Genomic DNA, 60,948 nt, shown 5'->3' on the forward strand with positions numbered 1-60,948 from the left:
GGAAAGAGAATAAAAAAGGAAAGGAAGAAGAAGAATAAGAAGAAAAGAGGGGCTCTTGCCTCCTCCTCCCCCCCCCCCCCCCCCCCCCCGCCAAAAGATAAGTAAGAGAGAGAAGGGAAAGGGAAAGGGAAAGAGAAGATAAAAGGAAAGAAAGAAGAGGAAGAAGAAAAGAGGGTAACGGGGGCAAAGGGCTCTTGCCTCCTTTCTTTCCTATTCTCCCTCTTTTTCGTTTTTCTCTTTCTTTCTTTTCTTTCTTCTCTTTTCTTTCCTTTCTTTTCTTTTTTCTTTTCTTTTTCTTTTTTTCTTTTCTTTCCCTTTTACTCTCTTTTTTCCCCTCCCCCTTTTCTCTTTTTTCCCGACGGCAGCGCAATTTTACCGACAATATCCTGACAGGTGGGGGGGGGGGGTGTCGCACCCCCACACCCCCTTTGGAGACGCCCCTGCCTTCGTCACTGTTGGCGACCACAAGGCTATCAATACAAATTAAGACATATTAATGAAGATTCTTTTTTAATGTTGCAGAGAGATAAGTATTTTCTCTATGAACTAGTTTAATGGACAATAAATAATATTAAAAACATGAATACTCTAGCGGTATAATGATGAGAGAGATGATTTAACTCATACTTTTTTTTCAATGTGATTGGAGTGGACTTGAGGGTGGGGGGGGGGGGGTCCCCCTAAGATCTCGGCCGTTTCACAGCCGATCGCCGCGAAAATGCATATTAATGGTAATTTATGCAAACAAGGTCAGAGAATTCACATTTTTACCCATAAATCATATATAATTCATATTCGAGCGTTCTTTTTCACTTCATATATTCGTTAGAATAATAATACGACAACAAAGTTGGAAGAGCCAGTTTATCCCTATGTTATCTCTTGTTTTGATAATTTGTATTTATGTATTATATTATTTTGTTATTTCATTTCATTTCTAACCACAATTCAACTATTTTTACCCAAAATCAAACACATTTACTTGAAACAAGACCAAATAACCAATGTTTTCTCTTTTTTTAAAAGAATAAATGGTATTTCCATATGTTTGGTACATAAATCACAAAAATTAGCGATTTTAGGGCTGACATGCAAAAACAAAAGGTCACGTGACTCCGCAATTATACGTCCGATTTTCAACAAAAAAAATGTTTCAAAAGATGCGTAAGACTCGAAAGAAAAAAGTCATGAAAGAAAAACTTTATATCTGCCGCGGTTCCGGAGTAGTCGCGAAATTACTAGAGAGCACTAATCTTTTTTGGGGCCCTCAAAAATTTGAAAAATCGTACCCCCCCCCCCCCTTGAACGCCAGGGGGGGGGGTATCTCCCAAAAACGGTAAAAATTAACGTGTTTTTTTTACACGTTTTTTTCACAGGGCGGAGCCCTCAGAAGCTCAGGGGTATTAAACATCAAAATTAACGTCGGATGAGCATAATTTTATACCTTATTTGTGACAGTGGCAGGACACAATTTGGTGTTGGGTCCAGGGCGCGGAGCCCCCAGAAGCTCAGGAGTTTTGTCCATTAAATAATTATTATTTTATACCTTATTTGTGACACAGGGGTCACGAATTGGCGTGGGGTCCAGGGGGTGGAGCACCCGGAAGCTCAGGGGTTTTGGGCAATAAATAACGGTCAGATGAGTATATTTTTATATCTATTTGTGACACTGGAAGGACACAAATTGGTGTTGGATCCAAGGGGCGGAGCCCCAAGAAGGTGAGGGGTTTTATACATCAAATTATCGTCAGATGAGCATATTTATATATCTATTTGTGACACTGGCAGAACACAAATTCTTCTTCCTCTTCCTCTTCTTTCTTTCCTTTTATCTTCTCTTTCCCTCTCCTTCTCCAACATAAGATGCAAGACGGATATATATCGACTCACCTTCTTTCCAAGAACCATACGGGCCTGGAATTTACTTCCCCCCCCCCCCCCCACCATCTTTGCCTGCGACGCAGTCGAAACCTTCAAAGCCGGACTCTTATGGGAAGCCATCCAAGGGGATAATATAATCATAGTCCCTCCGAACAACTGCAATGTGATGGGACTTAATTCTAAAATGTTCTAGAAGCAACAAACACTCTCTCTCGAACGATAACGTTCTTATTGGTCATCTTTATATCCCTCTTGAGGATCAGGACCAGGATCAGAACAGATTCTCTCTCTCTCTCTTATTTATTTTTTTGGCGGGGGGGGGGGGGGGGGGGGGGGGGGGAGGGAGGAGGCAAGAGCCTTTTGCCCTTCCCCCATTTCCCTCTTTCCTTCTTCTTCTTCTTTCTTTCCTTTTATATTTTCTTTCCCTTTCCCTTCTCTCTATCTCTCTCTCTCTCCTATTTATTTGTTGGCGGGGGGGGGGGGGAGGCAAAAGCCCTTTGCCCACGTTTCCCTCTTTTCTTCTTCTTCCTCTTCTTTCTTTCCTTTTATCTTCTCTTTCCCTTTCCCTTTCCCTTCTCTCTCTCTCTCCTATTTATTTGTTGGCGGGGGGGGAGGCAAAAGCCCTTTGCCCCCGTTTACCTCTTTTCTTCTTCTTCCTCTTCTTTGTTTTCTTTTATCTTCTCTTTCCCTTTCCCTTCTCTCTCTCTCTGATTTATTTTTTGGCGGGGGGGCAAGAGTCCTTCGCCCCCCCCCCCCCCCACCTTTCCCTCTTCTCTTCTTATTCTTCTTTATTTCCTTTTATCTTCCCTTTCCCCTTTTTCCTTCTCTCTGTCTCCCCCATCAACATAGTAATAACGAAAAAGACCACTCTGTAATCAAGACCATTCCATTTTATTTAATACATTTTCGATATACTTAAATTGGCAACTATTACCTTCTGTACGAGATCCTTATTTTAAACGACTGATGCGAAAGACTAGTCGACGCACCCTTTCGAGAAAAGCCCCCCCGCTTTCATCGAAAGGGTGTGTTAAAACGGTACTCCGCTCTCAACGCACCCTTTCGAGAAAAGGCCCCCCTCTTTTATCGAATGGGTGCGTTGAGCACACCACACCGCGCCGCACCGCACCGCACCCTTTCGATGAAAGCCAGTCAAAAGTTACATTTAGCACCCTACTGAGAGCATTATCGCATACATGTACAGTCTTGTTACAAGTTTGAGGAGGAGTTTGGATAACTGTTTACTTTCTCAAGGCTGTATTTTCAAGGATCAGATTTCTATAATGGTCCTGCTTTCATGACATTATATTGATAAATGTATACCCCCTGGAGATGTCAATGTACAGTACCATAAATGTTACATTAAAGAGTACTATTTAAAAAACATCAACTACTCTTACCAGAGAATACCAACAAAGACCCCCAATACTGAAATAATGTCCAAGCTCTGCAGCTTATATAGAGTCATTATTGGCTATTTCACGCAATAGGCACACAAGTACCAATAAACAATATATTTCTATATGTACATTTAAAAAGTGCCATCAATATTTAATAGTTAACCTTAAACTATCTTGCACGGTAGTACCAACATCATTCTCAATTTAGAACAAGACAGATATATGTAATGGCCTGACGCCCCAGTTTGAAAAATGGATACCTGTACATGTAGAGGCAATACCGACTATTTCTAGTACCAGTACCGATACATGTATGTTCATTTTATTTACAAATATAGATGAACTTTCATGATTGAAAAAAAAATAGAATAATATTTACCGCAAAGTACTAATGGCATCCACCATATTCTGTAAAAATTCAGAATGTCAAAAACATGAAGAAAACAGATAAAGGTATAAACAGTACTTGCTCTTTTGCCATATGTGTATATTAAAACATATCATCCTACATGTATGTGCACATAAAATTTATCTTTTTTGTTTTGTCTTTCATATCTTTGTTGGTTTTTAACTCTGTATTATCTTGGTCTTTGTACCCATCAAAGGGTTTTTAGTATCTCCGCTCCTCCTTCATTGCCACTTAAATTAAAAGATGGCAGAGATTTATGGCAGACTTTAATAATGAAATATCTATATTTAATGACTACATGATATGCCTGTATTATACTTGAAGAACTTGTTGACACAAGGGTATAAAAACAGCTATAGTATAACAAATGAACAAACAAGTAGGCTTACAAGAATATAAATCGAAAATTTAATTGTGCAATCAATGTACCTGTAAAGTTTGAAGTGTAAACAATTATAAAACACTGTAGATGCACCCCCCCCCCTCCCTCCTCCCAAAAGTCAATTTTCGAGATAATAAAGTTGCATATATATATATATCCGTTTTCATATTCACCGCTGAAGTCCAGAGCAATAACTAGTTACATGTAGCTACCCACTTGATCCGGGCCTAGAATTATGCCACCTTTCATATTTACAGCAATTACATGTAGAGTGCATCACATCTGCTATGCACATTTGTTTCTATGCTTGTGTACATGGCATGCCTGAAAATTCATGTTGGCCAATTGTTTCCCCGCCACCTTGTCATAAAGCACATACACGTACATGTAGCAAGCCCATAAACAGAAGTTTCGATCCGCATCAAGTAGATCGTGCTCATACATGTATTACACAGAATCCGCCTCCGGTCCAGACTAAATAAGGATCAATCCTAGTCTCGAGCGGATCAAGAAGTCTGCATCATGAGAGGATCAAGAAATGCTGATAGCCCTCAAATTAACTTTTGAATCGGGACTATGTAGAGTTCGCACTTAAAGAGAAACTTGAGTTCTGGTATTATGCGATTGCATTGTGAAAGAAAAGGTGTAGAATGGATCAGAAAAATATAGCATGTAAGTAATGGTGTGTAATGCAAGGTTCTGGAGTCATCAAAATCATCATAAATTTGGCAGAGTCTTGGTAAAGTAACAATCACTTACACAAAAAGATGTATATGGGACAACACATATGGTGTCGGGGCTAGTACTACCCTGATTTCCTTATCTTTCTATGCTCATTACTCAGTCAGTATACATTTTCTTCCAAAATTGTTTGGCACATGACATTTATTTGTAATCTTGAACATTCAGTGTAAGTTTCGTTAGATTCTGTGAGAATTCATTTCTTTTTTTACCAGAACTCAAGTTTATCTTTAACCTGGATTTGCCCCTCTTCTATATGTACCGGTAACTCTAAGGGTTTGAGTTCACATGATTGGCCTAAATGCATGGTCCTACAACCTAGAAACTTTGAACTTGGAGAAGGGACAAGGTAGAAGTGTACTACATGTAGTACATTACATGTAGGTCATACAGTTGTACCACATTACAACCTTTCCATCAAATAGAGCATCATCCAATATGTTTCCAATTTCAGCATGGCAATGACCTTTCTTCATAGCATGAGAGTAGACAGAGCAGAAAATTACTTCACAATTGGGAGGTTGCCTCTCTGCCTGTTGCCTGGAGGCACGGTATAATGCAATGAGCTCTGTATCAATAGACAGCTTGTTATGTGCATTTATGTACTTCATAAACATGTTGTTTTCCATGGTGTATTATGTGTATTATGTATCATACCCTTTGGAGATACAAACGTTGTAGGAGTCATTGATTTACGATGGATGGATACTACTGGTATACATGTGCAGCCCGCATTCTTTTTTTTTCTTTTTCTTGAAGCAGATCAACTTTGAAATGGTAACTTTACATCTGTTTGGTGCTAGAAAGGCATTAACTCATATCATTTGATAGGATTTTAACACCCTTTGGGCTCCATACAAACAATAGATTAAGCTTAATTCTATGTATACCGGTATCCAAAATTATCTTTTGGAATGGTTTCTGGTGGCTGGCCAACATTAATCCCATGCTAGTCACACAAGCATGTGTAACCATACCCCTCAACCTGGCAAACTTAATAAAAAAATCCCCCCCCCCCCCCCCCCCACACTGAAAAAAACCCCAAAGCTATGAGGATGGTAGTAAAATATGATGAAGCAAATGGAAAACATTCACTATTAATATTTTGTGCCAGAGTTTGAACTTAAAGTTGTGAAGATGATATTCTCCCCAAGTAAGAATATATTACAATCAGTAAGAATGCTAATTGCGTCTTATCTGCATACATTGCAGCATATTTCCAAGAAACTTGAAAAAGTTTAACAGTACATGAAAATATTGTCAAAAGGGCCTCAATATAGCCAGGAAAAAATATAGCCAGAAAGGGGTTAACTCTGTAAAGATGCAAGTTAATGGCTTAATGCTCTTATGGCTCTCAGCAGACAATATTGCGTCTCTCACCTTGTTTTTTATATTACAATGTACTGTGCATTGTATTGCCAAGTATTGGAAAGCATCTGAAGCTAATTCAAACTACAATACTACAATTCAAGTAGATTTGTAGAAATGTCAAGTAGGGTTTGGTGACTAACCCTGCTATTGTGTTCCTAATCCAAGATTACATTGATTACAGTTCCTACATGCATGCATCACTCAATTTCATTTGTGGGGGTTAAATAACTTCCAGTCAGAGCTTCTCATCTCAGTTTTCCTTGTCAATAATACCTTCTTTGTATACCGGTACCCAATTGTTGGTATTTGTTTTGCAGCACATGACGTGATGGTGGTCCATATGACATACATGTATACATGTACGAAGATGATAAATCTGAAGTTCTTAATTTACTGCACATGCATGAACAAGGATCATGTAGACTCTAGAACTTTTTATTGTCTGTTCAAAACCAGAAGGGCGTTACCTATGTGCTAAATTATATGAGTTAGTGCCCTTCTGGCTCCAAACAGACGATGTTATCTGACCAGGGATAGTTATATGACCTCATTTCAAATGAATAAATGTTGACTAAAACAATAATACAACTTCGATATTGCTTTTCAATACCTTTGATATTCAACTTTTGAAAATAGATCAGGAACCTTGTAAGTCAAATTATCACGAACCAACAAAATGTACTTTCATCAAATATCATATTCTAGTGATTCTACCGGTATGAAAAAAAGGGTTGAAATCGGGAATGGTGCATGTATCAGCTCTCACACTTCAATGGATAGAGAAGAATTGATATGTGATTAAAGAATGTGTTCATGGACCAAACAAAAATTCAACATGTGGTTAGACATTTCGATTTTTACTTTCATTTTCTGATAACGCTGACTTACACTGTAATAACATGGCTGTTTTTGTACATACAAATGTAGACACTGCACATGTATGCACATGTAGGCCTACAGGCTAATAGCCTTAAACAATATATACATGTATACATATAATAAGGTGTAGACCTGCCTAACACGTACACACGTGACGTACTGTACTGTAAGTGTACATGTACATACATGTATTGTACATGTATGTTGAAAAAAAAGAGGCTCCCTTTAGACTTGCTGAAGAAGTATCATTGACAAACTTAACAAAGGGACATTTCTACTTTACTGAATTCACTCACAGCATTAGAAAGAGTGATTTATGACTATTCCACCAAACAAAAGACCCGTCTATTCATTGCCTTTAGATGCTACAATAACAGTAATTTCTACCACTCTGATGGAGTATTATTTGCAGATAATCATTATTTCTAGTGAATATAGACTCCATCAATCAGGGCTGAATGGTAGCACATTGTTGTTATTCTTAGACAAATGTAGACAAATGTACATTTACATGTAGGTAGCAACAACAACTACAGAATGATAGAAAAGAGACCCCTTCTCTCTTTTCTATCTCTACCACTCATTTTTTTTTCTCTTTTTGCCTCTATCCCTCTGTCTACCGTATCTGTCCACAATGAGGAGCTTTAAATTTCTGGCAATTTATATCTTCACACTATTTCATAGCGATCTTTTTACTTATATCAAGAAAACTACTGAGTACAATGAATTCAAATTTTAATGGCACCCGAGTGTGGCAAAGACTGACATACGTCAGTAATTCAAACATTGATCCATGATGTCACATACCATCTCGCTCACTGCACAAAGAGGTGGGGGAAGTGAAGAATGTAAACAAATGACAATCATTGTTTGCTAGCTTACAGTAATGTGAAGGATATGCTTTGTCTCATATAGCTCACAGTCATGTAATTATGCAGCATGTTCTGCAAAGATAAGCAACAGTCAGATGTACAGATATGTACTGATGAATTCCTGGTTCTGACGTGCACACATACATGTCACATGTTCTCTTAAAATATACAATGTACATTTGTACCTGTAGGCTACATGCAAAATGTGAGAACTGCATAATGTATTGTTGGAACTACATTAGAAGGGAGTTAATTTTGTGTTAGTACATGAGTTACATGTACATTTGTAATATCCTTCTGGCTCCAACTGGATGATAATTTGTTAAATGTTTGAAAATCCTTCTAGTGCAAACATAGAGTCCACATAGTTCTATATTTCTTTTTTTTCCTCCTCTATTTCTTTTTTTTCTACTGAAAGGGGGATTTAAGTATTAAAGGGAAAGTCCACTCCAAAAATAACTTACTTTCAATAGAAGCAGAACAATCAGACAGACCAATCAAAAAAGTTTGAGCAAAATCTGATAACTAATGAGAAAGTTGTGATTTTTTATGACAGGAAAACTTTGAAAATCACAAGACAAATCAGCAACTCACTCATGAGTCTGTGACGTCATTGCCTCACTATCCATTACGGTAATTGTTTTCTTTAAATTGATAATATAAATTTCCTATTTCCCCCCTAAAAATCTAATTTCTTCACACCAGCATCCAAGTTAGATTGAAAATAATGTGTTTTTGTGTGGATACACTAATATCAAGTAATTTTTTTCAGTTAATTCATGAAAAATGAAAATTTTGATAAATTATTTAATAATATTTATATAAAAATCAATAATTATGAATATACAATATTCAGAAAATAGTATCATTTCTTGTAATGGGATTATAATATATAAAGCATTTGGTAAATAGTGACATGACGTCACAAACTGATAACCAAATTGGCAATTTGTGTAGTGATTTCCATTGTTCCATGGTTTTGCATCCTTTTTTTTAAATTCATAACTTTCTTATTAGTTATTCGATTTTGCTCAAAACTTTTTTGATTGGTTTATCTGATTTTTCTGCTTCTATTGTAAGTAGGTTATTGTTGGAGTGGACTTGCCCTCTAACAACTTTAAGTCTAAAATGCAATATTCTGCCTTAAGTTCATGTACAATTGTATGTAAGACAGTAAGACCATTCAAATAAAAAAAAAGTACTCAATACAAACAAAAAGTAAATGTTGATATCTGTATGTTGGAACCTCATACTCTACCTGACTGTATGCCTATATATTTTGCCAGGGCTCGATACTAACTTGATCCTTTACAGTAGGCTTGCGGGTGCACCGTGTGAGAAAGGGAGGATTGAGGAGTCCTGAAAAGGACTCTCAGTAATCTTTCTTTTGTGGTTTTGAGTCCTGAAAAGGACTGTTGGTGTAGTCTTGAAAAAGACTGTTGGTTATCTTTCTTAGCTTATAGATCTAAGGAGAACTATAGCGCTTGGAGAGGATGGGTGGCGGGAGTGGCTCGACGTTTCGAACAGGTTGACTTTCCGTCGTCAGGAGTGGAGAATGGCTGGCATGCATGAGCTTACATGTAAGTCACCGTGGTGCGGACGTGGGGGAAATATACATGTACATGACCGTGTGAGCTTGAGTCATCGGGGAGTGGACATGGGTGGTCTGCTCGTCCGTCTGGGCTGGAGTCTCCGGGTTGCGGACTTGGGGGAGTTTGGAATCCATGAATGGGGTGTGCTGTCAGCGAGACGCTGTGTGTGACCCCGACGTAGGCGGCGTTGTAGTCTGCTGTCGTCTGCTGTGCATTGTAGCTGTGGGGCTGGCGGCTGCTTTGAGGGTTCGGCAGGTGTCGGCGGGGGGTGGTGAAGGCGGTGGTGGTGGTGGAAGAGGAGTGACTGGGTACTTGTTGATGAGGGGTTTCCAGATGTCGTTGATGTATAATCCCGAGTCTTGGGGCACAGTGTTGAGGCAGTGAATTTTGATGGCTTCTCGGATTCGGCGTGTGTGCCAGTGCTTCATTATGTAGATGAGATGACTGTTATCCCATTTGATGGTGTGTTCGTGTTGCTGGGCGTGTTTGACCATGGCAGACTTATCAAAATCACTGAGTCTGAAGCTGGTTCTGTGTTCCTTGAGTCTTGTTTCCAGATTTCTGCCCGTTTCACCAATGTAGACTTTTCCACATTCGCATGGTATTTTGTAGACTCCAGCTTTCTTGTGGTTTGGATGCTTGTCTTTGTGGGAGTGGAGTATTGAATGGAGTGTTTTGGAGGAATTGTGTCGAACTTGGATGTCTGCTGCTTGAAGGATACATTGAATCTTGTGAGAGGCTTGACGGATATAGGGAAGAACAACTCCTCAATCCTTCCTCTCTCTCTCACATGGTGCTCCCGCAAGCCTACTGTATATCTACATCACCATGCAAGCCGATACTTACAAGCAGCATCTTACTTGATTCTGTTCACACTATACAGTCACATATATTCATATTCACAATATATTTATATTATAGAGCGCCGTTCCCTTGAAATTGCTGAATATGCAAGAGGTTGAGAAGGGCTGTCTCTTTGATTCATGCAAACCGTATTTGCCGGTGATAAGGCCGCAGCGCCGCATAGGCCCCACCCCAACTTTGACATTTTGAATAGGGAAAAAAGGGGGAAAAATGCAACATAAAATTGTTGGTAAGATGTGAGGAGTTGTTCTAGAAATGTCCTGTACCATTGTCCATTAACTGGTATAGTCATTGTAGTCCCACATGTACAAATATGTGCTGTTTTGATCGCTTATTTTTAACTGTTGTTGTGCCGCACCCAGACTTTTTGATAATTTCTCTTCCGAAAATACTGCAGCCTTTACACCAGCAAATACGGTATTCAGGAATTTAAGGTGAACGGTGCTCTATATTATGAATATTCATATTTGCTCCACCGCTACAACGCAAGCATACTTTCTCTTCGCCATGTTGCATCGACAATACAACATGGATGAATCGTCGGGTTAGGACGAAGTATTACCTTTTTTCCCATCAAAGACCCTGACTTCTTCAAATTATAATTTCAAGTGGTTGGAATGATGCCCAGAGGATATTATGTCAAATTACTTATTACTTCCTCTTAGTGCTATAAATCAGACGCTATGTTCGTGTTCGGTTCGGTTTGGTTCGGTCGGCAGAGTTCGGGAATTTTTCACCCGAACTTGTTTCGGTTCGGTAATATAATAGCAAGCAGCGTTATAGCCACAGCGGTCGGCACTGGGCGGGCCTGCCACCCGGCCGGGCCCGACCAGCACGGAGGGCTTCTGCACACTGCTTCCGACCAGCACGAATTTCACATTAAAAAACTGCTCTAAACGTAATTATTTGTGAAGAAAAGTACTACTTACATTCGTATTTTCGTCTTGAATCGTGTTAAATTTTCAATTTTAAAAGAATCATGTTTTTCAATTTGTCAATAAATGATATTTTTTGAAGATTTCCGAGACGGTTGTTGTCTAATGTTAGAGTCATGAAAGCTGCCATCTTGAATAGCAAATCAGGATCGTCAATAACTGTTTTTTATAAGTTTTTATTTTCAATAGGAAAAATATAAAATCCCTATTTTTCCTGAATAAATAAATACCATACTATAATATATTTATTTCATTATTTATATTGCAAAATTTGTCTGATATTGTTACAATGAAAATATTAATTTTTTGTTGAAAGGGCTTGAGCTGAACATGTTTTGATCACGCACATGTATTCTTGTTTATGGCTTGCGATCGCCACGTAGCGTGGTCAGGATTTGGGATTTAAATGGAGCCAGTGAAGTCGCGCCCACCACTGGATAGGCATACATGTAAATCACAAAGGCGGGAAATGGGAAAAAAGTAAATATAAAATGAGCAATCATGACATGAAAATTAGGTACAAAATGACAAGTTTATTAGCTTGCAAAAACGTTTACATTTTTCGGCCGAACATCCGAACCAGGCCTTTGCGTTCGGTTCGGTTCGGAAGTGCCATGTTCGGCGAACTTCCGTTCGGTTCAGCGGTTCGGCTACAGCACTACTTCCTCTTCACATTTCGCAAAACATGTGACCCAACCTGCTGTTTAAATCGTTTTCCTGTACAAAAGGCATCAGCGTCGAGCTCCCTGGATTAGTAGTCTACTCTCAAGCAAAAAGGACTAAGTTACATGTATGTACATTAGTTAGTAAGTAAATAAGCAACAGTGCGCACCCCCTCATCCTCCTCGTTTGATTCCTAACGGGACGTTGAAGAGTATACTGAAGAAGAAGATACAGCTCAGCTTAGACAGAAATAATAAGCTACGGTAGCTATTGGACGTTCGAAAAGAAAAAATGAATATTCATCAACTAAAACCAAGATGGCTGGCAACGAATCGATGTCGACTACGAGACTTTCTCGGATTAATCATTAATTTAGGATCTAAATGAGCAAGCTATCGTAAGTCAAATAAGCTATAGGCCTACATATGTTATTTTTAATTAGACTCTTATTATTATAATATTGCAGCATTTATGAGGATGTAAAGAGTGAAAATATCATTGCATATCTCATTCGTCGCGGTCCTGACGAACTGAACCATTTGTTCCGTACAGTCCCCATACTAGGACAAACTTCAGTCTCTATAAAGTATAATCGGAGGTCTAGTGGAGCCAGACGTAGTCTCAGTGGAACAACCGACGATATAGAGAGACTGAAGCTTTTGGTCTCAGCTCAGCTCAGCTTACAGTAAGTGACTAGCATGACTTGGGCACAAAAAATGGCTATGCCTACAATGTACATCTTCAATGCTGTGTTGCATGCCTTCTCTGCGGCTTTTCAACATCACCGCTGTGGTTAGTCACGCTACGCGGGTAGCTCTCCGTACAATTTTATAGTCAAACACACACAAGAAAAACTGTCGCAGCGGCACAATAAAAGCGTATTCAAAATATGGTTTACTTACTTTTACATCTCACAAAGATCACATTAAAGAGGCAACAGTAGTATAAATATGTTGTTGTGTCAGAGGAATCAGGAATCACCGAGAAAAATTCTGGAAATAAGATTTTTTACTAAGAACTCTCGGTATCACATATCAGTTCTCAACGTTGACCATCATCATCGTTCATTCATCATTTGCAATGACATGCCAACTAAAGCTGGCGCTAAGCATTTTACACACAGCGTCAGATTAGATATGGCTCAACCTTACTACAAAACTGTAAAAAAACCTCTAAACCGTAAGTATGATATAAGAATATTATTTCAGTTTCTTCACAATCTAGAGAATACGAATGCAATTGTGATTACTAAATTCCGTATCGGTGATAGGAAAAACATAGAATGACATATTATTTCATTTTCTTCTTTATTGATCACGGAATAGATTTTTCCAATACAGCGGTTATATAGAAACATATTTGCAATAATTATATTTAGAGTGCATGAATAATCAAAATCATTGAGGGGAATGAAATGTTCTGATGTCATTAGTACAGAGAAAATGGGAAAGAACCTCACAAGATACGTCACAGTGTTGCCAAGTTGTGTTTGATTGATCCCAGCTTTAAAGAATTAATAATTTCCTACTTTTCATCGAAATTTGCTCAAACTTTCACTGACCTGCTCCTCACATTTTCTGCTGCTATTAAAACCAAAATTATATCAGGGTGTACTTCCCTTTTAAAGAAATACATGAATTTCTTGCATGCCAAAGATATAGGAAGGGAGCTGGGGCTGAAAAGTCAGCGATCTACTGTATAGACGGCCCCCTGTAATGATGAAAATGCATTTTCCAAGGGTACCTTCATCGAGGTTATGGACTTGACACATTCTTTAATTTAAAAAAAAAAAAAAAATTTAAATTGTATAAATTTATTATAAATTATTATTATTTCATTCTATTTTGAAGAGCATTTTTCTTTGAATCAGCGCTTATCTTTGATTTATATAAATTTACAACAATGCTAAGATTTTGGCTTATTGAGTATATGCTGAAAAGCCTGATTTCCATTTGGTGAAAATGTATAAGAACAGTATAATGTTACAATGACTATATTATATCAGTGACGGATCCAGGAATTTTTTACCGCGGGGGCAAAAAATCGCATGGGGTGAAATATATGAAAAACGATGGAGAGAGAGGCGTCAGCGGCGAGGGAGCGGAAGCGACGAAGCGGGAGTGGGCCTGGGAGGGGTTCAGAGCCCCCTCTCGGAGTAGGAAGCATTTTCAATTTTAGAACCACATTAGGCGCATTATCAGGCACTTCCTGGAGTAATTATTATGACATAAAATTGTTTTCTCCTATCCCCTCCATGCAAGAAAAGGGATCTTTTGCAATTTGAGAACCACATTGGCGCATTAATGTCCACCGGCACTTCCTGAAAGAAACTGATTGGTAAGAAGTTAGAGAAAAGTGATCTGTCACGTCGCGAGACGTTGTATATGCTTCGTTGCTGCACGATGCATAAAGACGGTGGTCTGGTACTTCACCACAAGTACTTGCAAAAATTATCTCGAGTGTATAAACTGTGTTGTTATCAGGGGTGTCGCTATTCAGTGGGGGAGGGGTGTAGACCGTGTAGAGGCCACAGATTACCGACAATTAATATATTAATGCCAATATCTCAATGTCTACAAAATAATTTATGCCTATTAACCCGGGGCCAGGCACTAAGTTATGATTTTTCAGCTTTCCTCCTCCCGCGCGAAGCGCGGAAGCTTTGACACTTCATTAAATTATTGAGAAAGAAGACGATCCGTTGTACTGTTCCCGACTCTTAATCCTTGTCTGAATTCATTTTCGCCCATCCCGCACAAAGCGCGGAAGCTTTCACCTTTTCATTAAATTATTAGAGAAAGTAGACGATTCGTTGTACTGTATTCGAATTTTAATCCTTGTCTAATTTCAGTTTTCCCCTTCCCCGCGAAGCGCGGAGGCTTTGACGTTTCATTAAATTATTAGAGAAAGAAGACGATTTGTTGTACCGACTAATCATTGTCTAAATTTTCAAAAATGTTTCTTTGTCCGATAAAAAGTCACCGTTCGTAGGGAGAAAAAAAATTGCCGGCCGACCGACATAATACATCTCACCGACTTCAAACTTTTGCACGAGGATCGAGCAAGAATAATCGGACGCAGCCGACCCGACACAGCAACATAATTATCTATACGTATCTTTCTCGCCCCCTCGACGTGCTGACTCTACCCAACATCCCCCTCACTCTCTCTTACTCCAACCCCTCTTCTCTCAGGCTCTTACCCTCTCTCTCTCCTCTCCACTGGCGTACCTATGGGGGGGCAGGGGGGGCAGAGTGCCCCCCCTGACGGGCTCCAGGGGAAAAAAAGAAAGGGGAAAGAAAAGAAAAGAAAGGAAAAGGAAAGAAAAAGAAAAAAGGAAAAGGGAAGAAAAAAAGAAGAAAAAAAAGAAAGAGAAAAAAGGAAAAAAAAAAGGAAAGAAAAAAGGAAGAAGAAGAGAAAAGGAAAAAAAAAGGGAAAAGGAAAGGAATAAAAATGGGGAATTTAAAAAAAAAAAAAGACCATGGCTGTACGCACCAGGGGGGGGGGGGGGCAGTTGACCCCAGATATTTTGAAAACGTACAGTTTTTTTCCTGAAAATGTAGTGTAGGCCTATACCAAATCCTTCAATTCTACTTTTGAAAATGCAAAAGTACCCTCATGACCAGTTCGGTCGCTCGAACTCCCTTCACTCCTTTTGCTTTTGAGATTCTTCGAAAACTTTTAACGCATCTTTCCCCCTCCCCCACCAGAAAAATATTCCGCATACGGCCCTGAAAAATTAAAACAAATGAAAATAGGAAAATATAAGTGATATAACAAATTTGAAACTCTTTGCTGGCGCGAACTGCTTGCTAGCCTATTTTGTATTAAATGTTTTCACTTGCTCGTCCCCTGAAAAAAGAAAAGGATTAGTATTGCCTAGAATACAATTGTGCCTGCCCCGACGGGCCCCGACCTGCAACCATGGCAACAATAACACACAATATATGTACCAAATGTTACTAAAAGAGACTAATTCATTTTTCTCGCTCGCTACACTCGCTCGCGAATAAAATGAATAGACATTGCTTTGGAAACAATTGTGCCCACCCTTGACCTGCAACAATATCATTAAAAATGGAAGATTTTTTTCGCCCTCCCGCCAAAAAGGAATTGAATCGCGTTAAACGCGTCCATCCTGACCTGCACCAATAAAAACAAGTTTATTTATTAATTTCTATTAATTAATTTCTATTGTTTTGCTTGCTAGCTATGCTCGCTCGCCAAAATGGAATTGACACCACTAACGTGCCCGCCCCAACCTGCAACAACCAGTTAATAATTATGTACCAAACGTTATTCAAAGAAGTTTTGGTGTGCTCGTGCTCGCCAAAACGGAATTAACATCACCTTAGACATGATTGTGTAAGCCCTGCCCTGCAACAACAAAATCTGAAATTTATGAACCAATTATCATTACAAAAATTTTGCTCGCTCGCTACGCTCGCTCGCCAAAATAGAAATAACACCGCTTTTAATAATCACGTCCCTGAAATGGAACAATGAACCCAAGTTTATATACCATATTTTCCCTATAAAAGAGAAGTGATTTTTTTTTGCTCGCTCGCTACGCTCGCTCGCCAAAATAGAAATAACACCGCTTTTAATAATCACGTCCCTGACATGGAACAATGAACCCAAGTTTTATGTACCATATTTTCCCTATAAAAGAAAAGAGATTTTTTCGCTCGCTACGCTCGCTAGCTCGTAAATTATGTGCCCACCACTAACCTGCTACAATATCATTAAAAAGAGAAATGTAGGGGGTTGCCTGCCCGCCAAAATGGGATTGACATTGCCTTAAACACGATTGTATATAGCAATTCATTGAGAGAAAGATGTATTTTCGCTCGCTAGCTAAAGTGGGTATAAAATCACCCTAAAAACAATATTGTTCCCGCGCTCTGCATGGGACAATTGAACCAAGTTTAAGTGGCAATTATTAAAAAAGAAGTGATTTTTTTTTTCTTGCTCGCTACACTCGTTTGCAAAAAAATGAAATTAACGTCGCTAACAAGTGAATGTTCCCACCCCAACTTGCAACAATACCAGTTTATATACCAAACGTTACTTAAAGATTTTTTTTTGCTCGCTCGCTCGCCAGAAGTGAAAATTAGCATCGCCTTTTCTGTTTGTTTCGGTCGCTTGCCCCCCCTGACGGAGTACCCCAGGTACGCCACTGCTCCTCTCTTTCATCCCCCTTTTCTTCTGTTTCCTTTTTCTCTTCTTTTTTCCGTTTCTCCTTTCTTTTCTTTTCTTTCTTTTCCTTTCTTTCCTCTCCTTCCTCATTTTCTTATTTCTCTTTCCATCTTCTCTTCTCTTTCCTTTCTTTTCCTTTTTTTCTTTTCTTCCCCGTTCCCTTTCATTTTTTCGCTCCCCCTTTTCTCATTTTCCCCACAGCAGCGCAATTTTACCGCCAATCCCCCCCCCCCTTTGGCGACGCCCTGGTTGTTATCCCATTATTCTTTTAACAGAAATGCAATTCCACATGCTCTCGCATCTTTATCGTTGTTTAATTCTCTTTCATTTTTTACCTTTCTTCTTTAACTCACACAAATTCTCTCTTTCTCCCTTTTTTTCTTCTTGTGCTTTTTATTTTTTTTGGGGGGGGGGGAGGGGAGGGGGCGATACGCCTGGCAAGAGGGAACCCATATTATGCACACTGCAAAATTGCTTCCCCCGCCCCTTTCCCGGTAAGAAAAATACCTTCTTAAATCATCCCCCTTTCTTTCTTTTCCCTTCACATTATTCTCCTTTTCCCTCTTTTCTCTCCTCCTTCTTTCCCCCTTTCTTCCTTTTCCGCCTTTTCTCTCCTCTCTCTTTTCTTCTTCTTTCTCTCTTCCCTTTTCTTTCTTTTCCCCTCTTTTTTCTTTCCACCTCCTGTTTCTCTATTTCTCTCTTTTTCCTTTTCCCCTTTCCCCTCCCCCCTTTTTTACCCCGGGGTGGGGGGGGGGCACGCGCCCCTGTGCCCCTGAATCCGCCACTGATTTGTATATGTTTTTTTTTTTGGACCAAAGGTATCTTTCTTTTTTCAATCAAAATAACTTAATTCAAATTTGGTAAATATTGGAATGTACATTTAGGCCCTTCAGGTGTAAGAATTTCGAGTAGTATTATATTTCAGTGATGAATTGTTTTATATAAAAAATGTTAGCAGGTTTGGACTAAAGATCTTATGCAGACTGGCATCTAGCCCCCCGCTTCGTCGCCGGCTGGCTGACTCGCCGCTTAACATTTTCTCACGAATTGGGCCCCCTAACTCTCTTGCCGCCGGCCGGCCAGCCTCTTGTCGATGCCCTCGCGCTGTTCATGTGTTGGAGTCTCTAAATTCTGACGAGCGAAGCGAGTCAGAGTAACCGAGGCGCTTGCTCGTCAGAATTTAGAGACTCCAACAGCGCGAGGGCATCGACAAGAGGCTACCGGCCGGCTGGATCCGCCCCTGACCACCATTAGCGTCACCACTATCACTATGAACATGACCGACAAAGAAAGCGGACAAAATATACAGTTCCTCGGGTATACAAAGGAACATCCCTTCACTGCTATTGTGTAAAAATGTGTAGAACAGGTGTCACATGCATATTCACCTTTTTACATAATAGCAGTGAAGGGATGTTCCTTTGTCTACCTGAGGAACTGTATATTTTGTCCGCTTTGATTGTCCGTCATGTTCATAGTGTAAATCCCCACCGCCACCATGCACCACCGCCACCATGCACCACCGCCACCATGCACCACCGCCACCATGCACCACCGCCACTACAGTCGATTTGTCGTCCAGACAAACTTTATCATTAACAATTTGATACCATGAAAATCAGAAGAAGTTATAATAACATTTTGATTAAAAACATTCTGAGAAAACAGCTGTAGTGCATGCATAAACGTTATCAATAGTTATGTGTTTTCTTACTATACGTACGTACAGTGGCGGATCCAGGGGTGGGCCGAAACGGCCGCGGCCCCCCCCCCCCCCCCTATTGGCGAAGCAAAAAAATTGAGAAGGAAAAAAGAGGAAGAAAAAAAGAAGGGAAAAAAAGGGGGGAAAAGGAGAAGATAAAAGAAAAGAGAACAAAAAGTAAAGAAAAGAGAGAGAGTTCAAAAAAGAGGAAAGAAAAAGAAGAGAGGAGCCGGTGAGAAAGCAAGACAACGAAATGGCACTAAAAATTAGTGACAGTAACGACGAATAAGGGAAAGACAAGGGGAAGGGGGTGCGTGAAGGCGGATGCATTAAGGGGAGGGGGTGGGGGTGACTGGCCGTATTCTTATTTTTAGGTTATGCGAAATTGAGTCGAAATTATGCTTCTTTTCAAAACAATCTTAGCATGCTTGTTTATGTTAAGCCGGAGTGCATGAAAAGGTTAGTGTAGAAACACTTCTGAAAAGGCCGCGCCCGGCCCCTCCAAAGAACGGCAGAATGGTACTCTATAAATTATGGGGTCATTCTTGATGGCTTGGGAGTCGTTATTAAGGAGGGGGCCGGCCCTACTCAAATGGTAGTGACGGTAACGATGGATAAGGCAGAGGGGGGGGGGGGGGGTCGAACCCCCCTCAAATTTTTGTCAAGTTGTCAAGTTGGTCCTGATGTGTATAATGCGTAGACCAGGGGTTCTCAAACTTTTTCTTTGACGGTCCAGAAGCGATTTCTATGAAAGCTGTAAGGTCCGAAACTTTGTATACTGAAGATAATGAGGCTTGTTTTTGGTCTATATCTGATCCAAGGAGAATTGTTACAGTTTAAAAAAAACAGAACCGCCAGTGCTTCCACTCGTTTAAATAGAGTTTCCTGAAAAAGAACACCCAATATCCTGGAATTTGAAAGAATTTTCTTAAAACATTCAAAATGCCTCAACATTCAAAATGCCTCTTACGTGGATTTCTTATTTGGATGAATCGCTATGACTTTTTAATATGTATCAATTATTGAGTGGGCTTATTTTGCTTTCTAATGGATCCATACAACGTGGCAGAGCTTGAGGGGTCTGATAGAGCCTTTTCAAGAAAGAAATTGTCTTTAGGAGAAAAAAAGAGGTTATTTCTAAAATGAAATGAAAGGGTTATTGACTTTCAAGAGAGAAAATTGTCTATAAGAGAGGAAGAGAGGTTATTTCTAAAATGAAATGAAAGGGCTCTTGTCAAATAGCCCTTTCATTTCATTTTTTCTCTCGAAATAAACTCTCTTTCTCTCTTATAGACAATTTTATGAGATGGAATCTTCAATCCGTGAAGCCTTTTTGTGCTCTTTGAAAATGGCACACTGAATGGGGGCAGTGCAATTTAAATTTCAAGGGATGGATTAGAGTTTTTATCGCTCTTGAAAGTCAAATAGCCCTTTCATTTCATTTTAGAAATAAACTCTAATACATTCCTTGATATTTAAATTGCGCCGCCCCTATTGTGTCCTCTTTTTAAAGAGCACAACAGAGACCTCAGATTAGGCAGCAAGTAGCAAAACAAACCCGTAACACTGGACACAACATTCAATGGGATGATGCCCATATCATTGAGTTTGAAACGCACTTCTGGTCAAGAATGGTAGAAGAAGCATCTGCATAAAAAAGGATGAATCCTTCACTGAATAGGGATTCTTGCTATACACTTTTACCTTTGTGTAAATAATAAAAAGTCCACGGGCGTGGTTGTTAGAAGCTTAAACTACATAAAACTCTCTCCAATTTTGCAGGGGGAGAGCCTTTGTCGGGAGTCTTTAATAATAAAAGGGATAAATCCTTCACTGAATAGGGATTCTTGCTATAATGTTACCTTTCTTCGCTCCAGTGATCTCGAGGCAGCAGACAGCAAGAAATTGTGTAAATAATTCGCTGTTGCCGGGAGTCTTGCATGGGGCGGAGCACCAGGAAGTTCTTGAACTTTAAAAAAAATTAGGAAATTCCAAATAGTCGTCATGAGCGATAGAAATTGTAATTTCCTCCTTGAGAGTCACATACCCTCTTTCATTTCATTTTAGAATTTAACCTCTCTTTCTCTCTTAAAGACAATTTCATATAACTTCTGTTTTCGTATTGTTGTACTTTCGTCCGCAGACTACTTAAGCACATGTCAAGCCAACTCAGTCGGAAATGTAATATGTAGGCCTAAGTGTAAAGTTAAGTTTCATGTTCTTCCTTTTTTCTTTCTTTCTTTCTTTCTCTCCCTCTCTCTGTCTCTCTCCTTTTCCTCTATCTTCTTTAAAAAAAAAAAAAATTCTTTCTTTTCTTCTCATTTTTCTGTGTGTGACATGCGTTGCGCGTACGTCTATCAATGTCTTAATATGGTAGATTTACATTTTGATGTTTCCCTTTGTAGGTGCACCTTATATTCCAGAAAGTGCCCTATTTTGATGGTGCCCCCCCCCCCCCATGTATTGATCTCGATAAAAAATAAATTTCTCATTAATTCTATTTCCAATATATCTAATACTTGCACTAATCTCCAATTAAAAAAAAAAATCGTCTACTTTCTCTCAAGACAACATTATATAAAGGATTCATTAATACAAGGCTATCACGCGAGTAATCTCTCAATTTCTAACTTCCTGCTTTCCTCATCTCCCAGTCTCCATTGCTTTAATATTCCTCGTTACTTCCTTCCAATTGAACTCCAACTTAATTGATGTTATACACTGTATCTATTCTTCAACTACAGGTAGATGCAAATGTTACTCAAAATCCATTATATAAATCACACCCAGGATACAGCCAATCGACGAGAATTGCTTCAATCTATATTTTACATGTATCATTAATATATGGTTTTACAATGGCTATGGTGATGAGTTGTCTAGGTAACATGTTGATGTGTTTGTTAAAATGTATTACCATGGTGCACCTTCTTGGTTACAAACAAATTATGTGTATGTATTAACGTAAGTTCGTGCCTTTACATATCACAGTAGAAATCAATGTTTTATATTTGATGCAGAATAATATTAATATTTGGAGATTAGAAACACAAACAGTTTCCATAACCGTTCAAGTGTTTCAAGAAAAAGTTAAGAAAACTTTCTCCTGGATGTAAATTGGAATTTTAAGCGGTTTCATTGGAATTAATCGAGAAATTCCCCTCGCTAGCGTGTAAATAAAAATACGCCGGCCGGCCATACGTAAATGGCAGTGACGGTAACAACGAATTAGGAGGAAGGGGTGCATACGTGAACTACAAGCGATGATGATGGGGCGGGTGGCAGGGGTAGGGGGCAAAGTTCGCCCCACTCTTCAAGTACCCCCCTCCCCAAAGGGCCACTTTTACTTTGTAAAGAAGTGCCCCTTCCCCTTTTTAACTCGGATAAGCGCACATTTCATCAACACATGTGCCCCCTTTCCTATCTGATAAGGGCTATTTAGAAAAATGAGACCCTTCATAAATAAAAAGTGTCCCTTTTCATCTCTGGTAAATGACTATTTTCATATATGAGAAGTTAATTCTTTTCACTTCAGTGCGCTCTTCACCTCCGATAATGGCCCCTATTCAAATCTGAGAGATGCTCGTTTTACTTTGAAAAGTACCCCTTCCCCTCCTGATAGGTACTCTTTTCATCTATGATGGGTGCCCATTTTCACCTTTGCTAACTGCCCTTTTATTTTGAATCGTGCCCCTTTCCCTTTCTATTAAGGGACCTATCCCCTTTTCATAAATGCCCCTTTTCACCTCTGATAAATCAATTTCTGATGGATGCCCCTTTTCCGTCGACAAATGCCCATTTCCCATACTCATAAGTGCCCAATCTCATTTCTGGTGAGTGCCTCCTTTCAGGTGTAAGAAGTGCCCAGTTTAAACCTTGATAATTACTCTTTGTACCTTGACACATGCTCCTTTTCTTTTCTAATAAGTGTCTTTATCCCTTTCGATATGTGTCCCCTTAACCTCTCATCATCAGGCACGTAGGCACGGGGGGGGGGGGCACGTGCCCCTAACCTGCTCATCATTAGTCTTGCACTAATTTAAAGCGACTAAGAGTAATTTCCCCTAAAGCTTGCTTGCTCGCTCGCATTTATAGATGATACAATTATATGTCACTTTAAAACAAAGGTTTTTTCAGTCTTTCGTGATGCTTATAACCCCATCATGATTTGGTTTTTTCCTCTTTATAAGATGTAATTTTTCACTCTGCGACCTCACAGATCTTACATTTTTTTCTCGCTCGCTTTGCTCGCTCGCAAATGAATATTCAGACAATCACACTCAGCCGAAAGTGTGATGCTTAAGCAATAACTTGTATGATATATAAAGAAAAACAAATATTGAAATCGTCCCTGATAATGGGATCACAATGAAAGGGTAATATAATATACCAATGTCTAAAAAAATGTATAATTTCGCCTTGAGATTTCGCTTTGTAGGTGCCCTTTTTTGTTGGTGCTTTCCACTTTGGAAATAGCTCCGCCGCCCCTGCTTACGCATTAGCGCCAGCGTTAATTTCACGCTTGCACGCACAGGGGGTGTGTGTGTGTGGGGGGGGGGGGGTTCCTCTCTAGCTCTGAAGCTGATTTTTTTTTTTTTACCTAGATTCGTGCGATTCGGTTAATACTTTTAGAGGGAGTCTGAGGGGTGATGTGCCCCCCTCTGAAGCTGACATTTTTTTGGATTTTTGAAACTGGATTCGTGCGTTTTGGTTAATACTTTTTTGGGGAGTCTGATTTGATTTCAAAACACCTGCAGTTAATGCGGGATGGTGTTGCAGCCTCTCTTTCCCCGAAAATTTAAAAATTACCAATATGCATTTGTTATATCTTATCTCGTATATTTTGGTGACAATTAACACTTTTCACAACATACATAAGCTCAAATTTCCGCTCACTCGCCAAATTATTAAACCAGGAAATAGATATTGGGGCAAGAGGCTTCAGCCCCCACTGATGGAAATGTCAAAAAAATTGCGCGCGAGCATAACTTGAAAACGGGGAATGTTGATATCGGACAAGAGATGTGACGTGAGCATGTCCCCTTTCCAAAATAATTGTGCCCGTTTGTAGGTACCAGTACACTATTAAAGTACAGTGCTTCTAATATGACCTTGTCAGTATTGGTAAGTTTAAATAATGGTCTGCGCGAATTTCGAATTTCCGGCCCCCCCTATTGGAAAATCCTGGATCCGCGCGTACCGCTATTACAGGCACGTAGTGCGCAACGCTGGTACAGTCCAGCTGTGTCACTCGAAGCCAGCAGAAAGGCTTATCTAGGCTTTTTCCGCATCTGATACTTTGTCACACACTCACTGCATTAAAAGGCCGTCTGTCTTCTGTCCGAAAATCCTTTATCCCATAACATTATGGCGATCCAACTCAACAGATTGCTGCTTTTTGTAGTTCTAATAGCTCTATTACAGAGAACGCTATGTCAGGTTTACTCCAGTCAGCAGGGAGATGAAGAATCGCCATTTCCCGGAGATGGAGGGTACCCAGGACCAGGACCAGGCGGACCGGGAGGTGGAGAAGGCTATCCAGGAGGACCAGGTGCCGGTGGAGGGGGAATGTATCCACCCAGTGGACCCGGTGGTCTCCATCCAGGAGCTGTCGTGCCAGGCCCAGGTTCACCACCGTTTGGCAGGGAAGGCCAGGAACCAAGACCACCACCAAGTTTCCAGGAAGGAGGAGAAGAAGGGGGAGGCCCACCGTCCGACTTTGATCCAAACCTTGATATTCCTAGTATGCCTGGCCTGATGGGAGAACCCGAATGGCCTGGCATGGGCACCGGGGTGGATTCAGACGACTGGCCACAGCCACCGAATCACATATCATCAGATGGAAGTTTATATTCACCTCCTTCTGATCTAGGACCAAGTATTCATGAGGGAACCCACCAAGATTCTATCGGAGGTAGGCACTGAAGATCTGGAGTTTTAGCTATTTCAAAATTAGTACACTATATATAGATAGGGTTACTACTTTACTAGTTACTCTACCTCGCACCACCTAATATTATTAATCCAAATGTGTGCTTTTTCAATTCATTGAGTTGATAAGATAAAGTTTAATAAATGAATACATACTATAAAATATCTAAAAAGTAAATCAGTAATATCGAGAAGACCGTTTTAGATTTATTCCAAACTCATTCCCTAATCTATCTAACATTCAATATGTTTGACTGTGTACGTCCTTGTGTGGTAGTTTAATTTGTAGATTAAAACGAATCAAGAAGCTGTTTGAATATTGATAAAGCAATGCCTCTTATCAAAATCTACCTCACAGATTTGGGTCACGCACAAGAAGACCCGTGATTATAATCATGCTTGTTAAAGACAACAACAAAGTCATTCTCAATTTTAAATCCTTAACTAACAAAGCTTAGTCACAAACATACTACATTTGCCATTATTAAAGTATATTTAGATAAGAGTAGACGATATAATTACTGTATTACTTCTTTTCACTCTATTGTGTGATATCTTTACGTACATCCCTGTGTTTACTATTCTAGGCATGGATTTTATGCGATGCTATATTTCCTAAGTGGTATGAAATATAGCAAGGCCTATGTGATCCCACATTTCTGGTGTTGAATTACACAGGCAAGGTCTCTCTGATTCCAGTCTCTACAAAACAGTAATGTTTTTTTTCTTTTCAATGTCTCTTATTTCGTGAAGTGCCATACAATAATGACGTTGCTCCCTGTGAAAGTATTTTGTTTTTGTTCGGAGGTTTAAGGTCATAAGCCCAGCCAAATCAATCTACAATCCAGTTTCCTGTAGCCTACTATCGGTTAAAAGAGTACAAACAGATTGATACCAAATGTCAAATTGAATATGACTTTCAATGTACTTCTCTCCCATAAACCATATTGTTTCTCAGTTATCGGTGTCTCTATATTCTGAGTATATTTTTCCATTTGATCGCTTTTGTTAGGCATATGTTTTGTTTTGTATTTTATTTTGTTGCGTTTTTGTTGTTGCTGTTGATTTCTTGGCAGTGTAGGGCAACCAGTGTAAACTATTATCATTACTGTTATCTGTTTTGCTTTGTTGGATTGACGTGCAAACATTTGACTACCGGCCTAATACTGAACCATTGAACGATGACGCTGGACATGGTATTACACAAGATTATCAACATAATACTCAGTGTTATACAAAATATGTTGTGTGCTGCAATTTTAATACTTGCGCTCTTTCTTAAATTATGGTATAGTGTATTTTTTTTCAATGCAGCATCTTTGAGCAACATTCAGTTCGTGATTTATGTATAGACAAAAAAAAATCCGTCTTCGTAAAGGACTTTTTAAACATATTATTTTGTCTTTGTTATAGGAGCGGGATTCGGAATAAGCTCAACCAAACATATTTATCCCTGAACAAAATAGATTGACTTTCGGTCTATCTCTTTATAAACATCACTTACCATTTATGATAACTAATTTGCCGATTTCATGTTTTTAGAAACGTAATAACAGTTTTCATTTAACTTGTGGAGGATAATCATGAATTTGATCGGGCATATGAAAAAACATTTAACAGGTAAATTGACATTTAAATTTCAAAATTATTTAACTATTAATTTTCTATTTCAATCTATTTATACGCAATTTAATTCATGTATGGGAATGCCATAAAGTGTGTCAATTTATTGAATCTTTATTACATCGGACAGATGAAGTGTTTCACACAGCATATTCTTGCCGTTTAAAGATTAAAAAAAAGAACAAAAGGCGATGTATTCATTTGCCAGATGTTGATATTTTTCAGCATTCTTTTGTACTGAATGAAAAACTTGATCAGGATGAAATAGAGTACAGGTAAAATAAACAGAAGTGGAGCAAAGTGGAGGTTATTCTATGAAAGAATTATCACAATGTGCTCATGTAATGTGCTCATTTGAAATCTCTGAATCCTTAGCCTATTCTAAAGGCGGAAGATGTAGATTATGAGTATTCATTACATTACTCCCTATAGTAACAAGATATTCTATTCATGTTCTTCGTAGAATTCGTCCATTCGTAAATTGTCATAAACCGACCGTTATCATTATTTTCTCTCGCGACATTGTCATGGATGTTTGCGCAGGAAACACGTTAGCATAAACGGTTTTCCTCCCCATAATATGACCTCAAAGGTCACGGAGCGAGACCCTTGTCGACTGCGTCACGTTTTTGACCTCTTCTGAGTTCAACTTATCCGAGTTTTTTCTTCTTTTTGCTGCTTCACAGAACAGGTGGCGCGATCAATTACTGTATGCAACCATGGACCTTTCGCCGAAGGTCCATGGTGCAACCATAGACGTATATGGTGCAACTCACCCTCGAAATATAACAATATCATGTATATTAGAACTATTTGTCTTATGTCCCTTTTGCAGCCAACCTCAAATTCTGTAGAACTTTGCAGGAATTATGAATATGTCATGTATGTCCTATCTGTGAAATTTAAACGTTAGCAGTGTCCTCATATTCAAATTATGCAAAGAAACCCGTTTACTTGCTGTCAGACACTATTGAGTGACTGACTGGCTTTTCTTCTTCTTTGGTAATAACATCCATGAAAAGAGTTGTAAAGGGTACATGAGCATTTGTCTACATCAATAACCCACTTCTTGTGATGGCCAAGATTAAACTGATTGAATCTTTGCGCAGCATAAAACGTATGACCATTCGGTACAATTGTCTGAAAATCAAGACTATTACTTTTGGGCTCTATAGCCCTAAAGTCGATTTGATAACTAATAGTCATTATTTTCCTACTTGAAGACATTTTCAAGCCCCACCTTTTTTAGGGAAGTTCTAAATAAGTATTATCTTTCAAATGCAGTTGGAATTTAACTTTTTCATTCGTTTGGCCTGCAAATGGGACATAGTACCTTTAAAGCCCCTATCAGGGATTTGCAAGCCCCCAAAAGTAATCTCAAACTGTATCTGTAGCAGCAAGATGAGTTTATGAAATCATGTGCAAAATCTCAGATCAAAAAAACTATATATTGGTTCGACAAAACGCTTTAAATCGTAGTATTGTAATTGCGGAGATTTAATTAGCAGGATTAGTCTGACTGTCGGCTGAAGTACTATTTTATTTTTATTTCATAAATATGACAAAGGATTAAGTTGTATTGCTCCGCATACAGCATATTAAATGGTGAAAGTTATTTTACTGAAACACTGTTACTGATCAAAATATATTTTTGGATGCGTGGTTTTAAGTTCACATACCGCTTTAAATGTTTTATTGAAATGATGAAAAAAAAAATTATTTGAAAAAATAATGCCAGTTCATGATTATTCGCAATCAAAATTTATTCCTTGGTCTCATGGTTTACGTTTTAACAATCTTGAGATAACCGATTTACGATCGGTCTATTCACCTTTGTATCTTCGAGTGCGAATATTATGATTGTGAAAAGATAAACAATAGATATCGAGCTCAAGGTGTAGCAATGTCACCACCACCCTTCCGAGAAGCTCATCATCGTCACAATCCAATCCATTCCATTCCACGGAGTATTTGGTATAACGCCTATTCCTTGCAATTGCAAAGCGCTTTACAATTTGAACCACAACGTAGTAGGCCTAATAAAGGGCCACTTAAACAATTTTATGAATAAAAAACATTTTAAAAGATCAGTTGATGTCTCGGTCACACTAACAAGACCGACACCAAACAAAACAAAATTTTACATCACCCCAGATTGCCCAAAATCGAATCGGTCGCTTGGAATCGATTTGTCATAATTATGACCAAGGGTTAAGGATTTATATTTGAAAAAGCCATGCTCTCACAAAATAAGTGAGCGATGGTATGTATGATATCTAAATATTGATGGGCGATTCTGAATTAGAAAAGGGACATTTTGACAGTGGCTCCTATAGCTTTCAAGTAATACGAATGATGGAGGTGTTTTTTCAAATATTTCTTTTAAAGGGGGATCATATTATGTAATTTTTAAGTTAACCATTGGTAATTTAACATGCGTTGTGAAATACTGGAAATGAGGCATATTCCGAATCGTTCATTTCACATCAAATTGAAAATGCACTTGCTAAACTTAGCTCTGACTTTTTTGTTTCATTCTGGTATCACCATGCATGTTAGAGCGACAAAATATTTATTATATTTTTGTTTTGATGGTTTATTATAGGCTTTCAAAAAAATTGTCACCTTTATCTAATCCGGAATCACCTTGACGCTTCGTTAGTTCTAAAATTCAATAATGATTATTAAAAAAATAATGTATTAGTTGTATTATTAGCTTGTCTGACCGACGTTGATTTTGATAAATCATTAGATTAACATTATACATTTAGTTTATGTTTTTGCATTGTTTGTTTTTTTAAACACTATACAGACCACAATGGTGCTGCAGAGACCGGCGAGAACGACCCGAAAGGAGGCACAAACTCTGGTAAGATAACAAAACAAAACGTGATTCTATTCTTGTCTATCTTTGACCGCCCTTGATGGCGGAAGCCAAGTTGTTTCCACTTTGAAAATGATAAAAGTTTGGTTAGCTTTAGCTGTTTGCAGTGGCGTTGTTAAAGGGGGCACGAGGGGGGCACGGGGGGCACGGGGGGCACGGGGGGTACGGGGGGCACGGGGGGCACGGGGGGCACGGGGGGCACATTTCATGAGTTTTAAACATAAAGTGAAAGCGAAAGGGAGAAAAGAGAGAAAGGGAAATAGTAAAGCAGAAGGGGAATAGAAGTCACCTGCATGGACTACTTCAGGCATCTGCCCTCCCCAAATCAGTATCTAAATATAGACCGACCCTAGTCGTTCCAGGGGCCTATTTCATAGAAACTTATTACCAATAGCAAGTTACAAGCTACTGTTATAAACTACTGAAATCATGGCATCTGATTGGCTGAGAGCAAATTTGTCATAGGAATTTAGCAGTTGTCATATAGATAACAAGTGTTATGAAACGGGCCCCAGATCCCCCTCAATGTGTGAACTCACTCTACTCTACGTCACTGTCTGTATGAACACCAGACTTGACCGGATGTCACCACAGTGCAAAGGAGCCGCGTTCTTACTAGGAATAAACTTCATTTCCTATTTGCACTGCATGCTGCCCAAGCATCGAAACATATTGTTGTTCGTGTGGTTTGAGAGCAAAATATGATGTTCGTGATGTTTCATATAGGCACATTCACACTTCATACGCAGACATTGTAATGTTTGACCGTAGTGTATAGGCTAAGTAAATATTTTTGTGATTGACAACTTGCTGTCCATACGGTGTGATATTGACAGCGAAATATAGAGTATAGTAAAATCGCAATGTTTGGATCGTAGTACAAACTTAGCTTTTCTGTGAATAATTTGCTGTCCATACTGTGTGAATATAATTACATTTCGTACTTGTGTGGACCGTAGTTTGTATGGAATTACGTAATTATTTGTTGCCCATACGTAAATTTGACGCCAAGAATATATTTGGTAATATATGAAACGTCGCATAATAACATCGCATGTCAGCAAACATCATTCAAATCACGCCATTATCGATAAGATTTCCAACGTAAAAACATAGCCCAGGCTCTTCGATGGGCGCAGAAATCCGCTATTCAGGAAGCTTAGCTTTATGATCGGAGCTTTGCGCCCGAATGCCTTCGTTCTTATTCAAACTCTGCATGGGTTGAATGTGGTTTAAATGTGTCACCATTCCAGAAAACTTATAACGACACCAATTTTGATAGATTTCTATAAAGCAACACAAATTCCCACTGCACATCTTTCCATAATAATTGTTACTGTGACAAAAATTGCCTAGAGATACGAATGAGGAGACGCGATGGCTCAGAAGTAGTGCAGAAGTTTATGCGCCAGTGCCCATTGTTAAGACACTAATCCTCCCTATCAAGTCCCTTGGATAGGGCGTAAAACCATCGGTCCCCTGGTTACTTACATTCAAGCATATACTTTCTTAAACGTCAGGTAAAACAAAACCCAAATGATTATGGTCAATAAACATTTTTTTTCAAACAGGATCTAGAAAATAATTACCTGCATGACTATAGATTAACTCTTTATGTCATGTATATCACATTATATAAACGATTTTGAGCTGAATTGTTCTCTTTTAGACCTTGTATATACATGTTTTGATTATTAAGCTCTTCTAAATATAGCCTTTGTCAGTGAATGTAAATCTTATTTCGTTTGCTTACAGAATTGATGACGGGAGAGCAGGAATCCGTCAAAAGTCATAGTAAGTCCCCTTTCTCTTCCTCCAAAACAGGGGTGTCGTCATCAATCTGTTTGGACCCAAAAATGGCATTAATCCAAGTGTTTTCTACAGATTAATACCCCTTCAGGTTTTAACACACTGATGATGATGCCGTGTGTGGCCGTTCCTGTCTGTCATTTTGATTGAAATGATTGCTATTTACGATTATAATGATACACCTGCTGGAACAATATTTTTGCAATATGAATAAAGGATCCCAAAAATGATGTTATTTCTATATAATTAAAGCAGATAATTTGTTTACGATGAGTAACCATAGTTTGTACACATTTCATCCGGCTTACAAAGTGCAAGATTCTTTTTAAATACAGCATTTGTTATTCGCGTTCTCTTGAACCCGGGACGTTTACTCGTTGACCTTTTAAATAAAAAAATTATCATGTAACATAAAGACTGGTAAATTATCAGTAACGATTGGCGATAATTACCAGATGATTTTCAATTATTGAATGAACTTGATAAGGAGCTCTAGGAATAACATAGTCATGATTTTAATGGCTCTGAATATATAGCAATCCAGCAGTATTCTTTAATAATAGATTTATTATGTATAGCTAATATCTATGTATGGACATGGATTTTTGTGTAAATATTATTGTTGTAATCCAGAAAAAATACCCAAATTTGTCTTTTCGCACACAATTTTCTTTGATAACCTCATTCGCCTAAACCTATTTCTTGATTTTTGTTTTGAAACTTTCTTTCTCATAAATTAAGGCATGCGTCACAATATGACCGCATCGGGGACACCAGACGACGATTTCAACTACGTCGGGATGTACGTAACCGTGGGCATCTGTATCGCATTTATGGTAACCTTAGTCGCCATCGCTCTCATCCGCGGGCCACAGGGCCCCTTTAAGACCAAGCGCACTGACGAGGAAATCGCAAGGGGCCTCAACCTCAACGGCGGTCAAACGGCGGGAGACGTTATCTTGTTATCCGACGGCGCAGCAATCCCGACCGACGCGCAGTGGGAGCAGCAACCGCTGCGCGGTGATTGCGATGACGTGGTTACGGACGTTCAGGTTAGTTGCGGGGATACGGCTGTAGCCAGCGAGAATTCGACGACAGTTGCGGTGACTGAAATAACAAGCAAGGAAGAAGGTGTTTGATTATTATTGTGAAACCGTTTCATGTTAATTGATGACCCTGCATCAGAAGGATTCAAAACTGTTTCGACTTATGCGTGACTCTTACAATTATATTACATGTATTTGTGTGAATCTCATTATTATCAACATTTTATCTTTCAGCTATATTAACGATTGTAACCTCGAAATGTAGACTGAGTTTCAACTCTTGTTTATGTACCACAGAAAGTTTAGATATAAGGTTTTTTCTGTCTATTGGTTCTAGGGTACATTACATGAAACATTGTTATGATTTACTGGCCTTCAAAGTTTGGTTTATCCCTCACATTTTGGTTAAATAAAGTATATTATAGGTGTTGTGATCTAGTGGATAAGTCACTGGACTGTAGATCACAGGGTACAGGGTTTAAATCCCTGTACTTTGGCAAGACGTTATCTACATTTGCCACTCTTCACTCGGGTGTCAATGGATACCTGATATGCTTGAGCACTAGTTACTTTGGTTTCCCACCCATAACCAGGGTAATAATTTCTAAGCGCCATGAGCGTTACTACTTGACAGATATGAGCACTATAATAATGGTCATTGTCGTTAATATTATCATTTTTAGTTGCCTATATTTCAGTAAATCATAATGTACACTTCTTATTTTAACCAGGTTTAACATTAGTCTAAACGAAAGTTGCACGGTTTAATAACTTTTGGTGCTTACAAGTTAAATGATAGATGACAAGCGAACGAAATAAAATGTGTGTGAAAATGTTGTGCCTATATGCCTAATCTATAAATAGATTACTATTGTATTTTATACACCAGCATAAGCATGTTGTATTTGCATTTATGTACCGAATTTGAATGGGAGTGCTTAAAGTAATGTTTTCTCGAGTAGAAGAATTTATTAAAGGCTAATCTCCGATATTTGAACCATCCATAATATAGATAAAATTATGTAACAGTAACTGCATATACAAGCATCATCTCGGGTTATAAATTTAAGCTAAGGGGAAAACACAGCTTTGTAAGTGCAAAATCTACAATTATCACAGAATGGTTTGTTATGATACAGCCGGTTAGACAAGCGATTGTGCGGCAAACCGCAAACTTATGAGCAAACCACTGTTGTGAACATATGTTTTCCCGTCAATTTTAGCCATATTTCAATTAAATTTGGTCACAAAACTTCCTTATCTTGCACATCTCTCAGTCAATTTTGTCTTTGGTCATTCGATTTGCATCAAATTTTAAAAGTCAAATCAAATTCGTCATCCTCGGCTGCCAACGTACAATTGCATAAATCAATCTCGTCATTTTGCAATCGGTTTCGTCAAAGCGTCATTCAAAGTCGTAATTCGATCACTATAAGGTCTTGTCTCTGCGACGAATTTGAATTAAACTCTCTTGAAATTGACTGCACGAGGACGAATTTCAGTATGACATTCTGCAGCGAACGAATTTGAATGAAATCAAACGTAAATGAATGGAAAAGTATTGACTTTGATTGACAAATGAGTGAATCAACCTTGATATTAATTTGCACGATCCAGGATTTCTAGGACAAAATTGAATTGCACACATTGCACACAACTTTAATTTAAAGTTATTTTAAAAAGGACAGGAAATCATAAACTAATTGAAACATTAATATCATTGCCATCGTACGGACTTGATGAATGAATATGAATACAAAATATAGCTTTACGAAATATGTTTTTATTGCATGGAGTAAGGTTTATATTTTATGATATGAGTTGAAAGTCAAGAACATTAGTTCTTTCATATTTTATATGGATGAGCGTGATAAAGGGAATGTATCATTCATTTACATGATAAATGTACATGTATTTCATCAGCATATCTGGGGTATAGGCCTACACATTGCATTTATTTTAAGACTTGGGTTAGAAGTAAGAAGGAAAGTTAAACATGCTTCATTCATCAGAATGTTTATTACTTACATCCATCGGATGATTATATACTGTATTAACTTTGCGTATTAGGCCTAACCTTACGGACGTTTTCTTAATGGAAGTATACTATTTCATCAATTCTGTGCCTTTTACGCGATAGTGTCAAAGCTTGCCACGTTTTTACAACAATTTTATTGCCTCATTTTGACAAATGTAATATCTAAATAACGATCATGTTATACATTTATATTTGTTACAGTGTACAAGATAAAGTACGTCGAAATTATATATCTTTCATACGTTGTGATGATCATTAAATTAAATTAATGTTCATAAATAGACAATAAAAAGGTTGTTTGTGTTATTCAATATGTAGTGGCGTCCTCTATAGATTAAATCATAAAAGATTTTGTGTGTGGGGGGGGGGGGGGGTCTCGAGGCCAAGGCGGATCCAGCCGGTGGCAGGGGAGGGGGCCAAAGAGGGGCTAAATTCGTGAGAGGATATTTAGCGGAGAAACAGCCAGCCGGTGAATAAGCAGGGGGGAGGGGGAGGGTAAGCACTAATTTGTTTTCCTTTTTTTGTGCTCAATGGGGAGGGAGGAGGGATAGTGCCCAATTTTATTAAAACTCAAGACCCATCCTCCCCCCCCCCCCATCTCTTCAGCACACACACAAGAAAATAAGGGAACGAGGGGCCCGTCTACTTTTTTAAAACGAGAAAAGGTACAATTAACGTGTTGGGGGGGGGGGGGCGGGCCCCCTGGATCTGTCACTGTCTCGAGGACGTCCAAGGTTCAAAGATCGTGTAAATTGTTAAAAAGTTGAGGCCCTTTCAGAAAGAGGGTACGTTTATTTAGGTGCTCTATTAATTTGCACGGAAAAAGTAGGTCCTCGGTTATGCAGTAAATTTCCATATCGTCCTCGGGATGTTACATTACTAAAAACAAGCGTGTCCTCGTACATGCTATAACATTCTGATGTAGTTATTGGTGTAATATGCATTCTAAATAGGTATTCTAAATTCACATCACGTGATCTTGTTTATCTCTGGTCTTTAATTTTTTTTCTATTGCTATTTTGTCTTTCCTTGAAATACATCAGTAGATCTTTCTCCCTCGTCAATCGTCGATGCTTTCTCTTTTGTATTCCTAACCATCAAATTCAAATGGTCCGATTGAAACATAAATCTGAACCTTCATTTAACTAGTTTAAACCCATTTGTACATTGGCTAATTCTTTGAAAGTTAAGACAAAAAGACACCTGCGGTTTTGATACATGGAAAATAATGTTTTTCAAACTTAAAACTGTTATGTTATTTAATCCCAATTCAATTGAAATTGGTTTCAAAATGTAGATAGTTTAATTATCTTTTAGATTATACTAAACTCGTTGGCCCGAATTCACAAAGCAAGGTTTGAGCTCAAACCTCCTTTTGATTCGCCAAACCTCCTTTTGTTCTTTACAAACAAGGTTTATAAGAAACGCGTAAAACGCGTCATATGACGAACGAAAACCAAGGTTTGTCGACAAACCTCCTTTGTGAATTCGGGCCATGGTGGTTCAATTGCAAGATTACCTTAAATATTATTAACAGAATACTATCTTTGGCACAAAGATAGTATCCTCCTATTTAGGGGTGAGCGCTACAAATAAAATGAAAAACCTAAGAAATATTGTGTATTAAAGAAAAATCTTTCGTATAAACAACGAGTGCTTTGTAAGCGAAGTAGTGGCAAGCTATACTCTCTTTTCTGACTTTGGCCCTCCGCTTAATTTTCTAAAAGCTGTAAAGGATATATCTTAAACTAGATTTAGTGTAACTGTGGGCGAACAGGTTGTAGCGCCATCACTGGCAAACTCATTTCAACTCATGGAAATAAGACATGGAATCCCATATAGATTAAATCCTAAATAACACAAGATCTTGCCAGAGACAGAAGATTTAATCCGATTTAATGACTGCCATGGAGTAATGAAATAATGACTGTCATGGATTCGTAGAGAAAAGTTGTCCGAAAAGGAAAGAAGTTTTAGAATAAACTTCTACTAGATATACTCCTGTAAACACCCATGTCTGCAGATTTGGTGTCATGTCCTGTAACGATAATGAACATCTACATAATAATTTGCTTGTATGTATGTTTGTATTTTTAATTAAAAATTGGTAGAAAGAGACCCTTTCATAATAATTAAATTAGGCATTTATTTCAAATTTTTACCATTCTTAATTAAAGGGGAGTTTTTATAGAAATTAAATATAACTTTCAGACGTAAGTAATGTAGGCCTACTGAACATAATAGTGGCAAGAAAATTCACATGAAAACACTCCCATTTTCATTAATTCAACCTAATGTGCACGACCCTTCTACGGCATTTGAAAATGCACATTTTTATTTGTTCTGTTGTGACGATCATTTGATCTTTAGCAAAGCCTGGAATCTTTAAACTTTCTAAAATTGTGGTATTCAAATGAAAATAAATTTCGAATAGGTTTCATTGAGAAACAGAAGCAGGCCGTGAACTTTTTAGAAAGATACCTACAGAGAGATATGAGGGAACTAAATCTGACAACGGCTCAAACAGGGGAAAGCGGAGATGAAGGATTCGGCCAACCAACCCCTGCTAAGGGAATATGGATCAAGGAATAATAATACATGTTTTGAACGTTTTTACTGCCCCTTTAATTGACCCCACCCCCACAAAGAAACAATATATATATAAATATAATAATGACAATAATATATATTTTTTTAGATATAAAACAATTAACATAGTTGGCATTTGTTCACATATGTACACAAAGACAAAATCGGGAACCAGTTAATTGATGGTGTGATTGGCTTTTTCACCCGGTTATTGGGTGGCGAGATAACGCTGAAATATCTATCTTGAACAAACTGTTTGTAATATTTCAAAGTTCAAGATCATCTTTGCTTATATTTTACCCCAAATCAAAGTTTGAGTATGTATTGTTCCAGTGAAGAGATTTATTGTGATAAAGGGACCTTATCTCCGTCTCCGTGTACAGATGCTGATTAGAAAATGATCGTGTTTGGTCAATTAAAATCCTTTTAGTATATAGGCCGTTATATTCATTTCAATATTTTCTCATTTTCCTTATGTCTTAATGTCATTATCATCTAAGGAGGATCCTATTTTTTTTCAATCTCCCTCTCTCTCTCTCTCTCTCTCTCTCTCTCTCTCTCTCTCTCTCTCCCTCCCCTTCTTTTTTTCTCGATTCCTTCCCTATCTCAATCACTCTCTTTCTTTCCTGCCCCTCACCCTGAGCCGGCCACCCCAAGCCGCGCCCTCCACCCCCACCCCCGAGCCGCTCGGATGACGAGGCAATCTGATTTTTGTTTGCAGATGAATGTAGTTATAACACGAACAAAATTATCAAACTAACGATAATGTGCTTTTAATAGATCGTGTATAAACATATAATTTGAACTTTTACTCAAAGATCAAACTGTTCATGACACCCTAAATAATCTTTATGACATTTATGTAACGATCATGTGCATGTATTTGTTAATCAAATGTACTGTTCTGGTTGATGCCTGTACCATATTATACGGTATCAAAGTCTACTGATTAGATTATCGTGACTTGATTGTCAAATAGAAAATAATTATATGAATACACAAAAAGGGCATGAGTGATTGTACATGTTCCGGAAACAATTTATCCGCGGTCAAAAAGCTATTATAATCGGTACACAATTATGTTTTAAGAGCAGAAAATGAAGAGAAACAGCATGATGAAACTTTAAAAATGAATAGAATAAAATAATAAGAGATATGGTTATGATTAGAGATCACAAAATCCCTGCGAATCTCAAATAAGCAATTTGGTAAGTGGATTGTGTAATTGTATTCACGGGCAACTCAACTGTTGTGTACTAAAATATAATTTCGGTTTTTCTGTTAAGCTCCTTCTTTGTTAGGGCACCTAACGGTCCTGATAAATCTACATTTGCAATTCTTTTTCTGGGGTCCGATTTCGTTGAAACTTTCACCGTTATGCTTCTCCGGTAGGCTTACTTCTGCTTCCTTTCAGAGCATTTTCTTAGATTTCTCTTTAACTTCAACCGAACAATATACCTAACCCTATCCACAAACTTAATCCCAAACCTAATATTCGCCGGAGCACTATGGCGAGCACAATTTTTTCAAAATTGATTCAAATCTTTTAAACATAAAAATCAATTACTAGTTGGTCTACCTAAAAATCGTATGGATTAGAGGTGTCAAGACTATCTATCAAGACTATTAATAGATTTTAAGTCAAACTTTGGCCAATGGGTATTTTTGAAAAAAAATGTGTTGTCGTCTAGTTCGATTGTTGGATGACTGCTATTCAAACTCTTTGCATAAACCTTTGAAATATAATATTGATAAACGGGTTATATCTCGCACCGTATTGATAAGAACTGTCTTCGAATGACGTCACAAATACCAAGAGGCTCTATGACAATTGAATATCTTTACGTCTGGCGTTGTGACGGTGCCATAAAGTAACCGAATGTCGAACGGGAACGGATGACCACGGATTATGGGTGTAATCATGAAACCTATGATACCGGTATTACTGGTGTTACTTTTCTATGGAGTACAAAATGGAGGTAAGCTTATTCCCTACGACGATTGTTTTCGTTATAAAACAAGTCGACTTGCCAAGGTACAAAAAACCGCCATGTCGTCTTCTTATCCTAAATACATGGACTTGCCGAGTTCCAGCAACTCGTCCTTTAAATTGTCTTTTCGTCTTTCTGTCCTAAATTATCTCGTCATCTCGTGGGTACTTTTAGGCTTCCAAAATTTCGTGTTTGGTAATTTCTTTCCAAACTTTGTCATTTTAGTCAACCATTTTGCATCCAGTCAAATCAATTCGTCATCACCGGCTAGCAATGTACATTAATTTTCATGAATCAATTTCGTCAAAGCTTCATTGAAATTCGTCAATCATTCGTTTACTATATGGATAGTTGTTACGGGTTGTCTATTTATTTTTACCTGACTTGCCTTGTTGATGAATTTACGTTAAACAGCGTATATATAAATATAGGCCTATAAATATTAATTTTCATCGATATCATAATAATTCACAGTCTTGCCTTCAAATATAAATGAGTAACTACAAATCGATGTATTTTATCATTGACATGTAGTTTTGGGCACCAAACCTTAAGTAAAAGGAATTTATATATTATCACAAATAAGATATTTCATGCTAGTATGAGACAACCTCAGGGAAAAAAATCTCACTTTCATTTCTCTGTTCACCAACAATCGGTTAAATTTACCTTTGTAACATGTTCCTTTTAATTTTCATTTAATTACTTATCTTAAAAATCGACAAAAGATTCGTGAAAGAAAACTGTCTGTACTCCTGCAAATTAAAGGCTTGTATTACCTTTTCATATACACTGTCGCTCATATTTGGAATATTTTTGTTTTACCCCAATCTATGGAATTATTTTTAAAATAATTTGAAAATAATAGATCTAGATAATAGTTTACATTATCAGATTTTATTGAATAATAATTTGACAATGTGTGTTTTGCGTGACTGCTAAAGCATGTGTATGCTACTATGCTTATTAACTAAGGGACCTACGCTCTTAAGTCATAAATGACAGTAATGAGGATTAATGCCCCACAAAAGGGCACTCATATAGCACATCGACAAGGTTTTGATCCTGGGGCCTCACAGTTACGAGGCCATTGCTTTGTTACTGAACCATGACTGTACGCAGCGGCGGCTAGGGTAGGGGGCAGTTTCCATAAACAAACAAAAAACAAAGAAAATGCAATAAATTTTCAATAATTTATCGCATTTTCCCCGGTTCCCAACATTAAAAAAATCCTCTGTGTGCCCATGCCTTGAACCCTTTTGTGGGGCATTTATCCTCATTACTGTCATTTATGACTTAAGAGCGTAGGTCCCCTAGTTGATAAGCATAGTAGCATACACATGATTTAGCAGTCACGCAAAACACACATTGGCAAATTATTATTCAATAAAATCTGAGAATGTATACTATTATCTAGATCTATTATTTTTAAATTATTTTAAAAATAATTCTATAAATTGGGTAAAACAAAAATATTCCAACTATATGAGCGACAGTGTATCTTACTCACCAATTAAAGAGACTTGAATTATATCTTTCATGGTTCAATTGTAATAATCGTTCTTAGCATACTCATCTGGCCGTAATTAAATGCCTAAACCCCCTGAGCTTCAGGGGCCCTCGCCCTGGACCCCACGCCAATTTACACTCGCTACGCTCTATCTTTGAAAATGTTTTGTGGGGTCTGGATGATACATGTACCTTTTTGGGGTCATCGAAATTGTTTCAAAGCATAAATTACTCACTAATTGTCTACAGAATCACAATGATATGTGTTTGTTTTCTTTTCATGATTATGAACCTCATCCGAAAACGAGGCAATCATTGTTGTATACAGATCATAGCGCTCCTCTGCACGGAAATCTTTAGTAAAAGGCGAAAGATTTGTGCGTGTTGCAGTGAACCCACGGATAAAGAATACAGATCGAGTTATCAAAATGTAGGTGTAAAAAAAGGATTTAGTAAATGGTTAGTGGATCTACTTCATCTTGAGTACATATAGCAATCTTATTCTAATTAAAAATATTTGAATACTAATAGAGAGTAAGAGTTAGTCACAATCATCCATCAGTGCGCATGCAGGCGCCGATCACAATGAGCATAGACATACACTCAAGATCTACAGGATTAAATACAATCTGCCATGTGAGACGAACTTACGACAAGCCTCTAAACTTGTCCAATATAAATTTCGTCAGCGAAGGTACACATGCAATTTCATGCATAATTAATTACACTTTTCTGGGGAAAGATCGTTAATTTTTCTGTAAATAAAAAAAGGATTGAAATAGACACATTAGTACATTGAACGTTTAAGCGATTACTTTATCATGTTGAAGCTTTAATTCATAATACCTCTTTATTGTCGTTCAAATATTTCGATTAGAATAGAAACTTTATATTATACCACGTGCAATAATCATGAATGTAATCAAACAAATTTGATTGTAAACAAACAGATTTTGTTTACAAGTATTGTTAAAAGGTTCGTAGTTTTACAACACAGTCAAAAGAAAAAGCAAGCTATCTAATTAAGAAGCGCTTTTAGGAACTACTTTTCACCAAAATCCCGACTAAATTTCTACAAATAAAAATGTGGGAAACAGTCTGATAAATTTAGTAATAAAAACGAACAATTGAATCGAATAAACCCAACATGCAGGTTTTGTTCACGGGTACTTAAAAGGTTGCTAGGTATACAATACTATCAGAAGAAAGAACAACAAAATATTATAAGCGCTTTAGGAGTGAAAGGAGAACTTCTTTTCGCCCAAATCCCAACTAAATGTCTACGAATCAAAATTAATGACAGCTGAGTGTAAGCACAATAGTTAAGGTGGAGAGAGTGAGATAGTATTGCATCAAATATCTTCAAATATTGATATACCATGTTTTCATCTGTGCTAATAAATTTCTGGGAAAAGAATAGGGATTTTTATCTTCATTGTTTTAAAAAAAATCGATTAAACAAGGTGTTTTATACCAGATAATACAGATTCAAAAATCGAGATAATCATGGTCAAACTCTTCATAACTACTCAAATATTTTACTGGTTTTAGGACTTTTTAATTTTTTCACATTTATATGGCCTAAAATTAATATGCTCAAATTTAAAAGGAAGGAATAAAAATATGATTTCTGTCGTCGTTTATGTTATTTAAAAAAAAAGCAAGTAAATTATGTTAATGTAATATCTAGGACTCGAGCATTATGCATTTTATACCTCTGTTTATCAACCGTTCGCCCAAAATTACAGTTAGTTTTTACATTGCACAGTGTATATCTTCTAACATTGACGCAAAACTGGTCTGAAAAGTAGAAGAAAAATCATGCGAGGAGAGGCATTTTCGCTGAAAACCCATGAGCTTCCAGGGGCTCTGCTCTGCTCTGGTCCCCCGCCTAGGCCTTGCCCCTGAACCTCACGCCGTTATACACTTCACTCTAAATGGACCAAAAACATTGGCCCGAATTCACAAAGCAAGGTTTGAGCTCAGACCAAGGTTTGAGCTCAAACCTCCTTTTGTTCTTTACATAAAAAAAAACGCGTCATATGACGTACGAAAACCAAGGTTTGTCGACAAACCTCCTTTGTTAATTCGTAGGGGATGGGGGGGGGGGGGGGGGGGGGGGGGGGTAATGGGCGGCAGAGAGGGGGTGGCCATATGAAGGTAATTAGCGTGTCATAACTAAATTTGTCGAAAATCCTTTGGAGATGCGCCCCCCCCCCGAAAAAAGAAGAACCTGGAACGGTTCAGGTGCGCCCGATTTCAGCCCCTCTCCCCTCATCACAAAACTCTGCACACGCTTATGCTTATTTCGAACGTTTGAGTATAATATTTATAACTGTGAATCGTTTCGTCCACCACGAGCTTCGATTCATTAATATCTTCTTTTTTGTAAATTGGTTGTATTCTATTCGTTGAGCTATAGGCTCGTAAATTGTTAGCACTAGTGTTAGCACTATATTCATATTAAGCTGTTTTTAATTCTGTAAGCAATCATGCACATGGTGTTATCCCGATAAAATTCATATTGGTTTTGTGTACGCATGATATTTAAAAACTTTACCCCGGAAGGGTAATTTTCCGGGATGTTCAAGGACTTGGAAAAAAAGAGTTTAAAACGAATCAAGACAGATTATGGAAAAGAAATTATAATATTCACTCCACATGTTTGCAAACATGTGAAGCGTATATGCTTATTTTTGTTAGTTGTGTTATTTTGTGAATGTCTACTCGAAATGCCCCCAAAAGAGTGTAATATGTAAAGCAAATTTTGTACCTGTTTTTACCCAGAAAGACATCATATGTTTTGTGAAAAATTGTCTTAAAAGTATGCAAAAAGGGGATAATTTTCGACTCCGCTAAGGATCATGCCTTACCGTTTTTGAATATGAAGTCATTTGTGTTCTTAAATTATTTATCAATTGACTGGGCCCATGTACGCGCCGTAAGCAGGAGTGGTACCGATGTGGAATATTATAGATACGGCTGTTATCACATTTATTTTATTTATCAGCTGTGTGATAAAAGATTCCTCAGTTTTCTTTTCATTTAATATTTTTTCAAATTGTTATTTTCTGCAATTCTAATTTAGGTACTAGGTGTACCGAGAACATAAAATTACACATACTTTATCAAATACAATTTATCCTTAATATAACTAGACGAATGTTGTATGAAATGAATGCCTCGATGCATATGACTTTTAATATTATTTCAAAAAGGTTTTTCGTTATACGCGATATGCGAGGAGACCTTTATGACATTCACACGTTAACTCATACGAGTCCATTTTTGTACGCTAATGTCATACCAAAGAACCTAATGAAATTATTATAGGCCATATCATTATTTATAAATGTTATCGCAAAGATTGACACTTGAACAAACACCATAATTATGGAAAATAACTATTTAATTGTCTTCCATATTGACTTTGCAAACAAGTAGTGGCGAAGTCTATGTGATAGTATGCACACGAGAGCTCTTTCAAAAGGATAAGAGGCATTATCTGTCATTGTCTTAATATTCACGAGCCTCATAATAATTATAAAATTGATGAAGAGGGGCCAAGTCAAAAGGGCGAACGTGGAGCACGCGCCCCACAATATATTATGTCTGGCTCTCCATGTACCATCACATGGTTTTTGAAAAGTTACAAAAAATAATGAAAAAAATAAAATATGATTGATGCCTAGTAACAGTAGCTAAAGAAAACTGACAGATAATTAACAAAAAATACATCATTTATAAAAGTAGTTGAAGAGATCTGGGCCCCGTCTAACAAAGGGTTGCGATTGATCCGAATCGATCGTAAGGCCTCCAATCAATCGCAAGTTTGCAGTCTCCTATCTCTTATGTACATACTTGCGATTGATATCAATTGCAAATAAGTTGCGATTGATATCAACTCTTTGTAAAACGGGGCCCTGAAGCTCTGGAAGGCATGATAAGTTTCACATTAAAAAATGTACTTTTTGATCGATTACATTAGCGTACGTGATCTAACACTCCCCTTCATTTTTTTTCGTATGCCCATGCAGAAAAGAAGGATAACCTCTTGTGCCCCTAAAAGATATCCTGAGTGTATCCACGACATCGCTGATTGTCTTATGGTTACTAAACAATTACGTACATATTGATTAAAAATAGGTAATAGGTAAAAATAGGTAATCGGAAGCGCGTGTTCGTACTTGTAGGCATAGAAACTGTTCAGAAATACAAATAAACAATATCAAAGTTCTGCATTAAGGTCAAGAATCCTTAAAGACAAGGATGAGTTGGAAAAGGTGAAAAATAATGTTGTATTAATGTGAATCATTTTATATTCGTTTGAAAGAATATCATAGAAAACATGTCTGCTGAAGAGGATTGCCCTTCAATTTCCCTTCTATTACTACAAAAAGAATTATGACAAAAACTAGCTATAAGTGTTTTCGACCAAATTCTCATGCCATGTACACATTTATGTGTACGGTGCATGTGACTGTCACCGAGACTAAGACAAATTCTTTTAATTTTGATGATTCCAAAACTTCATATAGGCCTAAATCAAACACTCTGATGTACCATAATGTCAATCTCTTCCAATCACCTGCCAACCGCTTCCAGATAGATTCTTTCACATTACAATCATATGACCAGGGCCCCATTTCACACAACTTGTCATCAGTTACAAATGACAGTTTTTGTTATAAGATAGTGAAACCCTTGCTTCTGATTGGTTATCAGTAGATTGGTCACTGATTTTTTTTTTTTCATCGAAAAAAAATCTTAGTGAAAGGGATCCCAGAAGTCAAAGCTATGGGACGAATGCGAAGAAGTACAGGATTGTATCAATGTAATTACGCATGCTGGTATCTTCCACTTTTTCATGCCCAAATATTATCATTACATAATATGATATTTTCGAACAGCTAATAACCATCACTAATTTTGCAAAATTGGATCATATTATTCTACTTTGTCTAATTTTTTTCTTTTATTAGAAAATCATTTACATACCAAACAAACATTCTGCTTCCCCAATCTCGATGTTGACAGGTGTTTTATTGTATAAGTTGGATAGATATCTATTTTCATGTTTATATCATGTTGTAATGTCTGCTATGTCATGATTGTATTTAAACTTTGTTTATTTCCCGTTGTATTTCTGATCTTTTATTTGCGGAGGGCCTCTCAGATAAGCAGTTTTAATAACGAGACAGCTACCCTGATTTAATAAAATGGATGGATAAATAAGTATTTGTATAAATAAATAATATAAATCTATCACATTTTGTTTCGCTTCGTTTCACTCTGGCTGGAATGCTCCCCAGGGAGTGAAGAATGTGCACACATTGTGTGCGGGTAAGCCTGAATCCGATGACCGGGGTAATAATATAGTAATAATATAATTAGGAACATCGTTGGATCGATGTATTGAGCGCTATTTAAAAAACGGAATATTATTATTATTATTATTATTATTATTATTATTATTATTATAATATTACCCTTTTTTTCTTTCCTTCTGTAGCCGCAACGGACTGCAATTTTGAGAGCGACGGATGTGAATGGGAGCAGTTCACCTCAGATGTATTTGATTGGGCCTGGCATAGTGGGTCTACGCCCACACTCCAGACTGGGCCTGATGCAGATCACACTTTGGGAACTGCAGGTAAGTTTGGTCAAAATGGCGAAAAAAAATAAGATTAGCAAGTATTGCACCTTACAAAGACTACAAAGTTAGGCCAAACTCGAACCCCGATTCGCTAATATTATTTTTTTTAAGTAGATATTTTTGGTCTGTTTTGATGTCATGGTGAATACCTCTTAGTATAGAAGACTCGAAACAACATATACACAGTACTTATTAAAATGCAATTCATATGAGCGTATCCTCCACCTCCAATGCATAACTCTCTTCTCAGTTTGGACAGTATCTTTTATTTATATGGGCGATCATAACACAAGCATTTCCTTTCCAGCTTTCCCCTCCTTCTGCTCCTGGATTTTATTTTACTGTACTGTCTTAATTGTGTATTTTCAGTGAGAAATGAATGCATCTAAATTTCAGTCGATCAGGTCAGTAAGTCAAATCAAAGCTTGTCAAAATGTTTATTATTCTTAGAGCGCCATATTCCAAATTGATTAATTCACTCATAAGAGACACCAAAACATTTGCTTTGTGAAATGTGTCATGTGTAATGAAGACTTAAGTCTTAGGTCACACACCATAGGCCACTATACCAATGTTCAAAGCAAACGCAAAGCAATTACATTCAGGCTCGAAAGACTTCATTTTACCGACACCTTTTGTTCATATACAGCGGGCCACTACATGTATACCGAGTCATCATGGCCGCGATTTCCCGGTGATTACGCCATCATGCGATCACCTGACATCGTCGACCTCGCCAGCACGGACATCAACGTCTGTTTCACTTTCTGGTATCACATGTTTGGGCTTAACATCGGAACTCTCAGCTTGTATTTCACGACGTCGGCGACGAGCATGGACCAGAACGATCTCGTGTGGGCGGAGAGCGGCGAGCAGGGGAACCTTTGGATCGAAGCAAAGATACCAGTGACGGATTTCATCTCGACGTCCAAGTCCGGGTATTTCGCCTTCGAAGGCAGGATTTCCAGTTATACCGCTGACATGGCTTTAGATGACATCACATTAGGACCGTGTTCTGGTAAGAATTCACTTTTAATTTATTTTTATCGTCTTCATTTAAAAAATAATATTCATAATAATGAAAACCATTCTTGCACTCAACCAAAAAATGAACTATATTACGTTGTGTAGCTATTAAAAAAATACCTATGGAACCTATGGGCGTTAGCTTAACTGGTTTTGTTGGCCCACAGACCAGGCTTCTCCCATTTGCATTAACAAAGGAATCACTGGTTCCTGAAGGAAACGGGTTTAAGGTATTTAGTAAAAAATAAATATACAATATGAAGGCATCACATTTGGTTTAACTTCGTTTTATTCCTCATCTTAATTTGTTTCATTCCGTTTGTAGCCTCACTGGAATGCGATTTTGAGGTTGATGAGTGTGGATGGGAGCAGGTCACTTCAGATGATTTTGATTGGACCCGGTATAGTGGCCCTACACCTACAATGCCGACTGGGCCTGATGTGGATCACACTTTGGGAACTACATGTAAGTTTGTGAATTCGCTGATATTTATTTTGTTAGCCGGTTAAGAATATAAAACATCTTTAGTCTGCTTTGGTGTCATCGTAATCATTCTCTTAGTTTAGAAGGCTCAAAACAACCTATGCAATAGTCCTAATTAACATGCAATTCATACGAACTTGTCCTCCAATGCCTAAGTCTGTTCTAAGTTTTTTAGAGTAGCTTTTTTTTTATATATATTGGGTGTTCCCAACACAAACATTTACTTTCCGGGTTTTCTCCTCCTTCTGCTGTAGAATTCATTTATTGTTCTGTTCTAATTATGTATTGCCAATGAAAAGGAAATAAATGTGAATTTCAATCAATCAGTTTATAAGGTATATCAAAGCTTGTCAAAATGTATCATATTATTCTCAAAACGCCTTATCCCAAAATGATTAATTCACATATGAGAGACACCATAGCTTTTATTTTTCATTTTATCTCGGTACTTTCACAGCTAAAACAAAGACACGTGTCATGAAGACTAAAGTCTTATGTCACAAAACATTGGCTTTTACCAAAGTTTAAAGCAAAGACAAAGCAATTACTTTCAAGTTCAAAAGACTTCATTTCATCGCCACCTTTTGTCGTAATACAGCGGGCCACTACATGTATACCGAGGCATCATGGCCACAAAGTCCCGGTGATTACGCCATCATGCGATCACCCGACATCGTCGACCTCGCTAGCACGGACATCAACGTCTGTTTCACTTTCTGGTATCACATGTATGGGCTTAACATCGGAACTCTCAGCTTGTATTTCACGACGTCGGCGACGAGCATGGACCAGAACGATCTCGTGTGGGCGGAGAGCGGCGAGCAGGGGAACCGTTGGATCGAAGCAGAGATACGGGTGACGGATTTCATCTCGACGTCCAAGTCCGGGTATTTCGCCTTCGAAGGCAGGATATCCAGTTATACCGCTGACATGGCTATTGATGACATCACATTAGGACCGTGTTCTGGTAAGAATAAACTTTTAATTCCCGTTCATGATTTAGAAAGAAAATTGTTTAATTTCCCAATTTCACGAAGGGCATTAGCATATATCTGAATTTTAAGGAGATTTTTCGTTGTCTGTTTATACTAACGCAAACGATTTTTTTTGTGTGTGGCTAACTTGTGTTGGTTAAATTAAGGCAAATTTGAAGATTAATTTCATCATCACCCGGTTTTCACAGAGACACTCCATATTCAAGCGAATAAGTTCATCTGCCATAAAAACGTCCATAAAAGCCGTTCATCTTGGTCATGTTTTGTTGCAGCCCGGCTTACAACAACACAACCTACTACCACCACACAACAAACGACTACCGATGCAACAACCACAAGAGCAACAACGACCAAAACAACAACCACAGCTACGAGTGCACCGCCTCCTACAACTACCGATGCAACGACCACGAGAGCGACAACGACTCAAGCAACAACGATCAAAGCAACAACCACAGCCACAACTACACAGCCTCCTACAACTACCGATGTAACGACCTCGAGAGCGACAACAACTCAAGCAACAACGACCAAAGCAACAACTACAGCCACAACTACACAGCCTCCTACAACTACCGATGCAACGACCTCGAGAGCGACAACAACTCAAGCAACAACGACCAAAGCAACAACTACAGCCACAACTACACAGCCTCCTACAACTACCGATGCAACGACCACGAGAGCGACAACAACTCAAGCAACAACGACCAAAGCAACAACTACAGCCACAACTACACAGCCTCCTACAACTACCGATGCAACGACCTCGAGAGCGACAACAACTCAAGCAACAACGACCAAAGCAACAACCACAGCCACAACTACACAGCCTCCTACAACTACCGATGTAACAACCACGAGATCGACAACAACTCAAGCAACAACGACCAAAGCAACGACCACGGCCACAACAACGCAAGCAACGACAACTATGCCAACTGACTTAACAACAACTGGTAAATACAATGGTGAATAATAATATTGTTGTTACAAACGGCAATCACGGAGACTTAAATAAATATGTTAAGCATTAAAGAAATATGGATAATTGTATGCAATTTTAACGTGCATCCGTTATTTCAAACCTTTAGTAAAAACAATTACAAAACTAAACGATATTTAAAAAATTGTTAACACACATCGAATTCCTTTGAACCGCTTTCCATTACATTTTGTAGGAAAATGCCTCAATTCGTAAGCAAATTTTGTAAAATAAAAAATGAAGTCTCCTTAATTGTTAGTTGATTTCGTACCTATCGTGCCTATTGTTAGAATACCTTATTCAGACAACTATCTTTTGAATTACCATTTCAAAAAAATGCATAGTTCCGTTGAAAGGACGAAAAGGATACATCTAATGATCACGCTTCATGCTGATTAATTCATATCAGGCGCGATTTTTTTTTCTATCAATATGTCTAGCTCAAAAAAAGAATGCTTGAAAAGCAAAAAGAAAAACCATCCAACAAGGAATTACTTACTGATTGCATTTTCTGTTTTTATCTCCAGCAACTACAAGCACGCAAAGCAACCCTGATACAACAGCCGTTCCAGTATCTACAACTCCTCTTGCAACTACTACTCACACAACTACCGATTCCACAACAATTCCAGAAACTTCAACTCCTGAAACAACTAACGAAATCTTAACAACCCCTCAAATAACTACGCCTGCCAAAACAACTACCCCTGATGAAACAACTCCTGAGACAACTCCTGAAACAACTTCCGATATCTTGACAACCCCAAAAATAACTACCCCTGCTAAAACAACTACCCCTGATGAAACAACTCCTGAGACAACTCCTGAAACAACTTCCGATATCTTGACAACCCCAAAAATAACTACCCCTGCTAAAACAACTACCTTTGATGAAACAACTCCTGAAACAACTACCGATATCACATCAATCCCCAAAATAACTACGCCTGCTAAAACAACTACCTTTGATGAAACAACTCCTGAGACAACTCCTGAAACAACTTCCGATATCTTGACAACTCCCAAAATAACTACGCCTGCTAAAACAACTACCTTTGATGAAACAACTCCTGAGACAACTCCTGAAACAACTTCCGATATCTTGACAACTCCCAAAATAACTACGCCTGCTAAAACAACTACCTTTGATGAAAAAACTCCTGAGACAACTCCTGAAACAACTTCCGATATCTTGACAACTCCCAAAATAACTACGCCTGCTAAAACAACTACCTTTGATGAAACAACTCCTGAGACAACTCCTGAAACAACTTCCGATATCTTGACAACTCCCAAAATAACTACGCCTGCTAAAACAACTACCCCTGATGAAACAACTCCTGAGACAACTCCTGAAACAACTTCCGATATCACAACAATCCAAGAAACTACAACTCCTGTTGAAACAACTCCTGAAACAATCACCGATATTAAAACGACACCCAAAGTTACGACGCCTTCTAAAACAACTACCCCTTTTGGAACAACACCTGAAAAAACTACCGATTCCACAACGATCCCAGAAACTACAACCAAAGCTACTACAGCTGTCACTGGTATGTTGTTGTATAATCATTCAATCCGTTTAAACATGAATAATATCGAAGTACATGCTTATAAAATAAAATATGGTTGATGGCATAGCCTAGAGAAACAGTTGTGATCAAATGTGTAGGCGTATGGAAATAAAAATAGTTCCTTTCTCATACATGTACAATTTCTGAAGAAAAGAACTATTTTAATGCCTCAGGGTACCGTTAGAAGAAGCTTGGCAAAGGATTGGTTTTGCGATTGATTGCGTATATTGAGCAATGCAACCAATTGCAAAATTAATCGTTCGATCAAATGCTAAGATTTGTATAACGGGGCCTAGGATGTGACATTATGAACAAGCGCGACTTCCGGTGACGTATCAATTACTACTCTACCCGCTATGGTTGAAACAATACATTTAATATGATACCACATATTGACGTCAATATAATTTTCAAAAGATTTTAGTGATAAATCACGTTTATTGAATTCATAAAATGACACAGCTCCTTATTTGATTTCGGATGGAAACATGTTTCTCCCAAATCTGTCGTTCTGTCGATTGTTAATGTGATACAATTATGATACCATTCGAATGTTCTGATGGAAAGAACTTAACATTTTGGAAGTTCCTAGGTTAAATCAGAGAAATTTTGAAAATTAATGCAAAGTCGATCAAAGAGTCATTTTTCCTCTCAAGAAATGGATTTCTTCATGTTTATGGTGTAAAAGAAAACAAAAATTCTTTCACGAAAGATCCGTTATAAGCAATGAGTGATAAAAATCATTGTCTCTCGATCTTTTTACAGATGACTGTTCTCAATCAAACGTCGGGAAACGCTTTGTGTTTGCCTTTCCAAGAAACCAAGAGCTGGGTTCAGAAAGCAATTTTCTTGTGATCTCGACTTCCTCCCCACAGGTTGTAAATGTAGTCGTAAATGAGTTCAACGGTAATACATTCTCGGGTGAGGTTACAGCTAGTATGAGTCGCTCATTCAGCCTGTCAGAGAATTCCCGATGCACAGGGTCTGGTTTGCAGAACTGCGCTGTAAGGGTCTCAGCAGATGGCGACATCTCGGTGATTGGGTATAGCGAATCTGGTCCGTCCGTGGGTAACTTCCTCGCTTATCCTGTGGGTAGTCTCGGTGACGACTATGTCGTAGCAAGCTATAGGCCTACAGATGGTTACTACTCAGAGTTTACGGTAACTGCAGCTGATACTGTTGCCCAGGTAACTGTAGAGTTTCCAGAGTTGATCAGAAACGATCGATTAGGGAATGGCCTTACCGCAGATCTTCAGTTCCAACTCGATGCTGGCCAGACCTATCAGGTTCGGAGCGATCTGGATTTGAGTGCTTCCCGAGTGACGTCAACAGCACCCGTGTCAGTAATCTCAGGAGTAAGCTGCGCCGAAGTACCATGGGGATTAAAGTATTGTGACTATCTGGTTGAACAAATGCCTCCTGTCAACACCCTAGGAAATTCTTTTACTGTGTCAACTTATCATGCGCGACCAGAAAGCGGATTCGACGTCAGAATAATAGCCACTCATGATAACACTCATATCACATCGGATGTAGGTAACACCATCATTCATGCATTTGAATATTTTGACACCACTGCAGAGACGTTCGTGGCATTTGACTTTGATACTTCAGAGCCTGTTCTCGTCGTCCAATACCAAAGAGGAATCTATGCTGACTACCTCGGAGAACCATCAATGTCAATAATTTCCCCTAAAAATCAGTACTCGGTAGGTGCAGTCACTTTCCCTGTTGTCGATTCATTCGCCTCTTCGAATTACGTCGACATAATCGTGGCGATCGAAGACGAAGGCGGAATCCAGTTGGACGGGGTTCCGTTAGACTCTTTTACCGATTCTCGTAACACCACTAAAACTTCTACGGTTTGGGGTAAAACACTAACGGGAGGGCTTCATACAGTGAGTCATGCAGATCCAGACGTACCATTCAGCGTCGTCACTTATGGTTATGATTACTACATCGGGTACGGAACCACAGCGGGTACCTTATTGACGCCATCTTACTGCAGACAGACAACAACAACACAAGGTTATCATATTTCGTTTATAATGATGTCATTAGTTTAGTCTGGTAACGACTGTATTAAGTCTTGAATCGAAATGAAGTGTTTGATTATCACTGCCGTTGGCCCGATTAAACTAAATCTGCTCAAGAGGTTGGGGTTAATTTATTAATTTTTTCTAGCTCCTCTCTAACAAATTGTAATCTCCATTTTAAAACCTCTTGAGGTCGACTGATAATAAAAGATAGGACTAGAGATGAATGTTATTTAATCTATTTTGTATTCATTACAACTGAAAACTCTGCATTCTTTCCTTTATTCAAGTTATCCATGCCTGTATTACATGTCATAGATTTTTCTCGCAGTTAGTTGCTTTATTTTGAGGGAATGGTGAGCGAGAATGTGCGAAAGCATCTGTATCATTTATAAATTCCCCGTGTTTTACATTATCGCTTCATTTTTTTTTTTTTTTTTAATATTCTAGTGACAACTGACACAACAACTACGGATGCAACTACGACTGATACTGGTAAGATGTTATCAATATTGGTCTAGCGTCTTGTAGTCATAAACTATGTCATTGATGCATTAGATGTATGTATCGGTTGATTTTATTTCATTTATATACATGTATATATTCATTACCCCGTATTTTATGTCCCGTCTCCATTTTTCTTTTATTCTAGTGACAACTGACGCAATTACCACGGTTGACTCTACGACGGCTGGTAAGATCAAATGAATTTTGATACAGCATCTTGAAGTCATAATCCAATTCATTTATTGCAAATAAGTTGGGTATCCATTACCTTCCAAAACTAATTTCCTAGATATGAACAAAACGATTTATATATCAGCTTTCAGCGGCGTTGGTTTCAGTCGGTGTATGAAAATATTGAGAGAATGAGGAAGAAGCGTGGTATGGTGGGTCATTCAATGGACTCTTAATACAAGGGTTGACGGTTCGAATCCCAGCTCGGCATGAACGACCTTAATTTGGCTAGACAGTAATCAACCTTTGTCACCTTACACCCAGATGGGTAATACATTTCTGTTACAGTTAGTTGCTTTATTTATAAAGGCATATGGAGCTATTTTGAGGGAATGGTGAGTGAGAATGTGCGAAAGCATCTGTATCATTTATAAATTCCCCGTCTTTTACATTATCGCTTCATTTTGTTATTTTTTGTTATATTGTAGTGACAACTGACGCAACAACTACGGATGCAACTACGACTGGTACTGGTAAGATGTTATCAATTTTGATCAAGCTCCTTGTAGTCATAAACTATGTCATTTGATGCAATAAATGTACGTATCGGCTGCTTTCATTTCATTTATCTAGGTTTACGGAAATATTTTGAATGAATGGCTAGTGAGAAATTGCGACATTATCTGTGTAGGTGTAATGTATTCATTACCCCGTATTTTATGTCCCGTCTCCATTTTTCTTTTATTCTAGTGACAACTGACGCAACTACCACGGTTGCCTCTACGACGGCTGGTAAGATCAAATGAAGTTTGAAACAGCATCTTGTCTTGTAGTAATAAACTACTTTATTTATTGCAAATAAGTTGGATATCCATTACCTTCCAAAACTAATTTCCTAGACATGAACAAAATGATTTATATATCAGCTTTCAGCGGCGTTGGTTTCAGTCGGTGTATGAAAATATTGAGAGAATGAGGAAGAAGCGTGGTATGGTGGGTCACTCACTTGACTCTTAATCCAAGGGTTGATGGTTCGAAGCCCAGCTCGGCATGAACGACCTTAATTTGGCTAGACAGTAATCAACCTTTGTCACCTTACACCCAGATGGGTAATACATTTCTGTAACAGTTAGTTGCTTTATTTATAAAGGCATATGGAACTATTTTGAGGGAATGGTGAGTGAGAATGTGCGAAAGCATCTGTATCATTTATAAATTCCCCGTCTTTTACATTATCGCTTCATTTTGTTATTTTTTGTTATATTGTAGTGACAACTGACGCAACAACTACGGATGCAACTACGACTGGTACTGGTAAGATGTTATCAATTTTGATCAAACTCCTTGTAGTCATAAACTATGTCATTTGATGCAATAAATGTATGTATCGGTTGCTTTCATTTCATTTATCTAGGTATACGGAAATATTTTGAATGAATGGCTAGTGAGAAATTGCGAAATTATCTGTGTAGGTGTATTGTATTCATTGCCCGTATAGTTATCCCATCCCGTATCTTATGTCCCGTCTTCATTTCTCTTTTATTCTAGTGACAACTGACGCAACTACCACGGTTGCCTCTACGACGGCTGGTAAGATCAAATGAATTTTGATACAGCATCTTGTAGTCATAAACTACTTCATTTATTGCAAATAAGTTGGGGATCCATTACCTTCCAAAACTAATTTCCTAGACATGAACAAAATAATTTTTATATCAGCTTTCAGCGGCGTTGGTTTCAGTCGGTGTACGAAAATATTGAGAGAATGAGGAATTCACTTGACTCTTAATCCAAGGGTTGACGGTTCGAAGCCCAGCCCGGCATGAACGACCTTAATTTGGCTAGACAGTAATCAACCTTTGTCACCTTACACCCAGATGGGTAATACATTTCTGTAACAGTTGGTTGCTTTATTTATAAAGGCATATTGAACTATTTTGAGAGAATGGTGAGTGAGAATGTTCGAAAGCATCTGTATCATTTATAAATTCCCCGTCTTTTACATTATCGCTTCATGTTGTTATTTTTTTTATATTGTAGTGACAACTGACGCAACAACTACGGATGCAACTACGACTGGTACTGGTAAGATGTTATCAATTTTGATCAAGCTCCTTGTAGTCATAAACTATGTCATTTGATGCAATAAATGTATGTATCGGTTGCTTTCATTTCATTTATCTAGGTATACGGAAATATTTTGAATGAATGGCTAGTGAGAAATTGCGAAATTATCTGTGTAGGTGTATTGTATTCATTGCCCGTATAGTTATCCCATCCCGTATTTTATGTCCGTTCTTCATTTCTCTTTTATTCTAGTGACAACTGACGCAACTACCACGGTTGCCTCTACGACGGCTGGTAAGATCAAATGAATTTTGATACAGCATCTTGTCATAACCTATTTCATTTATTGCAAATAAGTTAGGTACCGATTACCTTCCAAAATTAATTTTCTAGACATGAACAAAATGATTTATATATCAGCTTTCAGCAGCGTTGGTTTCAGTCGGTGTATGAAAATATTGAGAGAATGAGGAATTCACTTGACTCTTAATCCAAGGGTTGACGGTTCGAAGCCCAGCCCGGCATGAACGACCTTAATTTGGCTAGACAGTAATCAACCTTTGTCACCTTACACCCAGATGGTGTCACGTGAGCGACTGTTTTTTAATTATTTACACTGCTACCTCATCAGAAAACCACACCAGAACACAATTGTATAAGTTTAAATAAAAGTTTAATATTCAGCCTACAAATCGTGGCGTCAAAAAATCATCAACAGCACATAAACAATTTAATGGAACATAACTTTATAACAGGGCAGCTTCCATCTCGTGAGTCCCTCCTGGTCCTTGTCGCTTGGCCAGTCTCTAGACTGCGTAGAATCCCCGTCGACTTGACAGCTTATCTCGATCTCTGTCGATGACTTCCCTGGTCGCTTGGCCAGTCTCTAGACTGCGTAGAATCCCCGACGTAAAAAGTCTTTCTCCAGAATAATGTTTCTCCCACTAATATAAATAAAAACTACCTCGTGCATTAAACGTCTGCACCGTAGCACTGACTTGAAGGGTTCTCCCCATTCCCGGCCCCCCCCCCCACTCAGGTTTCAAAATGACCGCATGCGTGTTGCCAAAATGTCCTTTTCGTAACAAAAGAAAAAGGTCGAGCCGTATTGACTTTACACACCGGACTTTTGCTGAAAAGGGGGGGATGCTGAAAAAGGCTCGTATACAAAAGAAAAAGGTCGAGCCGTATTGACTTTACACACCGGACTTTTGCTGAAAAGGGGGGGGGGGGGTCGGTTGGAACACGCATATGCGTACCCTAAATAACACTGAGTGGGGGGGCCGGGTCCCCATTATTCTACAGCAACTTCCCTTTCCCCTTTCTTTGCCAGGTCCTTAACATTCAAAACCTCCTGGGTATGCAAGCTATTTCTATTTCTATCTACAATCAATAGCCAACCCCAAATCATGCATAACAAAACCCCATATACTATACATGTTAAATGCAAATGTATGCAATAATGCATCCTACGCTTGGCTACCTCTAACTGACCCTTGAGTAGTACATTTCCTTTGAGTAGTACATTTCCCTCCTCGCCTGGAAAAAAATCCTTTCATGACAGATGGGTAAATGGGTATATGGAATTGCTGAGGTAATAATATTTGCAGGGTTCTCAGGAAGAACAGCATACAAGCTGATGAGGATTCCCTGATTAACAAAATAAATAATATTTTAGTCATTATTATCATTATTTTTAATGGCGAGCAATTAGGCGTTGCATGTCTTTCCCTCGTCCCTGCATTCCCCCTCCCCATCTCTATCATAACATCTTTGATTTACCTTTTCTCATTGGACGGGCCACATGTCTTCGGCAAAGACCACTATCGGTTATAAAGATATAACGCCAAAAAGTTTGATGTACACGAATTTATATCGTTATTTAGAATGCTATCAGTAACGCAAGGGATTCATTTTGACTATCTGGTTTAAATAACATAACATCTATTCATTTTAAACCTCTACTGCTCAGTATTCTAACGAATAACTTCTAAATTTAATCCAACGAAAATGTGATTTCATTTTCAGTTAGACCCATAACGAAAAGGACTTCAGATAATTTTACCACTGGTTTATTTACATGAATACAAAATAATGTCTGAGTAAAGTTTAAAGTGTATGCACCAAAAGTAAGACGGGGGATGCCCCACTTGAATGTAAACAAAGAGAAGTAACCATCTTCTAAATGGGGCTTTTGGACGTGTTTTAACACTATCACAAAAAATTTAGAATTGTTTGAAAGGAGGAATTTCCGAAAAAGGTTCATTCAATGTATTTCTTACAGATTTTGAAGCACCATTATCTGAGGCGATGAAGTTCTGATTGATGAAATTCTCATTATTCATAATTGTGTGTTGTGTAATTGCTTCTTTTGAAATATTAGATCCACCTGCGGATGGCAGCTCAAGTGGCACGAACTTCGCATTCGCTTTTCCCACGAACCAGGATCACACGGATAACACAGAAACCTACCTTATTTTCACCACAACGTCTTCTGGAGCCGTGGCAGTCGTCGTGACTGGGTATACGTTCTCTTCTTCATTCTCAATGGATGCTTCCGCGGAATACATACTGAGAATTGAACCGATACCACTCTCGGTCGGTTCTGGACTTCAAAATAGCACGGTTGTCATTGAAGCAAGTGATGAAGTCTCTATACAGGGTAGATCGGTCGATGGGATAAGTCTTGAGGTATTCACTCCCATTTCAAATACAGGTCTTGGAACTGAATATGTCATTGCTAGCTATCCTCCTTTGGCAACAGCTGACTATCATTCCCAATTTACCTTGACGACCGGTGAGGCAGGTTCTACCCACGTCACCATTCGTTTCTCTCAAGATTACGAGTACACAGGAGAAGTGTACAACCGAATCAATCCCCTAGAGCTCGATCTGGGAACACATGAAACCGTGCAGTTCCAAAGTTTGATAGATTTAACAGGGTCCAGCGTCTCCTCGACCCGACCCGTATCGGTGGTGTCTGGTGATAGCTGCGCACAGGTTCCGGTAGATGTAGAGTTCTGCAATTACCTGGTGGAACAACTACCGCCTGTTACTCGCTGGGGGAAGAATGTCGTTTTCACAGGTTTCTACGGTCGGACCAGTGGGACCATTATCCGCATCATGGTAAGTCTCAGTGGTGCCAACGTGAATGTCCAGTCTAGATTCATCACGGCTCAGACATTCTCGTCCTCCACCGCTAGCTATTTTGACTTGGACATTGGACTCAACACTGATCCAATCAGCATTACGGCCGACAACCCGATCCTGGTCTTGATGTATCACAAGAGCGTCTACACAGACTATATCGGCGATCCCTCCATGACTATCGTACCAGCTGTCGAACAATGGACGTCTGGAAAGGTAACTTTCTTTGTGGTTGATCAACAGAGTAACCAAGCTGATGACCACATTAGTATTGCCATAGAAACCGTGAACGAGGCAGGTGTCTTGCTCGACGACCAGTCCGTTTCGACTGCAACAGACGTCGAAACTCTAAGACATGGTATCTACACCATCTATAGATTGAGTATCTCCACCGGCTACCATACCGTCGAACACCAAGATGCAACCGTCAGATTCAGCGTGCTCGTTTACGGAACCAACATCTACAACAGCTATGCATATCCCGCCAGAATGGACCTCCCTCTGACTTCATAAGCAGCGCCTTAACTCAAAGAAAATCCTGCACTAAATATATCGATGGGTTTGAAAGTTACATGTAGTTGGAGAAAGTTAAAGCTATACTGTCATCTAGATATACCTCTTCACTTAAGCCCGCTGCACATAAGGCGGTACCACAGTACGACCCAATAAGGCACATGCCAAGTTCATTGTTCAATAGACCTGTTCACTAACATATTAACATTTATGAATGTTTCTTTCCTGAGGACCAAGTGACGAGGTATTCAACTATCCTGTTATTAATGAATGAACTACAATACCTGGAATCCAGTTTGCATACAGTAAGTGTTGGTATGTCGGCCAAGCCTCGGCCAAGTTTTGGGTTGTCAAAAACAACCTCTGTTTACAAAGTATGCATACAATTTGATATGTTAGTATACCTGTCTATTCAATAGAGCCAATGCCGCAATAAACAGTCAATAGACCCTCTCTAGATTACATTTTGCTTGCGTTAGGTTGTATGGCAAGCACATATTATTTGTCTCGTTAATGTATACATTTTGTTTGGTAAGGATTGCTGTCTGAGAGTAAGAATATGTTTATGGATAGGGAATGCTCATTTTTCCCTCGGACAGTAACTGCGTGGAATGAACTTTCGAAGATCACCCTTGACGCTACTTCACTGGAGGGCTTCAAGGGAGCGCTTCCACCCAGCATCTAGACCAAGAACTAGATAGTTTATTCCTCAGCACTACATCCTGACTTATGGATCCTGCTGAGTATCGTCGTAGAAGTAGAAGTAGATACAGGGTAAAGGTCTTCCCAGAACGTAGGGGTGTGGGGAGCGGATACGTCCGATACAATACATCACCTAAATATCTATATTCAGAGCTAGAAAATTGAAACTATGATCTAGCAGAAAGAAAAAGCGACAGAAGAATGATACAAAGGAGATAACGTAAAATTTTAAAGTTGTGGAAGAAAGATACCATTACAATGCTTTACAGTACCATAGAAATTTTCCCTCGGACAGTATCTGCGTGGAATGCACTTTCGAAGATCACCCTTTACGCTACTTCACTGGAGGGCTTCAAGGGATCGCTTGCACCCAGCATCTAGACCAAGAACTAGATAGTTCATTCCTCAGCACTACATCCTGGCTTATGGATCCTGCTGAGTATCGTCGTAGAAGTAGAAGAAGTGGAAGATGTTAGGGGAGTATGATCGAGCATTCTTGACAGTGTAGAAATTTATTTAAATGTGTTTAGTGTGTAAGAATTAAGCTTTGATATACGGATTAAAAGGGGTGAATAGATTAGGATAAAGTTGAAAAAATGATAGAAAAGACAATTGAATGGCGGTTGCACACGACTTGTGACATCAATCTGTAGCCTACGCATTCGTTTTTAAATAGAAATAATTGCCGAGGAAGTCAACTATGAAAAGCAGATTCAATAAATTCCAATCCAAATTACTTTATAACCTAGTTTATACATATAGGCATTTTTTT

General features: G+C 38.4%; 2 protein-coding genes and 1 pseudogene across 3 annotated transcripts; 2 read left to right on the plus strand and 1 right to left on the minus strand.

Moving 5' to 3' along the window:
* The first annotated feature begins 24,025 nt into the window (after positions 1-24,025).
* On the plus strand, positions 24,026-34,513 carry LOC100888259 (collagen alpha-3(IV) chain). 2 transcript variants are annotated; one of them, XM_011667656.2, is made up of 5 exons: positions 24,106-24,402; positions 24,433-24,804; positions 29,257-29,313; positions 31,084-31,122; positions 31,879-34,513. In XM_011667656.2, the coding sequence occupies exons 1-5, from the start codon at positions 24,258-24,260 to the stop codon at positions 32,274-32,276; spliced, it is 1,011 nt and encodes a 336-aa protein (XP_011665958.2). In that variant the 5' UTR covers positions 24,106-24,257; the 3' UTR covers positions 32,277-34,513. The 2 variants fall into 2 exon arrangements, with proteins under 2 accessions (XP_003724813.2, XP_011665958.2); XM_003724765.3 differs by having other exon boundaries at positions 24,026-24,804.
* Positions 34,514-40,601: 6,088 nt separating this feature from the next.
* LOC115919559 lies at positions 40,602-40,713 on the minus strand (annotated as a pseudogene).
* An 8,801-nt stretch (positions 40,714-49,514) lies between these two features.
* On the plus strand, positions 49,515-60,165 carry LOC580187 (mucin-17). Its single transcript, XM_030972881.1, has 10 exons — positions 49,515-49,524; positions 49,984-51,012; positions 51,799-53,061; positions 53,520-53,564; positions 54,498-54,539; positions 55,017-55,061; positions 55,296-55,337; positions 55,788-55,832; positions 56,067-56,108; positions 58,198-60,165. Exons 1-10 carry the CDS (start codon positions 49,515-49,517, stop codon positions 59,472-59,474), a joined length of 3,840 nt encoding a protein of 1,279 aa, XP_030828741.1. The 3' UTR covers positions 59,475-60,165.
* The last annotated feature ends 783 nt before the right edge of the window (positions 60,166-60,948 follow it).

This window comes from Strongylocentrotus purpuratus, unplaced genomic scaffold (assembly GCF_000002235.5).
Source record: "Strongylocentrotus purpuratus isolate Spur 01 unplaced genomic scaffold, Spur_5.0 spur5_scaffold_6, whole genome shotgun sequence".
NCBI classification, from domain to species: domain Eukaryota; kingdom Metazoa; phylum Echinodermata; class Echinoidea; order Camarodonta; family Strongylocentrotidae; genus Strongylocentrotus; species Strongylocentrotus purpuratus.

Excerpts from the sequence above, each read along its gene's own strand:
- LOC580187 (XM_030972881.1), top strand. Across the intron at positions 55,062-55,295 it reads TGCAACTACGACTGGTACTG|TGACAACTGACGCAACTACC; the intron begins GTAAGATGTTAT and ends CTTTTATTCTAG. Across the intron at positions 55,833-56,066 it reads TGCAACTACGACTGGTACTG|TGACAACTGACGCAACTACC; the intron begins GTAAGATGTTAT and ends CTTTTATTCTAG.
- LOC100888259 (XM_003724765.3), top strand. The coding sequence starts at position 24,258 with ATGGCGATCCAACTCAACAGATTGCTGCTTTTTGTAGTTCTAATAGCT. Across the intron at positions 24,805-29,256 it reads CCACCAAGATTCTATCGGAG|ACCACAATGGTGCTGCAGAG; the intron begins GTAGGCACTGAA and ends AACACTATACAG. Across the intron at positions 31,123-31,878 it reads GGAATCCGTCAAAAGTCATA|GCATGCGTCACAATATGACC; the intron begins GTAAGTCCCCTT and ends TCATAAATTAAG.